This window comes from Emys orbicularis, chromosome 23, assembly GCF_028017835.1.
Source record: "Emys orbicularis isolate rEmyOrb1 chromosome 23, rEmyOrb1.hap1, whole genome shotgun sequence".
NCBI classification, from domain to species: Eukaryota; Metazoa; Chordata; order Testudines; family Emydidae; genus Emys; species Emys orbicularis.
Window position 1 is genome coordinate 8,192,401 of NC_088705.1, and position 70,623 is coordinate 8,263,023.

At 51.7% G+C, this 70,623-nt stretch overlaps 2 protein-coding genes across 2 annotated transcripts; both read right to left on the reverse strand.

Annotated features, from left to right (window-relative positions):
• Nucleotides 1–5,189: 5,189 nt before the first annotated feature.
• TRIT1 (tRNA isopentenyltransferase 1) lies at nucleotides 5,190–29,798 on the reverse strand. Its single transcript, XM_065421684.1, has 11 exons — nucleotides 29,643–29,798; nucleotides 18,266–18,406; nucleotides 17,301–17,399; nucleotides 16,521–16,717; nucleotides 14,776–14,918; nucleotides 13,619–13,730; nucleotides 13,055–13,167; nucleotides 12,320–12,397; nucleotides 10,020–10,129; nucleotides 9,415–9,532; nucleotides 5,190–6,814 (listed from the first exon to the last, which is right to left on the reverse strand). The coding sequence occupies exons 1-11, from the start codon at nucleotides 29,796–29,798 to the stop codon at nucleotides 6,666–6,668; spliced, it is 1,416 nt and encodes a 471-aa protein (XP_065277756.1). The 3' UTR covers nucleotides 5,190–6,665.
• A 6,587-nt stretch (nucleotides 29,799–36,385) lies between these two features.
• On the reverse strand, nucleotides 36,386–41,274 carry MYCL (MYCL proto-oncogene, bHLH transcription factor). The gene is made up of 3 exons (XM_065421804.1): nucleotides 41,150–41,274; nucleotides 40,143–40,666; nucleotides 36,386–36,948 (listed from the first exon to the last, which is right to left on the reverse strand). The coding sequence occupies exons 1-3, from the start codon at nucleotides 41,272–41,274 to the stop codon at nucleotides 36,386–36,388; spliced, it is 1,212 nt and encodes a 403-aa protein (XP_065277876.1).
• Nucleotides 41,275–70,623: the final 29,349 nt, after the last annotated feature.

The following is a 70,623-nucleotide window of genomic DNA, read 5'->3' on the forward strand; positions in this document are numbered from 1 at the left end:
TTCCTGCCAGCCAGGCCTATCCCCACAGGCTGAGAGGCATTCTCCAGCCAGCAGAGAGAAATCACGGCCTTCAGCAGCAAAGAAGAATTATCCCCTGGCTGCTAATCCCTTTGATCACATGACTGGAGACAGTGCTAAAGGACAACACAATGGACGCACTAAACTCCCTTCCCATGTGCTCATGCAAATATGGGCTCACCACATTTTTCCTTTGAAAATCAACAGCGCTGTATTACTGGGAAATCAGCAAAGGCAGCTTCAAACTGCTCTGAGGCTTCACTCCCAAGAGCGCACAGGATGCAGCATGCAGAACTGTCCGCTGTGGTGGGTGCCCATCTGCAGACATTTCCCCGCATGCCTCGGGAGGAACAAACCGGAGAACTTACCGGCCTGGCGAATGAGACAGGCCTGATGCCAGTGGTACAAGGAACCCAGCAGCTGCGGTGCAGACCCTGCAGAATGTCTTCTCAAAACAGGAGCTGATGCTTTCAATAAAACTAATCATATACGTAGTGACACTTCCCCAGCACCTTCCATTGGAGAACCTCAAAGTACTTTGCAAATGCTAAAGCACTGGGTAGGGTCCCATGGTCTGTGTTCTATAGGTGCTCATAAACAGGCTCTTCTGGCCTTAAAATCCACAGAGTCCTGTACAGTTCACCACCCTCGGCACAGTGGGTATTAGCCCCATTTTACAGATGGGAAAACAGAGGCACAGCGAGGGTAAGTGACTTGACCAAGATTGCCCAGCAAGTCAGTGGCAGAGAAGGGGATCAAAGTGGTTGAATCCCGACTACTAGAACCCTGCTGTAGCCACACGACACCAGTGCCACCCTTAAACAAAAACCAGCAACGGCTCAATTATAACGATTTATGCAGAAGGTTCCCTTCCCCTTTGCACAGGAATTGCAAGTGGGCATTTCCCCATAATCAACGCGGAGGCTCTTTCGGCAGCACCTGCCTCACCTAGGTGCACGTTACATGGGGCAAGGGCCACCTGGCAACCCAGCCACAGCTGGTCTTGTAGGGGGCTACCAGCTGTTGTCCTTCTCCATTGTTCTAGGTTTCTTGATGTTCTCTTCCCAGAGGCTCTTTGCCGGAACAGCGCTCTGGCTGGGTTTATGTAACACAATCTCTTGACCTCTTTTCTCCAGCACCTGTTGCCATAATGTTACCTGATGTCTCTTCCTTAGGCAAGAGAGGACAGCTTGGAGGGATCTCTGCTGGCCACGTGTTCTCAGCTCGACTGACTGGCTATTGTACAGAAATATGTGGGCTTGCGTTCTGTCCGAGGCTCTCACCATGCCACAGACTGGTCCGGACAACTGGGCTGGGCTCCAGACCAATTTCCCTGCTTGGGGTTCGAGTCTCTCCGTGGTTTCTGTAACTCCCTCTCATTCAGGATCGTGCTGCAGTACACAGGGTGAGTTTATAACCCAGGGAGCGTGCGAGCACCTGGCTGACTGCGGCCAGCTGTAAACGAGGCAGGCGCTGGCACTGTTCTGATCCCAGCCCAGATGGGGCTTTGCTTTGCTGACGACGGGTAGCCCGAGGGGCCGTCAGAACTACACGCCAGGACGATACGTTCGATAACAAAGGCCCAGCTTATCCCCTTCAGTGGAACCTGCAGGAGGGGACTCTGGGGTAGGATGTCTCCATGACAATCTCCTGACAGGGATCCCCCCACTGCTCAGTTAGGGGGCGGGAGCAGGAGGAGACGTGGGATTTCCCAGGGGAATAGGCCTGCCCCAAACCTGGCAGAGTCCAGCCAAATTGCCCCCCAGCAGCACAGCTCCATTAGAAGCTGGGGAGTAATAGAGCGTTATGGTTCCACTTTTTGGCAGCATAGCCAGGCCCTCTCCAGACGCTTTGTTCACACACGGGCAGGTACCGGCTGCGTTTCCGGCCGGTCACTTTCACGTACAATATCAAACGTGGCACCTTGAAGTTTGCAACTTAACAATAATGCAAAGAAGGAGCCATCAAGTAACTAAGGTGTAAAGGGACCTGGTTCTTGCAGGTAACCAGGTGCTACTACTACTAATTAAAAACAAAAAAAGTCTGAAGGGACAGCTGCAATCTCCCAGGGCTGGGAGTCTGGGATGAACGCCCAATGCTGCCACTGACTCACTGGGTGGCCATGGCCGAGTCATGCCATTTCCCCAGGCCTCAGTGATCACACCAATGAAATGGAGACTCTTTCCCACCCTTCCCCAGCCATTTTCAGCAACGGACCTGACAGCACAAATGAGGGTGCAAGGATTAAAAACAGAGCAGGCTGTGATCAAACATCGCTCTTCAGAGGCCTGCAGGGGGAAAAAGGAAAGCAAGCTTCCGAGAAGAATCTGGAGGGAAACAGCACAAAAGCAAAGGGATTAACTGTACAAGACCACAGCTAGGGGACCAGGCTGGCTTCTAGTCAGAGATGGCTCAACCCTGGCAATCCCTGAGTCACAAACACCTGCAGTGCCAAGAAAGGCCGAGATGACATATGTGAGGTGACAAGAGGAACAGTGAAGCCAATGACAGAGCTTTGTACGGGTGAACGAGAAACTCCCGACGGGGCCAGGGGATCGATGCTGAGGAAAAGCGCAAGCAAAACCTTACAAGGAAAGGTTGTAATCCAAAGAGGAGTAAAGATGGAAGATCTGCCAGGACGGTAAATAGCATGGGGAGATGGAAGAGCCACTAGGTCAGCTGGGTCCCCAGGGTGTGGGGCAGCATAAATAAAATATATAACAAGTTTCAGAGATTGCCAAAGCCAGACATTTTGGAAGCAACCGTTGTAATGATCTAGTCTGACCCTGGATAACAGGCCATAACATTTCACCCATCAAGCCCAATAATATGTGATTGAATCGGATCAGCTGTTTACTATGGAGACAATGGGAATCCAATGAATGGTTGGTGACATCCATGGAAAGAGCACTGTGGGTCTCAGTCCACGTCACGGAGAATAACTCAAAACCACCAGCACACTTGGCACTTGCATGGCATCTTTGTTGGCAGCCTCAGCAGAGGTACTAAGAACTGAGCAGGGCACGATGACTGAATCCCCCCCCCTTAGAGCTGCTTTCTCTTCTGTAGGGTTGGGGGCTTCACTCTCCAGCCTCCTCCCGCTAGCATCTCTCCTGAGCACTAACGGCCCCTGTGATGGAAGGACACAGCTGGGAAGTGGGAGCAAAGCAGGATCTCCGTGTTAATTGCTGATGGTCAGGGTGTTCCTACATCCCAGGGGACGATGAGCTCCAAGGGAGGACTGCCCCTAAGGCAGGCAGTGCATTTCCTCAAACCTCTCTCTTTGGGAAACAACTACCTGTACTTCTAGTGCAAGGTCAGGGCCAGCCTAGCAAAGGTTTTTACCGATGGGCAAGGCTGGGCCTGTGCTGTTTTCTAATCTCACTGTAATTAATTACCTTATCTTTGGCCAAAGTCATTTAGATAAAGTGCCTGGTGTGATAGGCCCTGAGACTCTGGCAGCACAGATGGGAAGGCTGCATTTGTCTGGGGATTAGGGGAGGGCAGATGGAGCTAAGTGGCATTCCTCATCCTCATTCCACTCGAAACTGACAACAGCCTGAAACTCGAGACCCCAGCAACTTTCTCAGGGAGGCTGATTTTTAACTGCGCTCTTTGCTGAACGAGGCAGAGAGAGGGCCGGAAGCAACAAAACCAAGAGAGGGAAATCTGAACAAAGGTCACGCAACACGGCAGCAGGAACCCATTCGGGTCTTCGGCAGAACCCAGCCAGAACCGCCTTCAGACCAGGCCTGCGTGCTGGCACTTACCTAATGCTGGGAATAAAAATAGCCTGTGGTGGTTTTTCACACCTAGGGGTAACCTGCACAGTTTGCTGGCTAAGTTCAGCAGTGAGGAGCTGCCGGCAGTTTCCCCGCTGGCCTCTCAGGGCGACAGCTAACTAGGAAGATCATTCAAAGAAGCATTAACTCCTCCCCACTCGAGACTGCAATCCAGAGCCAAGACAGCCTCAGACCCTTCCCCTGTGTATGGAGCATTTCCATTGCCCCAGCTGAATCTGCAGCATGGTTAGGATCCTGAAAGTCTGAAGTCCACTAGAGACTTTACTTGCAGGATGCTCAGATACTGCGGTGATGGGTGGCAGTACAGAACCTACAGGATCGGTGTTTTCTATCTGCTCAAGAGGAGAAATAACAGGAGTACTTGTGGCACCTTAGAGACTAACAAATTTGTTAGTCTCTAAGGTGCCACAAGTACTCCTGTTATTTTTGCGGATACAGACTAACACGGCTGCTACTCTGAAACCTGTCAAGAGGAGAAGATGCTCCGGCGAGGCCTTCATGTGCCAAACAGTGACAGGGAAACGAAACCTTGCACCTGACCCTTCGAGGTGCTGAGGGCCCTTTACTTCAGGAATCAAGGGGACATCTCTCAGGCTCAGCCCTGAATGAAGAGAAGGTTAAAGAGTGACTTGCTGACAGTCTGTAGCATGCACACCGGGAGCAAACATTTAATATGGGGCTCTTCAGTCTAGCGGAGGAAGGTCTAACATGTTCCAGGGGCTGGAAGTTGAAGGATAAAAATTCATCCTGGAAATAAGACATCCATTTCTCACTGCGGGAGCAATAAAAAATTTACCCAGGCTCGGGGTGGATTCTCCATCGTGAGTGGAAAAAGCTGCTCTAGGAATTATTCTGGGGACATTCTCTGGGCTGTCCTATGCAGGAGGACACAGTAGATGACCACAATGGTCCCTTGGAATCTATGACCCTTTGCATTTCCACCCGTGGATTCATTTCCAGCTCAGGCACCGCAGGGATGAGATAGTGAAACAGAACCTACAGTCCCGAGGGCCATATCCTCCTACCCCTGCCACGAGAGAGCGCGAGAGGAAGTGTGAGCATCACACACGCAACATCCAGGAGAAGGGAAAAGCTCTCGCCAGCGCAGCCCCCACCTGCAGCTCAGTGCCCATCGCTAATGGGATCGTCAATGGAATATGCAGACGAGCAGCAGCTATTTTGGTCGCATAACACTGTTAATCTTTGGAGATAGTGGAGTTCATATTAAACCGATTAGGCCCATTAAATCCATTTTTAACAGTGTGGTCATCTGACAGCACATGCTCCGTGAGGCAGACTGGACACCCCCCCCCGCCCCCCCGCATAATCCCGGCCTCATTCACAGAGTTTGCCTGGACGATCCCGACGCTGGCTGGGAAGACAGGGAGGGGGGAGGGGAAGAGTCCTTACAAAATAGCAGCGTCTGAAGGTTTCAACGCCGGCGTTCAGTCCTTGCTGATTCCAGGGCAAAAGAGTGACATGTTATTTGCAACTTCTCCCTGGATTTAGCTTGACTGAGCTACCCCCAGTGGGTCAAACAAATCAACGATGCTGCTTTTCAGGGCATTACAGAAACAATTAAACATAGGGGACCCAGAGAGCACGTCCCGGCAATTCAGCCTAATCCCCAACCAAAGATCCATCCCCAGAGCCTGCGATGGGGAATCTGTGCAGAGAGACTTTTTTAGTAATTCAATCCATTCCCAAGTGAGCAGAGCCCTGGGGCATTCATCTCATCCTGGCCACATTCAGTGATTCTGTGGCAGCTGCAGGAACACCTTGTGCTTTGAAGGCTAGAAGCCCCATGGGAGAAACCTGAGCCAAAACATAGTCTGCTCCCTTTGCAACAAGAATCCCACAAGCCCGGTCTGAAGACAGAATGGTTTTTACACAGGGAAATAAGGCAGGGTAGCTGGATCTCTCTTTGATCCATCAGAATGAAGCTCAGATGCATTCACTACCACATAGAAACCCACAGGAGTACATCTGCTCCAAGCACGGCTCTGATCTCCAAGCATCAATGGATGTCCAACCACGGTATAAACCCCTGGGAATCAGGGTTTAGCTAGGACAGACTCACCTGTTGTCAACTCCAGGGATTTTAGTTCTAGCCCATTGTCAAGATCATTTCAAAGGTGCTGTCTAACAGGTGCTGGTGCTTTCACCGCCTGCAATATGCAGAGAGATAAGACTACCTTCTGCCCCCAGCACACAAAGCGTAGGTGCGCAGCTTCCTCAGGCTCTGCAGAACACATGTCTGGAGAAAAGGGCTGGACCTGGGGTCACTTGCAGCTCAGGGAAGCCTGGAACAGATTGGAGCTACCAAACCGGAGGGCTAATCATTTTCACCAACAAGAGAGCGCCAACGTTTCTACTTTATTTAGATGTAAAAAAAAAAAAAAAAAAAGCCTCCATAAAAAATAAATCAAGGTAGTGAGAATTCACTAGTAGGTGGCTCTAATCTTTTGGCCAAGGCTGGTATGAACACAGTCTTTCTGTCCCTGAGAACGCCTCACTCAAATGCCAGCAAACTAGATCAAACCCCAAGGCTGGGATGCTGTGTCACTGCCTAGAATTAAAAACACAACTCAGCTCGGTTGCTCCTGAGGCGCTTGCTTGGAGGTTCAGCCGTTTTCAGGCTGGGCTGGAGAAGTTTGGGGATCCTCGCCCCATTCGTGCCGGGTGAAGAGGATACGCTCTTGCCTACAGCAGGATGCTGAAAGCAAGACACCCAGCTTATCCCCAGACCCTTCCTGGGCTCTGCTCCATTCAATCTTGATTCCATCGGGGGCAGAACAGCTGCTGACCCTGCTCCCCAGCTGGTTGGCAGATGCAGAATTGAGCCTAGTTTCTGTCCTGTCCCAAGTTCTCTGTCCCTTCATGGTCTCCTTGAGTCTCTGTGACATTAACTCGGCTTTCCACAGCACTGAGCATCGAGTGCAGCTTCCGTCTTTTCTTCAGGTGGTGGAGGTGGGACTTGGACTTTGTGTGAGCTGAGGGCAAAGACAAAGCAGAGCATGCGACTCAGGGGGATCTTGGGGAAGTAAATACCCAACTCGTCCAATCCTGAGCACCCTCAACTTCCATTCGCTACTACCGGGGGGGGGGGAAGGGGGGTATGCTCATTACCTCATAGGATCCGGCTCTCAAGCCCCTTTAGCCCCCGTTCCAGTCACTCCTAGACGTATTCCTTTCAGGCCAAACCAATTCATTCTCATTCTTAGCACTAGGGGGAAAGGCCTTGGTGTGTTTAAAATCCTGTCACCCACTTGAATAATCCAAATGGATAAACATTATATTATAGCACACACACACATTGCACTTTAAAGAGAGACGCAAAACCATTTTTGTGCCAAAAGACTCACAAATGGGTGACCCCTACACTGCTGACGAGTCTCGCCCTCAGTGAGGAACAGCTGCCGTGAGACTCGTATCACAAAATGGTTTTCGTATCTCATTATGTCGTGAAGTTGGACAATTGTCTGCAGCACCACGAAGTGGTGCCAAAAATATGTCTTTATATACAATCTGCCATAGCTGGGTGTTTTATGTGTCTACAGACTGGATGACGTTAACACCTACAGAGTTGTGCAAAAGCACAGGTGTGCCACAGGTAGGCCCTGATCCTGCAAACACTCACGCTTGTGCATTCCTTTAAGCACACAAGCAGTCCCATTGCTTAGGCCTGGCCTACACTCAAAGTTTTACTGGCATTACTATGTCCGTAACAGGTATGATAATTTACAACACAGTTATGCCAGGCAAAACACCAGTGTACATGCAGTTATATCGGTATAAGGTGCTTCACCGAACCAGAATAGCAACGGCAGTATAAGCACTTTTATACTGGTATAACAGCCTCCACACTAGGGTTTTTTTTCTGCTCTAACCATGCCGGCATAGTTCAGGCAGCAATACTTCAGTGTAGACAAGGCCTTAGTTAAGCATGTGCATATGTGTCTGCAGGATGGCGGCCCTAGGGTGTTTTCCAGACTTTTTTTTTGCCTCCTTCTAAAGAAAATTACATGCAAATTTGATACTTTATTGCAATGTTATTGGGACACCATCAGGTTGCAATGAAATCGCACTTCTCTGAAATTTTGTTACAAGTGATACCAAAGTTTAACGGAGACAGTACACATCTCTCCTGTCATTTGTGAGAGTCTTTCATTTTAAACAACATGAAAGTGCAATTGTAAAAAACAAAAAAACCCCACAAAAACTGAGAGGACAATCAGGGCAGGAGCAGTTTCTGAAACTACTTCTAACTCATTTTTAGAAACTGACTAGATTTCAAGTTGACTCTGTGCCCCCAGTGTTTTCATTTCCTGCCTCGTGTGTTTAAATTTGTAGCGTTAAGATTGCATTTAACGGCAACATTTCAGTTCAGTTCTACATGAGTCCTCCCTCCCCCCAACACTGCTCCAACATGCTTTGGCATGAACATTTATGGGTTCATGCCAAATATGGCTGGATACAGGGGATGCAGCATTGATCAAGGATAAATGAATATTATTAATAACTGGGAACTTGGGCAACACGCCCAGAAAAGGAATCTATTGCCCTGTAACTGTCGCTTATGAAAGTAACACTCTGGTCATAATGCTTCCTGTGCCCTAGCAGCATGGAGTGAGCTCTCAGATCTTTCAGAGACACTCTCCTTGGTGTGTATGGATGTCTTTTAAAATGTCTTCAAACTAGTACAATACACAGATCTACTAAAAACCAGATAACTACATTTATGATCTAAGCATATTAAAGAAAATTGCTACATTAAAAACACCAACTTCCCTATGTTAGAAGCCGCTCCTTGGATCAATAAAACTAAATTAATCTTTAAAATCTAGTTCTCGCTATTAATACTGCATTTGCTTTCAGCATTTCACTCAGTTTGCACAATGAAGACAGACGTGTCAGTTTCATGTTTGTTGCTAGTCAGTTTCTATCCAATTTCACTTTGAGGTTCTGAGCTTCAGGGAGATGTTAATTTGTTTAAAATATTTTGATTCCAATGGGATTAAAATTCAATTTTCAAACTCATGGAAATGTTCCTATCAACGTTAGATCTGGGGAAAGCTTTAATTTTACAAAACCTAAATGTTGGAGCAAACCCGACTTTTTAAAAACTTTCCAGGATACATTATTGTTGGTTTGAAATAAAAAAATGGATTGTAAAAGAAATAAGATTCTCAGTGCAGGTTCGCTAACCCTCCTGAATTGCTAGCAAGGGCCAGCGGCTCAGAACGAACACTGACAAATTCAGAAGTGATGTGCTAAGAAGCGTGTTTTGATGGAGAGGGCTCCCGCCGCCCACCGCCAGAAGAGAACGTGAACTTTACTGTCTCCCTCCCCCCAGCCCGGTGGTAAGAGCTGACAGATGGCTGCTATGGCATAGCTGACATACCCCCTCCAGGCTTGCAAGTGGCTGCTTTTATCAGAGGGCTGTAAACAATCCTTGGAAGCCTGAGATCATGTGATGAAGGTCATATGGCCAAGAGCAGGTATCTATGGACTCATTTGGTTCCCTTCGCACAAACTGCAATCTCCACATTTCAGTTGTCCCATATATATTTCCCCGCCCTCTGGATCCTACCTGCCCATTCTCTGTCCCCAATGATGACTCTGTTGCAGAGCTCACACATGTGATGACTCCGTTTGTCCTCCTTTATCTCGCTCTCCATCTTTACAGGGTCTGCCGATGGCTGCCGCCCCTGAGGTTACAAATGTGTCAGGTCAGTTTCTATTCAGCGGGGTTTCTCTTGTCACTGCCGGTCATGGGATTTGGAGATACGAGGCTTTCCTCCTGACCTTCGAGGGTCAGAGCTACGGAGTCCGTCTCCTCCCAGTATGAGAGGAGGGGCGTGCTGAGTATTTGGGGGTGCCTCGGTAACAGCGGGACACAGTCGGAAATCTGGAGTTAGAGACATAGCAATAGCCTGAGAGGGGCAAGTCTGGAGGCTAGAGGAGTAGAGAGGAAGCCCCTGGAGTTGGGAGGGACTGAGCTCTAGGTCAGAGGCATGGAGATCGCAATCTGCCAGGGTGGAGCTCTGGGGAGAAGATCTCAGCTTGTAGCAGGGACACGCTGCAGTTCTGGCAACAGTCCCCACCCAGCGCAGGACAGAGAGATCAGACACACACCAAAATAAGTCTCTCCTAAGCAACTGCTCCCACAGACCCCTGGCCACAGATGAAACTCACCTGGATGAAGCTCTCCACAATCTGAAGGGCAGGTTTCAACACATTCTCATCCCACTGTGAGAGATCAGACACCTCCAACCCATACACTGGGGGCACATTGGGTCCAGGGCCTAGGGAGAAATACACAGAGCAGAAGCAATTCGCTGCCAGCAGTATCCTAGCCAATCAGTCGCAGTGTGGCTGCAGGACCCGAACATCCCTGGGAGACGCGTCTTCGCTGCAGGGGCCCCACATTACCCTCACCGGCTTGTCCTTCAATGTTCCGAGACAGAGCGGTCCTGAGCCGGGATTACCAGAGCCCTTGGTTTGCTAGGAACTGCACATCCTCAATCCCAGCAGGGCAGTTTGCAATCTAGGGGCAGGAAAGCAAACCCAACATCTAGAGCTTGGCAAGAGCCAGGCAAATTCTGCTCCCTTCATAACTACCACCCGCTTCCCACCTGCACGGTCCACTGGAAAAGTCCACGCTCCCTCAGCCAGCAGAAGAGACAGAGACCCAGATGGCTCCAGCACATAGCAATTACGTGAGGTGCAGCTGTTCTTCTAGGCAGGCTCGAGCCTGGTGCTTGGGTCAGGTATTTGCCTGTGAGGGTCTCAGCCTGGTTGCTTTATTTACAGCGGTCACGGCTAACGAGGCCGCGGAGGTGGACGCGCTGCGGCCACGTCTGCAGGTAGCAATGGATGTGCTTCATTTGAACGCCTGCATTTGATGTGGGGCTATTTTAAAACCAACCCATCTGCCTCCTTGAGCCAACGTGAGGGCGTTTGGCACTTCCAGAGGCCTGGCCGCCACTCAGAGCGCAGAGATGTCTGCAAACCAGACAGCGCACACTCCCCAGCGATGTCGCTCCCCCGCCGTGCTGCCAGGACTCACCTGCCAGCCGGCAGAGCGAGCGCCTCGCCACTCAGACAAAGCCATCAAAGGCTGCAGCATCCGGCAGGTGCTGACTTTTATTGCTCCAACCACAAGCAAGGCTCTTAGGAGGCCGATCGAAGGCACACCTGTCCCCCACCTGCTGCTCGGCAGAAAGGTGAGACGCGGATGCCACGCACCTGGCCCCAGGAAAGCGCTGCACCCCGTTCAAAGCCAGGCTTTCGGCCTGGTTGGGTTTCTTTTTCTTGCCCCTACCAGCCACCTTTCAACAAATGCTCGGCTCCCAGCTGCTGATCCTGGCCCTGCTCCAGGGTGAGGGAAGTCCCACTGGCTTCCTGCCATCATGGTGTCCACGGCAGGCCCGTAACAGCCAATCGGCTGCAGCTCCTAATCTGGAGGGCAGCTGTCAGTTGGGCTTTTCACTCCAGCCCGGTGCGCGTGTGGGCTCATGGGGAGAGGTAAACACGACGGGCAGATCCCCCATGGCCCCTTACAGGAGAGAGCTGGCCCACGAGCAGCCAGGGATCCGACTGCCAGCAACAGCTAGCGCAGGAGGAGGGGACGTGTGGCACGTGGGGCTTTGTTCTGCTGGGATTTTAGCCAGCAATGAGGGAGCTTCTCCTGGGAGGGGTGGAGACCTCCCTGTCACAGCTGGACAAGCAGGGAGCGGTGCACCGAAGAGGCCCTGGGAGGGAGCTCGGGAACATCCACTCCAGGTGGGATGGGGAATGACCACAGACAAGGCCGGGGCAGCAAGGTCTCAGGCAGGCCTGGTCCAGATGGGCTGGGAGCGAAGCAGGAACAACACGTCCTGATGTGCCCAGGCAGCTTGAAGACAGGACACACCCAAAGCTTATTCACAGCAGAGACTGCTGGACAGATCCCGGTAATTTGGGGAGCGGGCGGCCTCGCAGAGAACATCCATATGACTCAGCAGGAGGGAATTCATGCAGGAACAGTTCCCTCGGTGGCCCTGGGAGAGCCATGTTACGTAACTGTCCTTGGACATGGCCTCCGCCCAGAGACGCTGCTATTTATCCAGCCACTCCGTCGTGTCCGGCCCCCTCCCTCCAGAGAGCTGCCTCGGCCATAGAACCACAATGGCGGAGGAGAGCTCTTCGCAGGGAGGGGGGACCGCGGGGAGCAGGGTCAGAGCACGCCCTGTACGCAACTCACCCCCCTTGGGAGAACTCGGAGCCCCCCACGGGCTGGACAGCAACTGACAAACCAGAGTTCGCTCGGCCACCAATAGCAGCCAGGCTCCCTTCTCCAGCCAGGAGGGCGGAGGACGCTGCACAGAGGGATGGAGGAGAAAGAGGTGGTCTGGGATCGGGGAGTGGGGCGTGAATGGGGCAGAGGATGAGAGGGGAGGGGACACTCCCAGGGCAGCTGGGGGCGGGGGCGAAGAAGGGATATAAACACTTACGTCTCAAGAAGCGGTTTCGGACCCACTTGTTCTGCTTCCGGGCGTATCTCTTTGTCACTAGTTTCAGGGCCTGGATCCCTTTCAAATGAAGGTAACAAAGCCGCTGTGAATTAGACTACATGGATGTTAAAGAAGCCAGTGGGAGCTAAGCGTGGGGCAGGGCGTGGGAAGGTGCGAACCCCAAGGGAGGAGGGGGATAGCCGGGCTAATGGGGGAGTGACCTCTAGGCTAATGATCAGGGATGTCTCTCAGCAGGGGAAGGACTCTCCAAAGGGAAGGGATGGAAACACCATCATGGGGGACAGTTCAAACTCGACTGGGCAAGGCCCCGAGGAACAGTCTCTAGGGACGATTCTACAGAGGGCTCCAAGGGGATGGATTGGAGGCCTCAACAGATCTTCTCCATCTTTGGATCCAACCAAGGGGCAAGTGAGCAAACCCCTGGCTCACCAAGCAACGGCAAAGGAGTCTCCATCAGTCTCTAAGCATGGGAGATACCCTGCAGCCCAGCTCCAGGGAGCCCTTCCCCAGGGAGACAGCCTGGTTCAGCTGGCCAAAGGGCACCAGACCCTGCTCAAGACTCTGCCAAATGACACCAGCACCTCCTGCACTGCAGGGCTTGTCAGGCGTGGGTGGCTGGGACCTCCTGGGCCATTGCATAGTGCGGCTAGGGGTAGACACGAGACCCCCCTCAGGTGTGAGCAAGCGACAGCCTCCGGGGCAAGCAGTTCCCACCTTTCTCCAGCAGCAAGGCGCTGGTCTCCTGTGGGCACTTCCCCTCCGTGATAAGGTACTCGTGGAACTCCTTTAAGCCAATCGACTGGAAAATGCCATGTTGATAATCCTGGCTAGAGAAGAAGGTCACAGACAGCGGGTCAACCCCGTCCGCTGGAGCAAGGAGCCGCGCCCCTCTGTGCTGTGTCCCCACAATAGCAGCTCCCATGGGTTTAGAACAGCACAGCCATCACCGACCACATGGGAGCGACCCCAGCAATGGCCTGGGTCCGAGGTGTGGGGTGGGGATGTCCAGGTGCCCATACGAGGAGCCTGGCATCAGAGTTTACAGCCAGGAGGTACCATCACACCAGCCCAATCCTGGATGTCACAGGCCACTAAACACCCTCTAACTACCCCCACACCAAGCCCTTCAGCCACAATCTGCCCAAGTACTCAGCTCTCCAGGAGACTTGCGTATCGTAGGCCACAGGCAGCGAACAAGAGTATTGAGGTGCACCGACGCCCGAGGCCCTGCAACAACAGGGGACTGATTGAGTGCGAAGCAGCCAGCCGAACACTCACCAGTTCTCGGCCACCTTCTCCTGGTTGTAACGCCGGTGGAAGTCCCGCAGCTCCTCCAGGAGCCCCGCTGCCACCATGTCATCCACCCGCTTGTCCAGCCGCTCATCTAAAGCTGCCAGAGATCACAACAGCCATTCAAACACCCCGAGCTGCATTCGCAGGACGGAGAGCCCCAGCACCAAGAGCGCACGGCTTCCCAGCCACATACACCCACTGCAGCAGGCTGCACCCCGGACCTCCTGAGGACCATGCGCATGGCTCCATCGCCAGGCACCCTAAATCCTCGCGGGGGGGGAGAGGGCATTGCCAGCCCTACGCTCCACCCCAGACATCTCCATACTCACAAACCTGCTGCTTCTCTCACTGTGTGACTCCCACATCGAATGCCCCCTCCCTACTGGAGCCGGGGCACCATCGCCAACGCTCCTGAAGAGGGCCCGGCGACCAAGGGACTCTGATCCCTGGATGACAGCACTGGGACATTCCATGCTTGCCAAGGAACAGGCCAATGGACAGAGGACAGGAGCAGGGGACAGGATTCCTGGGTTCTATTCCCAAGGTGGCCACAATCCCGCTGTCTGAGCCTAGACAAGTCACGCCTCTGCTCCCTGCCTCAGTTTCCCCATCTGTAAAACTGGAATAATTCTACTGACGGGGGGTTGTGAGAATTATGGCGCAGTCACGGGCCAGATCCTGCTCTCGTTAAAGCCAATGGCAAAACGCCGATCCTTTTCGACAGCTCCAGCCTCGTGTTGGGTGACGCGCTAAGAACTCTTAGGAGTCCTGCACCGTCAGAACCCCATTGTGCAGGGCCCATGGGCATGACCCAGGGAGCGAGGGGGTGAACCCCAAGGAAGGGGGACTGCTTTGGAGGGTACGAGTGGGAATCGCCAGGGCTAAAGGGAGGGCACCCTGACCATCGGGGGGGTCTCACATTAACCCCACGCTGCACACGCTGCTCAGCCGGGCTCTCTCCTTGCCGAGGACCCCTGCCCCGCTCAGACCAGGCACTGGATGAGGTTGCTACACAGCTCAATGAGGAGACTACACTTGGGACGGGAGAGGCCCTGCCTGCGTTTCGGGTGCAGAAGGAAGCCGGCCCCGGGATGGCTCTGCTCGTTCAGCCAGACGGCGGCTGGTCAGAACCCGCTCTTTACCTGCCTGGTCTGCATAAAGCCACAGGATACAGGAGTTTGGGTACTTCAGGGGCCCCCCCAACGGGCCCCCACCTTCCTCCTCTCGCTGCCGATGCAGGAACTCGCTATGGGGGATCCCAGTTTCTTCAAATACTTGCAGGCTCCTGTACAGCAGAGGGACAGACAGAGACAGCTCAGAGGCTGGGTTCGGAGCAGATTTCCATCTGCCCAGTCCCCTCGGGGATACAGCGAGAGGGAACCTTGAACGCACAGGAAAATCCAACCCTCCCACTTGGGGGAAAGGTATCTGCCCCTTCCTGGAGCCTGATGTACTGAGTATGCCCAGAGCCAACTACCAGCTCCTTGGTGAAGAGGCTGGGGGAGGGGGGGGGGTAACGCATGGAGCACCCAGCTGGCTGACCATAAGAACCACCCCCCAAAATGGCGCTGAGACAGGCCCTGCGGGGGTAGGGGAGAGGTGCTGGCACCCGTCCTGCCTCTTCCCGTCAAGAGTCCCTGCAGGGAAGGGGTTGGTACCACGGCGCAGAAAGGTCACAGAGCAACGGAGGCAGCCGGCAGAACAATGACTGCGTCTCTCCCGTGCGAACGGGGTGGGCGTTGCTCCGCTTCCCCTGCGGGCAGGGCTGGGTTGGCAGAGTCTGTTCGAGGCGACAAGTCCGATCTCGCCGCGGCCCCGTTCCCACAGCTCCGCGGTATGTTACTCAGCCAGCACGGCAGCTTTCGCTTTAAATAGCTCGAGAGAAGCTGCTGCTGCTCCCCTTGCCAGGTAGAGCCGCCAGCGCGCTATGGGCCCGTGGGCAGCGTTATACCAGTTGCCAATGGCCACCCGATTTAGGGCCACTGGAGGTCCTGGCCACCCTCGCTGATGCCTCCGAGAGCAGCAAGGATGCTCCTGCTAACAGGCCCTAGGCTTGCAAGTCAGGGCTGGGCCTTCACTGCAGAGGGCCCTGGGCTTTGGCTCCCTTCAGAGCCTCAGCTGGGTGATGTCCTAGGCACAGTGCTAGGCCGCTCCAGCCACTCGGGGGTGGGGAATGGGAACCTGCTCCCTCTGGCTTTGGGCAGCAAGTCGCCTCCATTGCCTGTTTCCAGCTGTCTCCCTGCCGACGGAGCAGCACATTTCATAAACCCCCAAAGAAACGCAAACTGCGCCCTGGTGTGATAGGCAGCAGCTGGGACTTTCACTCCCTCTCCCTGTCAGATCACCTCCATCAGCCTGTAGCAGAGATCACGGCCGCCCAAAGAAAGGCTCTGCCCCGTCTCTCGGGATAACGGTATTAGACCCTCACGAACCGCCCGGCCTCTTGCTGATCCCACAGAGTCCAAGGACCAGAGACTGCTCTTCATCCAATGCCAGAGAGATGAGAACCACCCTCCTCCAGCCCCCCCAAAATCTCTCTGCATCAGCTGGAACCAAGAGGTCAGATCCCATTCCTCCCTCTCTGCGATGTCACTCCATGCAAGCCCCGCCCCTCACAGTCCTCTCCCTTCTCTGTCCAACCTCCGCACGTGACCTGGCGCCAGTCTAGTGAGTGGCAATGTAAACCGACAAGAGGCCAGCGAAGTTTGTTCATCAGATGGTGGACAAGAGGCGAGCATGCCCACTTCCCCGCGAGGGGCCCGGCCATGGCAGATCTGCAGAGAGGCCCAAACCTCAGCTGGACTCTAACTGCAATAGCAAGGGAGGCCGCAAATGGCATGTGCCGCAGGGCCCCCGAGACCAGCTCTCTCCAACTAGCCAAGCTCACCTGGCCACTTTGCGCTTATTGCGGGGATGCAGCTTGGCAGCCATTTCCGGGTCCACTTGGCTCAGCCGGCAATGGAGCTCGCGGCCGTCCAGCTGCTCCAGTTCCACCCTCCGGTCGGCTGCTCGCCCAGGGGAAGGGCTGGTCTTCTCCTGTGGGGCACAGATCAGCCCGCCCAAGTCAAACCTCTGCGAATGTTCCTGCAGGTCAAAGCGAGACCCAGCTCAAACCTGCTGCGCGTGGGACCCTCCGCTTCCTAAGGGGGCGATAGTGGGACAGATCAGAAAGAAGCCCAAATGAAAACCGGGCAGCCAAATCTCCTGAGCTCTGGGGCAGTGCAGAGCCAGACCTGAACATCACGCCTCAGGCCCAGCTCCAAGCAGAGTTGCTGCCTACGAGCCTACCAAAGAACTCACGGGTCTACCACCTTGCGCAGGGCACTGGCTCCCTGCCATTGGCTAGGGATTGCCACAAGGGCCTGCTGCAATAGTGTACCACCCACAGCACTGGTAATCTGCCTCCAGGCACCTGCTTGGTGCTGACTCAGCTAACAAGATGCTAATGCAATGAAAGCATGTCCTCACCTCTTGGCAATTGCCTTAAGCTGCTCCCGAGGGAGTGCATTACCTGGATGCACGTGGTATGTTGTTCTGCACGAAGGGGGTTACCCGGGCATAGTGTAGCTGTAGCATTTCAAGGGAGGAAGGCGAATCTGCTTCCAATCACAGCAAGCCCAGCAGGGACCTGCCTCGCCCAGGAATTGCTGCCCCCCAGAGCTCCTACCTTGGTATCGACAAGGACCTTCCAGAGCAGGGACTCGATGTAATAGTTGGTGCCTCCCACAACAATTGGGATCGTCTCTCGAGCAAATATATCTTCAATGTGCCCGGTTAAGGAGCGCAAGACACAGAGGGGCTCTGCAAAATCTCAGCATTCGATGGAGGGAAAGGGAGCTTGTCACAGCATGGACACAACTGTGTCTGGCTGCTACACACGTCTCCGGAAATCCAGTCTGGTCTTGTAGCATAGACAGGACTGAACCAGGCTGAGCCGGAGCCCTGCTACTGCTAGGTCATCGCATGTCTCAGGGACACAGATACATTTGTTCAAGCCTCCCTGCAGTGCAAACTAAACTTGGCTTTAATCTGCCAATGGACAATGGCGCTGTGACTGCGTCTCTTGATGCAGCTGGCTATAAAGTAGGCCAGCACCTGCTCTCAAATCCTGGGCTCCCTGCAGGAGTCCACTGATCTATTTCAAACCTGACCAACTTGGGTTTGGGATGAGATTATCATCCCCCTCTCAACTCCACTTCTCCCCACTAGCCACGTCCACCCCAGGCACTAATGCTGCAGGTGGCACGCCGCAAGCTAGAGGGCTCTACCCGACAGCTGCCCGGGTAACCCCAAATTCAAGTGCCTTCCATCACGCCAGCAGCACTGTTTTTACAAAACGTTGGTTGCCGAGCTGCTCCTCTTGCTGGCTACGGAGTCTGGCCTGACACGAGATGACCAGATGCCCACACATGGACAAAGAGGGGTTTGGACAAGCTAATGCTTCTCCGACAGCAGCAGCTCAACTTCCCACTGCCTTTAACATTCTCCCACCAGCTTTAGTTTCTAAGGAAGTGACTCCTGGAAGAGAGCGAGCGGCTGATCCAGGCAATCGCCCGGGCCTAGGCGCAGGGAAGGGGCCAGGGAGAGAAGGGTGGAGCCATTGGCCAGTCGGACGGCTCTGTGAAAGGATATCAGGGCCGCTGCTTTGTTCCGGAAGTCCACCACAGTGTAGTTAGAGACCAAGGGATCCACAAAGCTGATCATGTGGTGTCTACACAAAGCCTGCTCCTGGAGAGAGATCTTGTTTGTGATGATGTCCAGCCCCTTGTACACCTGGAACACAGAGAGCAGGAGATAAGAGTCCGAATTCCCCTTCACCCCTCACAGAGCCCCCCCCCCCCCCCGCCCCTCCACCACACAGGAAAAGGGAGGGATTTGCTCTCCCTCCCCAGCCCCATGACCACAGACCACTTCAGCTAATCCTTCATGCTCTCAAGACATTCCCCTTCTTCCCTCTCGAGCCATCCTCTGACCCAGCCGGAGATCAGGACACAGGCCATGCAAAGGAAGGCCGGCTTCAGCCCTGGCATAAGCGGACTCGCCAATCAGGGCAGCATCTGCTTGCGCCGGAGCCAAATACAGCCCCACGTGCGTTACTGACACAAGCGTGTTCCAATGACCCAGCGCTCGGAGAGCAAGGGCAGAGCCACTGATCAGGGAGGGTAAACTCGCCGAGCCCAGCTCCGAAGTGCAGCCCTCAGACAACAGCCTGTCTTCATGAACCTCAGCGGGGCTTTTGCTGGTAAAAGTTCAGGTGCAGCTCTGTCCAAACGCAGGGCCCCACAGAGCACAAAGCCCTCTGCAAACACCGACTGACTCCACGGAGCCCCGACTTGTTAAAAGCTGAGCTTATCACCCATTTCGCTTGGTGACACGTCCAGCCAGGTACACAAAGGAAAAAAGTTATACATCAGCTCAGGTCAACAACCCCCAAAGAGCGGGGGCAGCCACTCTCTGGAGTTGCATTAGTTCTGCCACGGGATTAGAAGCCCTTAGAATAGAATCAAAGTCTCCACATTTAGAGGTAAGCTGATATTTACCAAATCTCAGCACCCAGACAATGGGAATTCTGGGCTTCAAAGGGTCCTGGGTGCAAGCCCCAAGAACCAGTGAGAGGGCAACAAGGGAGGGGAGAGTGGTAAGGGAGCTGCACAGAGGAAAGCCTGGAGAGCTGGAGGCTGAGGTTTTGCTTACACTAGGATCCCTCCAGGTGTTAAGTAGACCAGGGACCACATGGCCACCCTTAGTCTAGGCTCCAATCATGTTAACAGGAAACCCCAGTGGGAAAGCGCAGTGCAGAAAACCCTGAGGGTTCCATTTATAATAATAATACCACCTAGCTCTTCTCTAGCACGTTTCATCAGCAGATTTCAAAGTATTTTACAGAGGAGGGTCAGTATCCTCCCCACTTCACAGACGGGGAAACGGAGGCACAGCGCGCTGACGTGACTTGCCCGCGGTCAGCCAGCAGGCCAGCGGCAGAGCCGGGAATAGAACTCAGGTCTCCTCTGGCCCAGGCTAGCTCCCGCACAATTCTAAAAAGATACACAGTTCCCTTTGGAGGGGAGCCAGGAAGTCACGCCTCTGACTATGTGCATGGGCCTTGGACAAGTCCCCTTCACCTCTCCCCCTCAGCTTCCCCATCAGTAAAATCGGGGACAATACTCCCCTACCTCCTGGTTAGGGTGACCAGATGTCCCGATTTTATTGGGACAGTCCCGATATTTGGGGCTTTTTCTTATATAGGCTCCTATTACCCCCCACTCCCTGTCCTGATTTTTCACACTTGCTATCTGGTCAGCCTACTCCTGGTACCGAATGAGTGAGGCGCAATGGGCGTTTGGATGGAATATGCAGTGCCTATGCCCCGCAGGGCTAAGCTAGCGAGGGTGGGTGGGTGGGACCTGGGGAAGAGAGAACCCTGCCTGTGTCCAGGAAGGGCAAAGGACTAGCACTAGATGGGTATTCTGAGAAGATCAAAGACCCACTGGGTTCCCCACCTTCAACGGGGGCCCTTCCATTTTCAACGTTTGCTGAAAATTCAAGGGGTCTTTGGTAGAAATAAACGTTTGACCAGAAAGTCCAACTCGCTTTGGGTGACTCATTCCCGTCAGCTTTGTAACGTTTCCTATCATGGGACTGGGGGTCAGGACTCCTGGGTCCCATTCCTAGCCGTGCCGCTGACTTGCTGGGTGACCTGTGGGCAAGTTACTTTGCGTCTGCATGCCTATTTCCCTGTAAACTACAGACAATGCCTCCCGACCTTTGTAAAGCACGCCAAGCTTTTCAGGTGGCAGGCGCTGCAAAGGGTGGGCAAATTATTATATTCTGTCTACTACAAAAGGAACATGAGATTATCCAGAGCCAGCTGCTCTGACTGCTGCATTCTCTTTGGGGTGATCTCATAGCAGAGTTTATCTCCCTGGTCTGAAAGGGCTGCAGGCTACAGTGGAAATCTGATCAAAAAAAGCTGGCGAGGTAGAGAAACAGACAGACGACAATCAGGAGTAAGAAATTCTCCATTGTGGTTGCAGCTGCCCTTTTCCACCCAGGGTAAGCGTCAGCCCTCCCCCACCCCAGCTCGGAGTCCCAGCTGACACCACTTCACATGGCAGCAACATACACAGAGGCAGCAATTCAGCTCCCTGGATGCTTCAGAGACCAAATCAACCAATGCCCATTAGTGCAGAGAAGAGCATCCCAATCATGTCAAGCCCACGTGCTGATCTGGTGATACCCCACTGATCTCTACAGATGTGTCTTTAACACACACACTTGCATGCCACACACACACACACACACACACACACACACATCTCTGCACATACCATCCGCAGCTGTTCCTGCAGCGGAGTGGACGTACAGACCTACCTGTCTCATTTCCTGCAATGGTGTAGCACAGTGCATGGTGCACTCTGGAAGATGTGTGTTTTGGGTAGTTACCGAAAGAAAATGCACAATCACCGATCAAACCCGATGCACCACACCCCTTCAGGACCAGAAAAAGACTTGCTACCACAGTCATCAAACGGACTGTGCAGATAGCACTACTGGATCGGATTATTTTCTGAGCCCCTGACTAAGAACATCCCTCAGCTAGGTAGTCTAGTATCGCTGGGCTATTCAATCCCTTCTCTTCTCCTACTCCCTCCTTGAGGAACAGGAAACAGACTTGGGAGCACTTTTCATGTGAAGATCTCAAAGCACCTCACATCATTACATCCCCTGTCAGGTAGAGGAGTTCCCTCTAGTGAAATGGAGGCACTCAGGAAGGACCTGCCCATCACACAGCTGGGACTGGACCCAGATCTCCTGGTTCCCAGGCTGGGGACTAGCCGCTGGATCGCGGTCCTTGATTTAGGCAACACAGCTTTTTTTAAAAACAGGCCAACCCTTCTGAAGGACTCTTTGTAAACAGCCAAGCTCCGGCTCCAGGCAGCACAAACATCAAGGTCATGCCCAGGATCCACCCTCTGGGGCGTGTAAATACCCAGTTATGGCCAAAGCTAAGGAACTACCCAGTGTAAATATCAGAGCCGCACTTGCAACGTAGAGCCTCAGCGCTACGGAATTGTGAGGGTGCCATGAGGAGAGCGTGTTGTTACATCGCTGGGTGTGTCCCTTGCATGCTTCACGGCACCGTGCGAATACAAGTCTCTTCGGTGCTGTATGCCCACGGACCCTGGCACTGGCCTGGCCCAGCACAAAGAGCCTCGGATGCTGTTGGCAGCCCGTGCTGAGAAGCAGCTGCGCCACTGCTCTAAAGAGCCTGCAAACAAAGCCAGATCGGAGTCGGGTTCTCTAGCCCAGCGCTCCCCCAGGACACTCGGCGCTGTGTGCGCGGGCGCAGACACTGCTCCTAAAGCAGCCTCTCTGTTCCGAAATCCGATTTCAACGCTTTAAGGGAGACTGGGCCTTCTTTGTGTGAGAGGCCCTGCTTTGTAACCACGGGGTTCAGCCCCTGGGCCGGCTCCCAGGGAGGATATATTCAGCACGGCACAGCTCACGGGCTGGAGTTTTCTGTACATGCCAGGCCTCAGGTTAGACCCTGCCAGCCTGGCTTGGTGGGGCGAGAGCAGTCTGTGGCACAGGAGAGCCAGACGTACAGAGCCAGATTATTCCCCACTCTACTTCTGCTAGCTGCCAACCCTTCAGCCCCCCAGTCTCCTGCAAGTGGTGCTCAATGGATCGCGTTGGTGACTTGCTAGGGAGAGGCGGAGGACAATGGAGAAGAACAATGTGAGGTTACTGGAGCAAAACAGCTCCGTCCCAAGCCACCCCGCACACCTTCAGCCCGCGACCACCCTCTAGTTTGTAGATGTGCTGCTTCCTTGCAGACAGGGCCCCCGGAGCAACTGCACACAACAGGGAGAAAGGAAGGAAGGCCGCCCCGTCCCCAAACCACGCCAGCTCAGGGAAGGGTTGCCCAGAGACTCAGGCCATGTGTACCCTGGAAACCTTGGCGGTACAGCAATGGCAGTCAGGGAGGTGACTTTTTGCAACATGCAAAAGTCCTAGCATGGTTACAGTTCTACCAGTGCGAGAGTCCTTTTGCTGGTATCGCTCATTGCCCTCACTCAAGCGATAAGCGCCACTGGTACAAGCTGTGTCTCCATGCGGAGAGTTTGCCAGCAGAGTTAGACCGGTAGAACCGTCCCAGCAAACCTTGTCTTGTGCAGTCCTGGCCTCAGCCGGCAGCAGCATGGACAAGCAGCTGCAGCAGGACCTGTGGACTCTGCCGATGTCATCTGTGCCCGATCGCTTTCTCCCCTCGTTTTGACTCTGGCCATTCTCCCCGAGCTGATTGGCCGTTTGCTCCAACACCCTCCATATCTTCTTTGGCTCAAGCTCACTCCGCGCACCCCTTCTTTTCCTTTCCCCTATTCTCCTTAGCCCCCTCAGTCTCTAATTAGCTAATTCTCCTCCCAGTACAACCACACCCAAACAATTCAAAACAAAACCACCAAACCATGGCACTAACTTGACAGGTACCATCTGTCACCCTTGCTCCTGTGCTATAGCCCTTCTCCCTTAACCCTGTGTTGGTCTGTTTAGATCACTAGCTCTTCAGGACAGCAATCTTCTGTTTGTGCAGCACCAGGCACGGTGAGGGGCCTGATCTCAGCTGGGCTTCTGAGGCGGTCTCCTAATAATAATGCCCTGGAATGACATGGGACGCTCAGATCGAGGGCAGGGAGGAAGAAGGAATTTATGTTGGCCCCTACAAAACAGTCAGCAGATTGGAAGGGACCATTGTCAATATCTGCCAAATTCTTTGGGCCTCATTCCTCCACTGGACCCCCGTGACGGGGAGAGGGAGGATTGTGGTCCTTCTGGTGTCATATCACATTTCAGGAAGCTGCAGAGAGAAACAAGATTCATTTGCTCATTTAACTTGCCCCTTGGGTGCCATGCTTTGAAAGCACCTCTCCTCGCCACCCACTGGCACCCCCTTAACAGCATCAAGAAGAGTAGCGGCTGCCTGCAGGCAGTCTCCGTAGGGGCAGGAGGGTGACCAAATGTGCCGGCCCTGTGGAAATGCAGCCAGCTCTGAGCCCAAACACAAACAGGGCTCAGAGCAGACAGAAGGAGATGCCCAGGAGCCAACTCCCTGCCGGCAAACCCCATGGCTGGCTGCAGCCTATTGATTACCTTCCGCTGTCTAATACAGTCAGACCCAGAGGAGGTAATTGCTTGGTCCAATTCAGGTCTGCTGTGGCTTGACACAAAGCCGGCGGAAGTCAATGGGAAGACGCTCTGCCCAGGCAAGGTCCATCAGCCATTCAGCTCCCCTGGTTCCCCAAAATCATAGCGATACACACAAATCTCTTGCTAAGGGCAGGACTTGACTAGCTGCAGGGGAGGCGGCTGATGGGGGTGGGAGCAGGGATAAAAGGGCCCCCGCGCCCTACATGGCCAGAGCTGGGATTTTCAGGGCATGCTCAATCCTTCAAGGTTCTCCTGAGAATAAACACGGAGGGAGAGGCTCCCTAGCTATCTGGAAACAAGAGGAGGAGGAATGTGGTGTCAGTGTGTGGGCTGGGAGCGGAACAAAGGGAGCCTTTTACACACACAGAGCAAAGAGAAAAGAAAGATTCCACCAGCTGGCTGGCTTCAGGGCCTCGCCGCTGAGATATCCTTGCACTGTATGCTCATGTCTATTTTCAGCCAGCGTTTCAGATAAGCCTTTGTTACTGTCTAAGGCCCCAAAACAGATTAGCAGCAGCCTGGAGCACCAGTCCCCTGAGTGCAACACTTGGAATAACAACACTTAGCACTGCTAGAGCACTCAGATGTGGGCCGCGTAAATACCTAGATGGATTCATCCAGAGATCTTAAAGCATTTCACAGAGGTGGGAGAGTATCCAGGTGGGGAAACTGAGGCACGGAGCGTGAAAGTCATCCTGCCAATCACTATTAAAAACACACAGTAAATGACAATCCCTGCCCCAAAGGGCTTCCAGTCTAGAAGATAAGACCTCACAACGGGCACGTCAGGGTGGGGGAGATGGGGTAACAATAACCGCATGTGGGCCATTTCTAGCCTGTCAGGAGTGGTAGGCACAACTCAGCAGCAGCCTAGCCTCTACGAGATTGTTGACATTATGAGAGGAAGGATGGTCCAGTGGTTAGCGCCATTGCCTGGAATTCATAAGATCTCCACCACAGATTTCATAGGCGACCATGGGCAAGTCACTTAGGCCCAGATTGGTATTTAGGGGTGTAACTTCCACTGATTTCAGTGGAATCTGGATCCCAACCTCTTTGTTCCCCATCTGTACAATGGGGAGAAGAGCACTTCCCTACCTCAGCAGGGTGTGTGAGGAGAAACACGGTACAGATTGGGAGGTGCTTGCTCAGACAGTAACGGGGCCATCTGAATACCTAAGATAGATACAGCTCTGAAGTTTTTGGCTGGGAATTTTCCCCACATGTGGTCTGGGGAGAAAGGTTACTCAACAGCCTGATGTGAAAGGAAGGAAAGGCCCACTTGTTTCTTCAGCTGTCTCCCATTAGCTGGCACTGCAAACAGGGTTACACCAGAGCACCTGGTAGGTTTCTGTCTGTTTTCTCTGGGGCAGCCCTGGAGAGCTGCTGTTACTCCTAAAGGAGGTTCGTTAGGATTATAAAACCGAGAGAAATGGCAACACAAAATGAAAAGAGTAAAAGCCCCTTTAGATGATCTGACATCCTGAGCCACGCAAAGAGGGGGCTGTGAATCCATAACTCAGCCACCAGGATCCACAGGCACCAAGAACGCTTGGGAAATACAAGGGTCCCTGCGAACTAGGCCTTGGCCATACTATCACCAGAGCAGGCGGTCTCGGGGCGCTGCCATCCCCTTCCTCGGGCCCAGCTTTGACTCAAACAGCAGCCTAACCACTGTCCGCATTCGTCAGATGTTTGCCGGGTGCCTTCCGTGACTGGATAGAGCCGTCTCAGAATGTAGCGGGCGGCTGTCAATTAGGAATGAGGGACGGGGTTTTTTTTAAAAAGGACTGAGAAACCCAAATCCAGCCCTATGCAGCAATTCACCAGGATCCTCAGGCCCGAATGCTACAGCCAGCTCTGGGATACGCAGAGGGGAGGCATATGCCACAGGAAAAATACCAGAAGGAAGGGAGACGCATTCTACCAACTGCTAAGAGAGCCACCATGCTGTGTGGAACACAAGTGGGGGATGTGTCAACCAGCTCCAATCTACACTATGTCTTCAGGCTGTCCAGTACCTCTGACAGGCCCCCTTTGCCCCGTTGTCTGGCAGCCTCAAGAGGCCACGCGGAGAGCAGCCAGTCCCAGCCAATTCTGCAGAGAAACAGAGAAGTCAGGACAGAGCGAGAATCGCTTGTTTTTCCATTGACTTCCATGAGATGAGGATTTGATCCTTATTGCAGCAGAAACATCTCATCCTGGCCATAAAAAACCTGCCATATTCCTAAAATAGGGGCTGCCGATGTTTTTCCCCTCCCATAACACTCTTTTTTTCTCCTGACTCAGACTCATTTCTGCTACGCCAGCCAAAACAAGTCACGGCACCCAGTAACTTGTTAAAGTTTACTGTGCCCTAAATCGGCATTCACATCCAGTGCACATTAATTTGATCATTGTACATTACCCTTGCAAAGTTTTCCTCATCGCTAGCCGGGCTAGAATCCGTCCAGTGAAAGCTTCGGGCTTGTTTAGACTAGGAACATTTGTACCAGTGCTACATCAATATACACTACGTCTACACATACATGAGCTAGCACTCATCAAGCTAGTGTGAGCACAAACAGCAGGGTAGCCATGATTGCATATGTCACGGCAAAGCTACCTGGACCACCCGTGCTACCGCAGCTTTGCTGCTATTTATACTCCCACTCGCGCAACTAGGTGTATGCGAGCAGAGGAATCAAACCCCTGGCTCATAGTGTAGACATAACCTTTGTGACACTTGTGGAAAACCCTAATGAAGACACTATACTAGAGAGATTTACCCCCAATAACTTAACTTGCACTGAAATGCCCTACCTAGGCAGGGCCTTAGATTCCAGAGAAAAATAGGTTACCTCCTCCCTCTATGAAAACCCCTTTGTGATCTACCATGGAGTCAGAACCCCAAATGTGATAACAACCGTTCTACAGGACTAGCAGATCATTCACTAGGAATATGCTTGGCCTCCTGAAAACTGTTCTAAGTGCTGGTCAGCATAAAGGGCTCCTCACCTTGTGACTCCAGCAGATATTCCATATGCAGGTGGCTTTCTAACATAGCTAGGTCAAGCGCTTGAATTGATGGTAGCTCAAAGACACCATGACAATGCTGCACAAAGCTTCACAGCGTTAGTTCAGGCCTAAGACTCCCCGGCCCCACCTCCCTACGTTTTAAAATCTCCCACATGAGCAAAAGCGTTTTCATTACCTGTTTTAAATTCAGTAGAAAGAGTTTCTAGATTATCCCCCCTCCCGTGTTCAGAACCCAAACAGCAGCCGTGAGCTAATACACAAGAACCAGAAAGTAAAAGCAACAAGTCCATGTCTAAACTGAGTGAGGTGCAAAAAGACAACAGCGCAGAGGGGAGGGAAACACGTTCACAGTTTAAAAAAAATTATTTCAGGTTGAAAAGGTAAAAACCAACCCTTAAATTTGGCACCAAATTAAAATATTGTAAAAAAGAAGCTTATCGGAATATTGCCACGATTTAATACAAAACGATGAAAAATGTTAAAGTAACAATCCCGCTGCAGTTTATCACAACACTAAGAACCTCAGTGAAAGGGACTATAAACAAAAGCAAAACTTACTTCATTGATTTTCCTTGTACAAGCTAACAGAAATCCAACAAGTAAATAAAACAGTGACGGGTACAATGGAAGCATTAACATCTTTCGCTTGTAATAAACTAAGATGTTATTAGTAAGATAGCTGAAGAAATTGATTTGTTTACATGGGCTTTTTAAGATGACATTGTCCCGTTCCTGATCTATGGTGTCATTAGCGACTAATAAGGAATTGTTTTTAATATTATTTATCTTTGGGCTAAAAAAGACTAGTCTTTTGTTGGTAAATGTCAGTAAACATCGATTTCACACACACACACACACACACACTTCCATTGATAACAGAAACTTACAGATAGGCAAAATAAGAAAAATGCTGCTTGAACACTTATAAGAGTTTGATTTAAGGATATTTACTTTGTAGAATTTGACATGTGATGATGGCAATTTGTGTTTTAACACTTATAAACTTTAACTTTTTGAATCTCAACATCTATGGATATTAAATAATTATTGTCTGACCCTCCCCCCAAAAATTTCTCACGACTGTGAAAATTTAAATTGATAAAAATTGAAAAACTGCTTAAAATAAGCATATTATCTGTCAAAATTATAAAAATATAACATTTGAATTCTGCCAAGCCTATTTATCCAGCCAGTCCCTTTAATATGCAGTGATAGAAGCACACAGACTGAGCTTCCAAATTGGATCATTATCTTCATTTGGACCCTCCTCCTACAATGACCTCTCCAATGGCAGACCCCCCTCACAGAGTAACAGGGCTCCATGCAAATGCAGGAGACCACCTACACAGAGCTCAGTGCAGGAACAGGGCCTTGAGCTACTGTCCTGTTTTATTTAACATTGTAAGACCCTGACCTTGCACTGGGATTCATTTATGGAGGTCTCACGTGCTCCGCAGAGTCTTATTGACTTCAATGAGACACAACATAGGCCCAAGAGTCCATGCTAGAGGATCCTGATTGGAAGCTGTGCTTATAAGAGCAAGTATGTGAGCTTCAACTTCCATTTTGCATTCCCTGAGCTCATTACTTCTCATACTGATTTTTTGGGGGTTTCAGTTGTCCAGGCCCAGTTCTCATTCCAAAGGTGAAATTATTTTTGGCCGCAGGGGGAATTTGAACAAAATCAGTCCCACCATTTTTGAGTTATGCATGTGTTAAAAAACAAAGAAACAAATTGCACTGTCCTCCCCCCTAAGATCTTGATGAGAAATCTTCTGCATGGATCACTCAAAAAACTGCAGAGGGTAGAAAAGTCAAAGTTGGCTTGTTTGTAGAGATCTCACCAAGATCCGGTGAGCAAAGAACAAAGACGTCTCAAACAGTTTTAAAGTTATGTGTTGACTCCTATACACCATCCTAAGCGCTTCCAGGCCCTGTTTTGGGCTAGGCCAGGGGTAATTCTCAACAGCACGTCCGGGCAGCAACTGGAGGCTGAGCTTGTAAAAATTAACACAGAGCCTCTATCCAGAATGCAAATTATTTTTTTTTAAACGACACTTGCTGTATGTTTCACAGACAGGGAAATGTCATTTGATGGAACTGAGAGATATACATGTTGTTTTACCTATCACATCTTAAGTAAGCAGAGTCGGTTCTTAGAAAAAAAATCTGCAATTACGCTGAGTCCAGTCAGCCTGTGGGATTATTTCCCTCTGGTGTATTGGGGGGAATGGGGTGATGCACACACTCGGTGAGTTAGGGGAAGCCATACCAGGCTCTCCAGGCTGCAAACCAGAGTGAACGGGGGCATGGACTTAAACAATAACATGCCCACGCAGGGCTTTGCAATTTGAGGGGGCCCAGCTGCAGGGAGAACTAGGAGCTGCGGAGTCAGAGCAACCCCCGCCCTGGAGTGAATCTTTGGGGGGCTTGCCCTTGAGTTCACCCCACAAAGCCCAGAACCAGAGCCGGGGGGGGGGGTTAGCTGGGGTCTCCTGGCTCCCCTCTGTGACGCAGCGATACTGATCTCCTTCCCCCCACCCAGCCCTCATCGCCTCAGGAGGCCCCGGCTCTCCCGGCCCCTCGTCTCCGGGAGGCCCCGGCTCCGCAGGCCTTGATCCCTCCCCGGGCCCCCTTCACCCTGCCCCCCCGCCAGCCCCCGATCCCTTCCGCCCCCCCCGGCCCTGGCCTTTACCCCCTCCAGGGGGGCTCCCGATCTCCCTCCGCTCTGCCCCCAGGGGACCCCGGCCCGGCCGGACTGAGGCCCGGCTCCCCCCGCTACCTGCATGGAGTCGGCGCCGACGATCTCGCCGCCCAGCCGCAGGCCCAGCTGCAGCGCCAGCTCGGACTTGCCGGTGCCCGTGGCTCCCAGGATCACCACCAGCGGCAGCGCCCGGCGGCCGGGCCCGGAGAGGGAGCGCGCGGCGGCCGCGGCCATGGCGGGGCGGGGGGGAGCGGCCGGCGGCTGCTATGGGAACGGGGGGGCGGGAGAAGGGGAGGGACGGAGGCGGGATGGAGGGGGCATGGCTGCGCCCCTGGGCCTAGAGGGTGGGGAAGAGCCGGAGCCCATTGCAGGCAGAGGCTCTCCCCGCCAAGCCAGGCCCTTTCCCCGCTGGGCACCCTTAGGGGCCCGCTCCAGGGCTGACATCTGGCCCGTTGGGGGCCCTTAGGGGGACCAGACAGCAAGTGTGAAAAATGGGGACAGGGGGTGGGGGGTAATCGGCCTCTATATAAGAAAAAGCCCCAAATATTGGGACTGTCCCTATAAAATCGGGACATCTGGTCACCCTAGGGGCCCTAAACAGGAATATATTCTCCCCCACCTACACACACAATTAATAGGGGGCCCCTTGAGCTGCTGGGGTCCTTACGCAATTGCTTCGTCTGCCTCCGCTGCTTTTCGGGGCAGGGCCTGTTTCTGTGTGTTTGTGCAGAGCCTAGCACAGTGGGCCCGACCGTACCCCGGATAACGATCACCCAGACATGTCCCATCCCTAGAAACCAGCGCCCGCGCTGCAGCATGACCCTCATTGCTGTAAAGCCCTGGCAGTGAGAGAGCTAAGCCCCTACGGAGCTGACTACAGGGATCTTCCTTTAGGCTATGTTATGGGGGGGGCCTGGCACTATAGCAACAGAGAAGTGGAGGGGTAGAAGGGAAGATGAGAAGTGGACTGGGAGGAGAGGGAGAATGTTACCATAGCAACAAAGGAAAGAGGGAGAATGAATGTTACCATGGTGACTGAGCGCATGCCCTACAGAGGGATAAAGAACTAAAGCTGCAACATAGGCAACAGGGAGAGATGGGGAGCAGGCAACTGTTACTGTAGCAACAGAGAGGAGGGAAGAAAAAGATGGGGAGACTGTTACCAGGGCAACAGTAGGAGGAGACTGTTACCAAGGTAACAGAGGGGGTTCTGTGACTTCTACTGCAGCAACAGATATGGAAGAGGGAGAGAAAATGGCTCTTATCCTAGCAACATACATCTTTTGGCATAGCAACAGGGAAAGCAAGAAGCAGCAAGGAAACGTATCATTGGAGGAGATGAGATTATAGCAGGCTTGCCAAACTGTCACAAACTTTACCAACCCAGGCGCAACCCCCCCCCCCTTCAGCATGATAAGAATGGAAAAAACATGATTCTTTACTCACCCAGAACAAATTACTCACCCTGTACAAGAAGAATTTTGCAGGAGTGTAGTAAAACAGTTACAGTCGCAGCGTAAAGCATGGTCCATGGAATGGTAGAATACATGCAATATGAAATGGGCTGACCCCCCTAAAAGGCTTGGTGTTAACAGGACAAAGTGAACTTAAAAATTTGGCTTTTATCTGAAACCGTTTACTATTATTACAGCTAACACCTGAGAGTCTGATTGCTGAAGGAGATTATAAGGGGAAATAGGCTCTCCATTTGTTTATTACGTGCCTTTGGCAGCACTGTGTGTATAGTCAGTTTCAATATTTACCTTATACTCTCAGTTTCCCTGAGTCCTTCATGTAGTAATACTAGAAAAAGCATTTTTAAAGATAGAAGCTGTACTTGAAAAGTGACAAAAATGGCAGGAAGATTCAGGGACAGGTGTAACATCTAAAGCTACTTTTAACTTGGTTTTGAAATTGACTAGATTTCAAATTGATCCCAGAACAACATGTAACTTCCAAACACAAATAGCCCTGTTTGTTTCATTTAAATATCTTTCATACCTTCTGTCATTAAGCCTCTGCCCTCCCCCTACCCCCAAAAAAGCAGAAAGTCCTTTAAAAACCTCTCAGTAGGTAATTTTAACAGAGCAAAACACCATCCTTTTAAAAATACCCATCTTTAATGGGTACACAACATTTCATTCAAGAGACCCACACATCCATGCACACTTTATTTGGTTTGTCTGCTTTGGGTAGATGTCAGGTTTATTTAATCCTGATGTATTTTTAACCTGTGCTTCCAATGGGTCTATTTCAAACATGATGCTTACTCCACTAACCATCCTCTTCAACTGTGAGTTATGATTTGATATCTAAGTATTTTATGCAAACCCAATTTTTTTTTTTAATATGCTCAGACTTCTCTCTAGCCAGACCTAGCTCAGCTATTCTCCCTCTAAACAGGCGTACAATGAATCTCTACAAGCTTTTGCACTTTGGTTTAAAAGTTATCTTGACCCCCACTTCTTTGGTCTTACAATGCTGTCTCATCTAATGATGGTCCAGTACTTTTGCAGCCTTCCGAGCAGCGGTGCTGGAACAATTTTTATAGTGGGGGTGCTGAAGGCAGATACCATGTATTTGGCTTGTTCTTACAGTACTACTTCAAGCCAGGACATGCGACAGTACCCCCCAGCACCCTTAGTTCTAGCACTTATGCTTCCAAGCCAGCTCAGTGCACAACTTTACAGAGATGCTGCCTCCAGTTTTTTGCCTGTGTATGATCCAACCGCTAAACTGAACTAAATGGAGTCTCTGGGTGAGATTTTCAAAGGCATTTAAAACCCAGATCCTCAACGGTATTTAGGCTCCTAACTGCCACTGAAATCAATCAGAGTTAGGTGCCTAAATGGCTTAGCAGCACAAGTCCCATTGACTTTCATTTAAACTTGTGCTAACTCACAAAGATTCATGTACAAATCCCACCTTCCATCTTTTTCTTGTCATGCTCTGGGACAAGCAGACTGTATGAATAAGAGAGGATCAACTCAACCCACTACTGCTGCATTGAAGAGTGCATCTATTGCTTCCCACCCTGCCCTCCTGTCGAAATGAATCTAGACACTTTGAACCTATATTCTTTACCATAGTGTTTTGTGTAGAGGTGAGAGAAAAGTATTAGGAGTCAGAACACCTGGGTTCAACTCCCAGGGTACGTCTACACTACCCGCCGGATCAGCGGGTAGCCATCGATCTATCGGGGATCGATTTATCGCGTGTAGTGTAGATGCGATAAATCAATCCCCCGTCGACTGCTGAACCCCAGCTCGGCAAGAGGCGGAAGCAAAGTCGACGGGGGAGCCGCGGCCTTCGAGCCTGCGCCGCGAGGACGCAAAGTAAGTAATTCTAAGTCGATCTAAGATACGTCGACTTCAGCTACGCTATTCTCGTAGCTGAAGTTGCGTATCTTAGATCGATCTCCCCTCCTCTCCCCCCCCCCACAGCGGTCGCCTAGGGCACTGTGATTTGGGGGGCGGCGACCGCAGCAGTATTTCAGCGGCAGGACCTTCCGGCGCTTCTGTGGGGGGGCAGCGGAAAAGCTGGCGGCACTCCTGACTAAACCTCTCTTGAAATGGCATTTTAGCCACATTCTAGAGACTGCCTTAGCAGTAACATGATGCCTGCGCTCCATTGCATTTAGTACAGGATTTTGCCTCCAGGAGTTAAAACCAATAACCTGGCATTGTTAATGGGTAATAAATATGCTTCAAATTAAGGCAAAAAAATATTTCAAACTCTGCATATGGGGATGTAGGGAATTCTCTAGTAGCCCCTAAAGGGAAGTCTAGCCCCTCTCCCACCCCAGCAAGCAATTTCATTCCCCGTCTGAGCTTTCCTCTAGAGTTACTCACTGAATATGATGATGAATTGTCATCTTGATGACCTTCAGGGGCAGTGAATTCCACATGCTGACTGTTCTGTAGTGCCATTAGAAGAGTTTAAAATTACATCGAGTCCCTCATTAGAGGAACTCAGCTCTCAGCCCCTCTTCCTCAATAAAACCACTTAAAAGAGAAATTAATCTAGGTGATTTGTTTCCCAGGACCCACTGCTGTAGCCATTCCACATTTTAAATTTTGTGAGAATGCCTACACAAAGGGACTAGTCTTGCTTGCAGGAGACTATGTGCTGCTTAAAGGAAAATATCCCACTTTGGTTCTAAATATCTTGCACTCTAATTTCTGCAAACTCCCCCGGACCCCCCTTCTTTCCCCCAAGCCATCATCCAAGCCTTCCCCAGGAGCATTTGGGGATCTAACAGCTGTGATAATTCTGTAGACACACATCAATCCTATAACTGTGCTCAGTGATTTACTTGCCTGGGATACCTTAGGCACAGTAACAGTGCCTGTGCTGATGTTTTGATCCTGCCATTCAGGGATAAGGCCAAATGGCCAGAAGCCAGCATACTCCTCTTCCTAGAAAGGCAAAGCTTTGAGTGGGATATGGTGGCCCTTCTCCAACAGCAGAGGGAAGGGCTGTAGGTGAAAGTCCTACTGACCCAGCAGCTGGATCCCAGCAGCCGGATCCCAGCAGCCCTCCTTAGCTTTGTGCATTGTTTATGGCTCATCCCAACTGCTCATGCAATAACAAGGCCACTGTTCCCTTCTCCAGGACCCTGCAAAGACTCAAAGCTGGGCAAGTTAGTTAGGGCAGCTGCAGTGGCAGTTACCCCCCTGGAAACAGGCACCCAGGGAACAACTATATGGAAAAAGCCAACCCAGTCTGTCTTTGTAACTTATTTATTTATGAAGTGTGAGGTAATGAAGAAAGTGCTAAATCCGACCACAGTGTTAACTCTAAAGTTTCTCAGTAGGTCAGTTAGGAGCCAGACAGCTCACTGGCTGCTCCGTGCGTCTCTGCTGCAAAGTAGAGAGTCAGCCCCATCAGTGCCAAGGGAGACGAAGGCCGCTGGTCCTACTCCCCTCCCCACCTCCCTTGAATCAACTGGTTAGTATTCACAGAAGAGGGAGATTTGTGGGGAGGTGAGAGAAGACCCTTGGCCAGCTGAACAAATGCAACTTCAGGGAATGTAGCTGCAGGTCAGCAAACAGAGGCTAAAAGTCCTGATCAGATCCCTTCTAAGAGGTGGCTTCTACCCACCTAGTAAAGACAAAGTAGCTCCAGGCAACAATTAGATCAGCCCTTGTTGTCAGTCCTGGGCTACACCTGGGATCTTAAGCAGCATCGCTCTTAAGAGCCTGCTTTTGGGGAATATGTGAAAGTCATCCACACACGGTAATTTTCACCCTCATCCTCAGAGAGAGGAAAACCCCATTCAATAGCCCATTGTACTGCTTGAGGAGCTGGGCCCCAGATAACGTCCTCCCCCCTCCCCCCCCCCCCCCAAGGAATCACTCACTTATTTCCAAACAGTAAATCAGAACATAGGACCCTTCTTGGACTATTCCTAGAAAGGCATCAGGAACCGCCCCCCAAAACACGCACTCTCCACGCTGCAGCAGGGACAATGCACACACTCCCCCGAAAAAGGTTTACAAAAAGACAAATCTTTAACAATACTCTTCAAAAAAGTTGTACAAAAATACAGTATTAAAAAAAGGGTCCTCCAGTATAAGACTCAGGCAGTTACAGCAGCAGTTTCTAGAACACAAACCTCAAGACAAGCTACTGTGTAAAGTGGTAAGAAAGTGAGGTATAGTCCATGTCAAGCTAGTCTCGGTTCTTCTCCAGTGATAGGAGTTTAATCCATGCATCATCCCACCCCTGGGAGAAAAAGGATCTTTAACGGCAGCCCTACCCCCTAGAGCAAAGCTTTCCCAACGCACCTCCAGGCATTCCCCAGCGGTCACTGCTTCTAGAGAGATGGACCCAAACTGGACCACTGGATTGCAACCCCCTTGTTTTCTGGATCTGAACACCCTGGCCTAGATTCTCTCTACTCAGTTGCAGTGGAGCAGGTGCCACTTAGGAATTTAATGGACTTCTTCTGGAGGGGATGTGTTGGGTACATGGTGTCAGCCCCCCCCCGCTGCAGAATAGGAGGTGGGATGTTGTGAAGGGTCGTGATTGGGGAGGTGGGCCAGTACAAACCCTGAGGATGGGTCAGGGAAGGGACGGTGGAAGAGCACCGCACCACGGGAACCAGTGCTGGGGTTGGGTTGAACAACAGAAGTTGGGTCAAACTTAATAGGTCCATGGCAGCAACGGCCATGTTAACGAACCACCCAAAATTGTGTGTGCATGAAAGTAAATTCACAGAATAGCTGGATTCAGTGACAGGTCCTATCTGTCTGAATGAGGATCCTGCCATCTCTAGGTTGGGGTTATCCACTCAGGCCCCTATTTTGGAAAAGGGCCTCAATTTTTGAGTGCCCAATTTCAGGCACCTGAGGCCTGAAGTTCAGAGGCACTAAGGCAGCTCCTGTGGGCCTCAGCCAGCATTGTTCCACATCTCTGTTCAGATGCTCAGCATCTCTAGCAGTCAGGACGCAGGTGCTTCAAGTTGGAGACCCTCAAAATGAGACACCCAGAACTCAATGGTCACTTTTGACAATTTCAGCCCAAGTGTCTTGCAAAATCCAGTGTCAAAATTACTCCGGTGCCAACCTACCAGCGTCCCCAAAGAGTTAACTCAGCCCACAGTTGGCAACTCCCTGCTCTGTTAAAGGAGGAACCCGAGACCAGACGTGAATAAGGGAAACAAAGAACCCATCCCCCGCACACAGTTTAAATTTCCTAGAATGCAAGCCATATTTGTGTGCGCTGGCTGCAGTGCATTCTGGGATCTGTAGTTTGGAGGGTTCACAATAACCAAAAATGTGCAAATCAATATAGGAAAGGTGTCAAGTTTTTGGTAGCTAACGTCCCTTGAGATGGGCGATTCGTTTCAGCAGCTGATGCTGTCTCAACTTCAGCTGCCTTTTCTCTGTAGCCATCCTTCTCTCTGCACTAACTAGCGACTGCAGGTACTCCGAAGCTTTGCTCAGGATCACCACTTTGGGGGTTTTGGGACAGTTAGCCAGACCGGGGACCTGATCCCTCAGTGCCAGGAAGCGTGAGCGGAGATCGTTTCGCCGCTTGCGTTCTAAGTAGTTGTGGTTTTTCCTCTTGGCCATGTCCTCGCTATCTGAGCTCGGGGCGCTCTCAGGTTTCAGCAGGCAAGGCTCAGGCGATGAGCTCTCTGCGGCTTGCTCTGGGCTGCTCAGGGGCTCCTCCTTGATCTCCTTCTCTGAGGCCTCCTCCTGGGAGCAGGGGTCTGGTGGAGAGCGGGCAGCGTAGTTGTGCTGTTGCTGATGGATGGAGATGTGGAAGCGTTTCATGCAGGGGTCCAGGGGGTCTGCTCGCACGGTGATGGTGACCGGCTTCCTCATGCTGAGCGATTGTCTCTTCTCCACTGTCACCACATCAATCTCTTCACCCTCTGTTCAAAATAGACGCAAGCAAAACAACCCATCACTTGGAATCATTCGACTATTCTCTTCAGCTACCCCTTGCCCAGCCTCTTAGCATGGGGCAGTGACATGCCCAAAGAAGAGACCATGGTGCAGCACCATACCTGGTGCATGGATCTCCAGTACCTCTTTATGTTCTGGAGATTATACAGTCACCCTGCTAGGTTAAACTTATCAGGAAGAGGATCATATTGCATGGATCCCAGTGCATTGCATAAAACAATTCTGCCCCAGGAAGGATGATTGAGTTGGTCTTTCCCACATCCCCTAATCCCAGTCATAGGACTGAGATTTCTCTCCTTAGCTTCAGGCTCCGTGTCCCAGGAAGTGGGACATGGATTTCTTACTGTTTCCCTTACACACCATGGGCAACACTCATTAAGAACAAAGACCCAACAGGCAAGAAATTCCTGCACCAGTCCTCACCTCCCCCAGCAGAAAGGAGGGGAGCAAGAGCCTTAGTGGCTGGGGACAGAGTTTGCAGGATAAAGATCTTCCCCTTGCTCCTGCTTGTCGGGCTCTTTCATGGCCCATTGGAATTGTAAATGAGGGATCTGGGGGCTGAGCTGCCCTTTGTTCCTGTTCACTGCAGCTTCGCACTTTAGTGACTTGTTACTTTTCACAAGTTATAAATCCTATTCACCCCCCACCCTGGTATTCTCCTCTCCCCATTCAGCTGGGGGGGAGAGGGGGAGAGACAATCCTCCCCTCTCACAGTGGGGGAGGGGGGACATTTTGCCATCAGGTTCAATGAACCTCTAAGCCATCCACCATTTAACATTCCTCCCCTCACCACCTCAAACATGTTCAGCCTTAAAGAAAGGGTCTGAGGGGAAAGGTTATCAAAGCTGTAAACAAAGAGAACAGACCCAACTCTTTAAAACTCCATTCTAGCCATCCCTGAATTATAGCGGCTACTATCAATTCACTCCCTGCCACTTTCCAAAGTCACTTGGTCTTTCCCCAAGAGATTGTAAAGCTCAAAAGCAAGCACAGACCCCTTGTGCATGGCATTCCAACTGGCTTAGCAATGCCTTTGCATTAGCAATGCCTTTCACTCAATCAAAACACTTCACAAAGATGGGTATTGCCTCCATTTTACAGTTGGGGAAACAGAGGCAGAGCTGTTTAATATACTTGCCCACAGTCACGCAGCTAGTCAGTGAATAAGACCCTCAACACAGAGTGAAGCTCTATGCTAGCAGACAGTGGAGGTCTGTCTCCTTTTGCTCGTTGGCAATACTCATCATGCCAGTAGATTATTGTTAAATCAGAAGAGAGGTTGGGACCCAGGGCTCTTGATTCCCAATCCTCCGCTCTCCGCATTAGACCACATTGTCTCCCATGCCCCTCTAATGCTAGAGAGATTATCCTTCAGAGGGCTTGCACTACTTGGTGATCAGCAGTCTAGAATTTGCTACTGTGGTTTTATTATTTTAGGTGACACACACACCTCCTGATAGTCAATGCTATTTCCTGGTTGCTTTGTACTGTGCACTTTTTATGCCCTTCTTTTGTCACAAACTTCCATTGTGTGGACAATAGTATCGTTTCCCCATTAATAAAAAATCTGACTGGCTGGGCCCCTCCTCCCAGCCAGGTGGCCATTGGCTACCTCAGCAGGCGCTTGGAATGTTGCTGCTGCAAAGCTACCCATCCCTCATTGGCCAATGCCCAAGTCACTCACTGAGGCCCCCCTCATTGTTTGCTGCAATCTGTTGCTTTTTGTTCTGGGACCATGTGGCCAGGAGCATGTGCCCAAGGGGCCTGGATTCAGATCAGGTAAAGTGCAGGTCACCGAAGTAGCAAGATTAAAGTAGAAATAATGAATGCAGTCCCCCCCCCCCCGCCCCACTATTTGAGATTAAGCCCTTTAGAGCCTGCAGCCTCCTTACTATCTCCATCATCCTAATGTAATTAAATCTTAGTCCTAAAGGTGCTTCTTGGCCCAGCCATCCTCATTCCTGGAATGAGTCATAACTAAATTACTCATGCCTGACTCATCAGTCAGACTCTAGTATTAAGGTCAAGATAATGAGGTGTCTAGCCCTGCACCCCCAAGGTTGTGTCAGCACTTCTGCCATACCCCCCCCCCCCTTCGTTTCAGAGGGCAGTCATTTAAATCTTGCCTGGAGTTTAGGTGTATCAAAATCACACCTCCTCCATCTGGTCATTTCTAGAAGGAGCACAAAAAAAATTAGCAGCTGATTTGGGAGGATTTTTGCCTGCCATTAAGTGACAAATTTAAGACAAGGGCTTTTAAAAAAAAAAAAAAATAGCATGTATTAAACTTCCAGCCCTACAGATCAAGGCTCAGACTTAGTTTTGGTGGCTTGACACACCATTCCCTTGATCACTTTTAAGCCTCAGTCTAGTATTTACACCAGTTATCCTGCAGTGTGAGACTGGATAGGACCCAGGAGACAGGACCCTTTTGCAGAGGCAGGGCTAGGAGATGCATCTAGTTGCTTGGTAGCATGCCTCCCCCCACATACCAAGAAGGGATGTCCCCAGAGACATGAACAATTGTTTTGTGACAGTCAAAGCCCACAAAGAGATTTTGCCTTTTGTCCTAGGAGGCCATCAGAGACAGGCTGCAAAGGGGAGCTGTCTGATCAGCTGAAACCTAGTCGTGGAGGAGCACCTCAGCCTGGGTGCTGTAAATAAAGCCGAAAGAACACCAATATGGCTGCGGTAGGAAGCATTACAAGAGGATCTAAAGCGAGCTGCAAACTTCCCCATGCAGCTTCCAGGCTCAGAGAGCGTTCCCCAGAGGAGCCCAGCGCCGTCTCCTAGCAGGAGGGAAAGATTTTTTTTTTTTTTAAAGCAGCAGAATTCTGGAATCTGGGGTCCCTCCAGGGTCACCCCCTCCCTGCAATGTGCAGGGGGTTCCCAAGCAAAACTCCTAGGGGGAAAGAGACTGTTCAGCTTCCCTTTGTTCTTGTCCGTGGGCTTTACACGAGCTTGGGAGTCACAACAAAAGGAGGCTGGGCTTCCGGAGAGCCGTTCCCAGACTGTTTACCAACACATGTGTAAACGGGAGCGCCACCAGCACGGCGGTTTTGCAATGCTGGAGAAAGCAGAAAGTTCACTGGGTTGCTGGGACCAGCCCACACCTTGATTTTAAGCAATGGAACTTGTGGGGTTTTTTTTAATCCCTTACCAGAATCGCATTGCCGCTCGGGCCCGGAGGAGGCAGGGGGATGTTTGTTCTCAGCCAAGGGACAGGGGAAGACGGCAGCAGGATCCACGCACTCGCTCACCGAGTTGTTGAACCCGAAGTCCTGGGCAAAGGAGGGCTTGTGCGGATTAACCCTTTGCGTGCCCGTGGAGAGTTTCTCGGTCATAACTTTCTCCAGCCTCTCCCGGGCGGAGAAGCCGCTCCACATGCAGTCCTGGAGAACGAAGGCGCTCAGGTTCCCAAAGATCTCCCCGGTGTCGATCAGATACTCCGGCTCTTCCCCGGCCAGGCAGCAGTGGGAGAGCCAGTCGGACCTCTCCCCTGCCCCGGGGCAACAGGTTTTCCCCCCCGCGCTGCACAGGGGCGACATGGGGGGAGTGGGCACCAGCTCGAATTTCTTCCAGATGTCTTCGCTGGGGGCGGTGGATCGGTAGAAATCCTCCTCGGAGTCATGGTCATAGAAGTAATGCTGGTAAGAGTCGAACTCCATCTCTGGAGGGGGTCGCCTGGGGATCCCAAAGCGCAGTGTCAGCATCATGGGGGAGGGGAAGAAGAGGAGATAAGCCCCCGCCCCAAGCCAGGCAGGGAAACATCCCAACATCAGGTCAGCCTCTGTACCGTGGCCACCCCACGCCCCCCAAAACTCTTAATTACGGGGCGTTCGCGGCATCTTCCCGTGCGGGATCAAATCCCCACTGAACGCACTCACCAAGGGGGTCCCAACCGCCCACACACGGACCGCGCCCACTAGAGACCCCAAAGCCCTAAATCCCCAGGGAAACTCCCACGCGCGGAGCTGCTCCCTCCCACCCACCCACCGTCCAACGGCCCCCCATGCACGTGGGGCGGGTAAGTTACAAACGGGTCGGTCCCCGCTGCCCGGCTTGGAGCAGGGCAGAAGCGCTGGGGGGAACCGCGCTGCCTCCAAGTTTCCCAGGGTCACCAAACTACAGCCCCAGGAAGAGAGAAGATCAGCCCCAGGGCCCCACCCCTTAGAGTCACCTTTCCCCCGTGTCCTGCTCTTGCTCCAAGCGGGCGGCTCGCTCTGGCTACAGCCTACACCCCCGGGGCCGGTCCCCGCGATCAGAGCGACCGAGCTGAGACTCGGGTGCATTGTTCCCCCACCGCCTTATATCCCGTCTGCAGCGAATGGCCCCGCCCCCGGCAAGCGGACCCCCAACCAGGGGGCTGTGATTTGCATAATGGGCGGGGCGAGTCCTTGTAAATCACCTCGGTGCTCCGCCCAGCTCCGCTGTTAATGCTGCAGTTCCCTCTTGGCCCTGGTAATGGCACAGCAGAGCAGCTGACTGTCCAAAGCACTGGCCGGCCGTGGGGGTCCCACCGCAGCCCACTTCCCAAGGAAAGCAGCCAGCAGCGGGGCAGCATCAAGGAGTGTTTGCTCACAGGCACTGTAAGGGCAATTGAATCTTCCCTGCACTAAAAACACACCCGAAGTCCTGCCCTTGCCTGCAAGCCATGTCCTAAACCCACGGGCTAATCTGTTAACCCCAGTATAGGACAGCTGTGGATGGGAGAGAAGCCCTGAGTCCTACCCCCAGCTCTGGTACTGACTTGGCGTTGACCTGTCCGTGACTCCATTTCCCCTCTGTACAAACAAGGCTAACGTTGCTCGTCTTTGTAAAACACCTGAGGGGGGGGGGGGTGCTGAACACCCGCAAAACAAAAGCAACCTTTGAGAAACATTTTTTTCACCCAGGTTAGCCTGTAGTTTAGCAGCTGATACTGTGGGAGTGGTAGATTATATCTGTTAGAGTAGTGTGTTCGGCGTATACTCACTTTTCTGCAAAGTTATTTGCCCGACTTACTCGTGAACTGATTATTTATATTGTACTTAGAGGTCCCAGCTGAGCGCTGGGCACGGTTTGTGCTAGGGGCTGTACATGCACATAGGCTCCGTCGTAGACATAGGCTATGTCAGGCTGGGGTATAAAAACCAAAACACCCCTGACCAATATACCATCCTGACAAACCCCCCAGTGTAGATGCAGCTCTGCAGACAGAAGAGTGCTATAGGCATAGCTAACTGTGTTCAAGGAAGCGGCATTCCTACAGTGGCAAACAATTTCTAGGGCAGCATAGGCAGGGGACGCTTATTACGCCACTTACTTACTTACTAACATACTATGTCTACACTGCGGAGCCTATGCTGTAGTCATAGAGCTTGCAAACGACACTATTTTAATATTTTTATTACTTCTCGTTATTATGCTGAATCTGTATTAATCTGTCTTGTTTGACTATTTGTGTCGTGTATTTGTTAAATAGGTAAAACAGTAAAAAGGTTTAAAAATACAAGGTATATGTTTGGTTGTTTTAATATCAGAGGCTGTTGGATGTAGAATGTAATTTATGAAACAAACACATAGGATTACAGTAGTAAGAGAGGAAAGGCCTATTCAAGGCATTAAGTTTCTCCATTAATACAAAGATGGAGTTTGCAAATTCCCAGGCAAATCTCTTGGTGGAAGGCTGTGCATGGAGCATATATTGATTTGTTCTTGAAATACTAAAGAATACTTTAGTACAACATGCTCCAGCTGTCATTTGCACCCTCTTCCCTAGTCAGTTGTGGACTGACATGCTTGGAAGCCTTCTGCTTTATGTCCATTCATCCTTTTAGAGAATACTCTTATTTCCACTAAAGAACTAAATTTCTTCTCCAATGCAGCTAACGTCCTGTAATGAAGATGAACTAGTGTCCAAGAACTCTCAGTGCTTCCGGAGTGAGAGGTGAAAGGAGGATGGTGCAGTGGTTAGAGCACTGTGCATGAGCCCAGATCCTCATCAGCTTGTTGGCATCTAGCTCCCACTGATTTCTGAGCCTGAGCCTCTGGCGTATCTACATCATCATGGGGATAAAAATCCTGCAGCTGGTCTGGGTCAGCTGACTCAGGCTCCGAGACTTTTATCCCCAGGTGGACATACCTCTGTGCCTCAATTCTTTATCAGCAAAATAGCAATAATCCCTACCTCTCAGGGGTGCTGTGGGGATCAAATATTTTAACAGATTGTAAGGCGCTCAGATAGTCTGATAAGAGGTGCCATATAAATCCGTACCTAAGACAGGCAGAAAAATGATCACCTACTCAAGGGAATACAAAGAGTGGGTACTGCACGCAGCTGATTTCAGCTACTTTATATTGAACAATGCACATGGCTATATAGGACACTTCAAGCTAATCCAACTTCCATTATTTTTCACAGAGCAACAGGCAGGTACTAAAATGGCCCATACCAGATCAAGACCCCACACTGAATCCAGAACCAATTTACAATAGAATCTACATGGAATACAACTGAATGAACAACCTCCTACCCCAAGCTTCTTATTGGATCAGAATCTATTTCACTAGGAGGGTGGTGAAGCACTGGAATGCGTTATCTAGGGAGGTGGTGGAGTCTCCTTCCTTGGAGGTTTTTAAGGCCCGGCTTGACAAAGCCCTGGCTGGGATGATTTAGTTGGGAATTGGTCCTGCTTTGAGCAGGGGGTTGGACTAGATGACCTCCTGAGGTCCCTTCCAACCCTGATATTCTATGATTCTATGATTTATCCTAGCCAGGACTTCAGTATTAAAAAGCGCCACCATCTGGCGACTAGCTGAAATTGCACCCTCCAAAACGTTCCCCTTTTGTAACTGAAGTTACATAAGGTTAATTAAAAAGTTGGTTACACAAAAAAGGAAGTGGATGTTACCAAAGATCTATGTTCACTTAATTCTAAATGTCAGGTTGAGATGGGATGGAAACTTCCTGTTGGTTTAAAGAATAACATTGACAAGAGGAAGAAGTGGAAAGTAAAAAGAAACTTAATTGGAGAGGTAAATAAGATTTTTAGTTTAAGTAAACATAGCAGCTTTCTTGCTTCTGGACCCCCAAAGTGGAGAGGGACTTGCTGAAACCATCCCTAACAGCTGCCCACTTCTGGAGTGCATCAGCCAGGAGCTCAACTGACACAAACACCCTACAGAACAGGAGTGGGAGGGAAATATTTTGGTAAATATTGGACAAACCGCTACAAATATGAAAACTGCCAAGAGATCTTTAAACACCCAGGGAGAGCAGAGAGAACATGGAATGTTAAAGTCTCACACTGGCAGGCTCTCAGCTGACATGCTCTGGAAAGATGAAGGCTGAGCCATACCAGAAAGATCTTAATCTGAATTAGCACATTGGGCCAAATTCATTCAAGGCCTATATATATATTTAAAAAAACCTTCAGTATTCTAGCCCCAGATCACCACAATATAATAGGAAGCATTCTAATACTGTATTTCATTTTTATAAGGGCCATTGTCTCATTCATTGTCTTGACAATTGGCAGAAGTATTTATATCTATTCACCAGTGTAGTATCTAAGCAATGAGAAGTTTAAAGTTAGGCAGATTAAACAGTCTCAAGAAATTGAGGAATATTTAAGGCTTAAAGAAAGTGACAGTGATCCAACATGGAAGGTAAAAGCCCTTTGAGATTAAATAACGTCATCAGTTACATGATCTTCATTGAGGATTTTGGGTAGGAAGGAGACTGGCATTGCAGTTGGGGGTTGAAAAGCTAAGCGCTGAAATTCAATATACAGGTCTGTCTCATCTTATGCTGGGGTTACGTTCCGTAGTCAGCGCCTAAAGCGAAAATCGCGTATAGTCAAAATTACATTGAGTTTAATGGCGGGCGGAATCCCCCGCACTACAGAAACAGTATTTAAATTGTTATTTTTCTCTTTTTTTTTTTTTTTTTGCCGACCGCGTAAAGCTGAAATCACACATGTTAAATGCACCTAAGATGCGACAGATCTGTACCAGCAAGTCTCCCTGAGGAAGCTCATAACATTGTCACAAAATAGGAACTAAATCTACTTTGGCTTTGCCTACAATTGGCATTTTTCTTCAGCTTTCCCATGGGCGCAGTAGGTGATGGTGGGAGTGCTGTTACATACAGGACACCAGTATTTTAACCACTGTGGGTGAGATCCTGACAGCTCCACTTAATTCAATAAAGCTACGTCCATTTACAGCAGCTGAGGATCTGGCCCTAGTCTCATCTAGACCACAGAGAGAGGACTGACTACACCCTAGCATTGGTGTTGCAGGAGTGCTGCAGACCAAGTCTAGCTAGAAAAAGCAGGGCAGCCTCTATCTCTTTCAAATCTTTCCATCATTTGCTCCACAATTTCCTCTTTATTCATTAACAGGAGGGGGGCTGGGAGTGCAAAGAGTTAATTTGACTCCAGGACAAAAGCCTGGGCTAACAGATTTAAGGAGAGGCAATTAGCCAACCCCTCTGACTGCAGCACAAATATTTGCATCATTGCTCCTTAATTGCTTCCTCAATGTCTGGGATGGGGAGCCTTCATTTGAATGGCTTCACCTTTTTAAGCAGAACAGTTTAGCAGGCAAAGACAGGCCTCCAGGCAACACCCCCCACCAGAAGCATCAGGGTGATTTATAATTTATGAGCTGCCGGTGGTGGTCCTGGGGAGGCCCATAGGAGAGAGCAGTTGGCAGAGATTCACCCACCAGCATCATCTGGTACATTTCACACCATCAAAGACTACTCTAAAGCTTGGGAATGCACAAGACTACAATCCAGGGTCTGAAAACAGGATCTTGCAATGGAAAGTGTCAGGCATCTTCAACTCCAAGCATCCCTACCTGCGCCAGTTAGAACTATCGGTCTTCTTCGCTGGGACAGGGCCGTTCTGGGGGTTTGGACGACCTCAGCTCCCATCCGTTTTGGCAGAATTGATTTAATTTTAAACGTTGCTGTTCTGGCTGTGAAGATAAGCCCTGCCAGCTGTGCGTGGCCGCGGTGTTGCCGGCTGGAGACACCCTGACACAACAGCTCTGGGAAGTATGAAGGGCACCCCGTCATCTCAGTAAGGGCTGAGGTGACAGCTTGAAGGCAGATGTGAACTTTCTTGCTGCTGCTCATTTTAGCAGAAGCACCCAAGCGAATGTGACAGTGGCAGATATTGGGGGGCACCGAGGGAAAGCTGGGGGCCAGGAGGAAGAAAGGAAGGAACAACACTGATCACAGGTCTGGGAAGGAAAAATAAGATCCAGTACTGCCTAGACAGCTTGATTCAAAGCCCTGTGTAGTCAGTGGCAGTCTTGCCCCAAATCTTGAGGCCTGGCGGAGAGAAGGAGCTGTTGCCTGAGATCCCTGCATTGGAGCCTGTAATGGGGGAGGGGAGCAGTTGGCAGTGACAAGCGGATTCACTAGGGGAGAGGGGACATTGCAGCCCTCCATTGCTAACCCCAGTCTAGCGGCACCCGTCCGAGCAATGCTGGCGACCCCAGGCCTGACAGACAGCTTGCCCTGAGCACCACCTCACATAACCCTGCTCAAAGCAGGTCGCACGGGCACACAGCAGAGGAAGCCAGCGGCCCAACCCCAGCAAGGCTCTTACCATTGCTAATCGCAGCAGAGGCGAATGGTGGGAAGGTTTATTGAGAATCCCCCTGGTGCAGACAAGGCCTTAGAGAGTCAAATACAAAAGAAATATTTCTAGGAACATCTGCGTGAACCCGAGCCGGGCTAAGAACGCCTCAGGACATGGGGTGGGAATTCCCCCACCTCCTCCATCTATGGCCCTACACAATAGGTCAGGTGTGTTACTGCCTTGCCTGCTGCGGAAGGCTGGTGGTTGTTGGAGTGAGGATCAGGGCTGGATGGACTGTTCCTCTGTCAGTTCCCATTAGCCTGCTAATTAGCTCAAGGTTGCATCAGGAATAACCAGTTTCCGTCCAACCACAAAGGGGAGGTGCCACAGTGCGACTTGGTCCATTTGAAATTCTTCAGAGGTAGCAGTTCCAGGGTTCTGCAGTCTGAAGGCTGCCTCTGTAGGGTCCAGCCAGGCTGGATTGTCCCAGGAGCTGGACAGTTGGACTTCGTGGTCTCAGTTCTCGGTGCGGGGAGGGCAGATCGAGGTTAGAGGAGAGGATGTGCCTCCAGGCACCGCCGCTGTCTTGGGGCCTGGACATTGTTCCATGTAACAGAACCACAAGGGCAGATCTCCCAGCTTGGAGAGGAGCAGTAACATCACGTTGCTCTTTAGTTTTCCCCCTTAGCCTAGGCGGGCAATTGTCTTGACGGGCTCTGGTTTAACAGCCAGCAGTTCTTCTTAGGGCTTGTCTACATGGGGAAATTGACTAGCTATACCAGTATAATTATATTGGCATGGCAATGCTGGTGACACCCCCCGTGACAAACCATTGGAAAAGAGCACTCTTATTCTGTTACAAGAGTCTCCGGGGGGAGGGGGGGGCTCTTACCTGTATCCCCAGGTGGTGTCAGGTAGGGCAGAGAGGAGGATCTGTGGTCAGGATAATTATACTGGTCTAGCCATGATGGTATATTTCCCCACGGGGACGAGCCTTAGCCATGTGAGGGGTTCCCGTGATGAGAGGCATTTGGGGGCAGCAGAGAGAACCATGTGGAACCCCGTCGTGTCCCCCCCACCCCAGAAGAGAGGCCACGTCTGTAAGTGATAATGTAACAACTGTCCCTATGAAACATGAATCGGATGCACATTTGGGAACCTTGTAAGAGCTGCCAGGAGGAAGGTAGCTACTGGGAATACCCAGGCAGGCAAGTGGAGAAAGCGATAATAGGCCATAGCCAGGCGCTCGATGGAGTCTATTGACATACAGAACAGAAGACCAACCAGGCCCAGAGAGCCACATAGGCTCAGCCTGGGAGCACAGGGCCCTGCATTCAGGGCCTGCTGTGACTTCAGTTAAGCACGGGGTTAAAAACCAAAACCCTACTGCCGAAGCCCTGAGGGCCCTTGGCCCACCCACCCCCATGGGCCAGCTGCACCACCTCAGCCTCTTGTCAAACACCTGGCCGGTGCGGCGAGCCACAAATCCTCCGGCGCCGGGAAATCCGATACGGGCACGTCTGAGACAGTTTCCTCTACTTCGTTCACGCAAAGCTGGCAACAGTCTGCACCGCAATTTACCCCTGCTGGTCGCCACGGGGGAAGCGATAGTCTTGACAGGGCTCAGGGACTAGGATCATCTGCGGTAACAGCCAGAGCTCCGTCTACTCTACGCACTTCTGCTGGGGGTGTATTAAGGGTCCGTTTTTTGCCAGCGACACCACAAGAGACCAAGTGAGGAGCCTGAGTAGTAAGTGAGCTGTATGAAGACCCCACGACGCTGGCAGCTGAGTGTGCCTATAAGTATAATCCCGTGTGGCCCATTAGGTGCATGTTATGCAACAGGAGATGTCCATTTGCAAATAAGCTCATAGCCCCGACTAGACCATTTCAGGCCTTTATCAGTAAAGCTGGGGTGGGGAGGGAGGAATTAAATGCAACTCCCTCCTGCAGCCAACACTTGGGATCCTGCTTGCACCTGGAGATGGGAATGCCCAGTCCCAGCTCCTTTACTGAAATCTGGCCTCCAGAGGCACTGACATCTCAGAGAGCTGAAGCCCCACCCAACATGAACCCAGGTTGCTCTGCGTGGGTGCCAGGGTCCATCCGGGCAGAGCCTCTTGCCGGACTGGGGCCAATGACCATAAGGGTTATTGTGAAAACAGAGAAAGGGGAGTCCCCCTCATGCACAAGGAGAACTAATAATTGACTATATCCTGAGCCTGAAACAGGGTCTGATTATGAAGTCCACCTAGAGCAAGAAGAACAGACCCTGGATAACTCTTTCAATCACTAGTTGTTGCTAAGGTATCGTTTTAAACGACAGGCACTGTATCCGTGAAGAAGATGCCATGTCAGTCAGCACCAGTCTAGGCTTTGCCACAGTTACAATGATACGGCGGAAAGTCTCCAGAACATGAGAGCGATCTACAACCCTTTCACCCCAACTGAGGCCACGACGCTGACCGATTCTGAAATGCAGCCACTGCTGGGGTGGAGCACGGCAACCGGAGATAGTGTAGTGCAGCCCTCTAAAACAATCCAGGCCAGGGCTCATTAATAGTGATATATAACTCAGTGATAATGTTTGCTCCTTCCAAAGGTGACAAAGCATCTATAGAGAAGACCGATCTTTTCCGCATGGCAGAACGAAGTGGAGAAAGGAATCCAGCATTGCTCTTTGGGGCACAGGGTGTCTTTTTGCTCTGTTTCCACAGCACATAGCACAATGCGGGTCTAGTCCTTGACTTGGACTCCTAGGCACAACCACGATATAAACAATATTGCGAATAGGGGTACCAAGTTCCCATGGTTAGTTTCTTTTCTCCTGATATATTTGGTCAATTAAAGGTTACGGCACATACCAATCTGGTTCACACACGAATGTCTGATAATTAGGTTACATTTAATCAGAGTAGAATAAAGGTCATATAGAGGTATTAGATCATAGCCCGCAAAGCCACCTGTAAGCCTAGCAGTGCGAAAACCATCAAGAAGGGTGACTGCTATAATACAAAGGTCTAATTCAATCTGTATCCCATGCAGCTAGCTAGCTTAGAAAAGACCTACAGCATGATCTGATACTACAACCAGATTGTCTGCTCTACAGGAGCCAAGTTAATTACCTGAAAAAGAAGATGCTTATATACAACGTATTTCTTAAATCCAAGTAAGACGTACACTGAAGCTCAGAGTGGTTCAAAGACTTCCCATGGTCTTGCATGGGTGTATTTTCACCTAGCCACCTACTGATTAGAAATACAAAGCCCCCATTCCCGGACATCTAAATCAAACATAGGCATTTCTAAATTTAACTTTTGGCAGCTTATTAAAGCTGGCCAGGCCTGCTGGGCTCTGGCTGGATGACCAAGGTGGGTGGGAGACCAAGACATTCTGACCTTCAACCGATCTTCTGATCATTCACCAGCTTTACATATCTGCAGTCAATGTTTGTTTCTTTCAAGCCATAAAATTGGCCAGCTGAGAGAGAGCAATTGTCTCTCTGATCTGGTATTCTGTCTGGACACCGACCGGCACTGGATGGTTTAAAGGGAAACCATCAATTTAACGGGTAGTCAGGAAAAACAAAAAAGAAGTTGAAAGTAGTTGCAAGTTTTACACCTGCCCCAAGTCCTCCTGGCCAATTTTTGTGGTTTTACAATCACACCATCCTGTTTCTAAATTGTTTTTACTATCCCCTATGACTGTGTGAAAGGCCCAAACAAACTAGGGAAAGTAACTGACCAGACAGGGGAATACAGTGAAATTGACAGCACGCAAAGTGCTGTCAAATGCGCAGAGTAAACACACTGACTAAAATCACTATTCTGCAAAGATCATAGGGATTCCTTGGAACAACAGGAGTGAAATATTCAGTCAGAAGTGTCATTTTTAATTTGACGGCGTCCCTTCAAACGGAAAGGACGAGCTCCGCTATAATGCACCCAATTGTGTACGGCATAATCAAGGGAAAACTCTTCCTTCTCACCAGCTGGGAGTCAGTTTACAACCCCATCACTTTCAGGGCCTGTAAAATCCACTCAGACTGGCAATTCACCCCTGACGAGAGCAAAGGCAGGGGGAGGAGGGATTTATTTACTATGTGCTGCCTCAGAAGAACACTAAAATAGTTAAGTATCAGAGGCGTAGCCGTGTTAGTCTGGATCTGTAAAAAGCAACAAAGAGGCCTGTGGCACCTTAAAGACTAACAGATGTATTGGAGCATAAGCTTTCGTGGGTGAAACGCATGCGTCTGACGAAGTGGGTATTCACCCACGAAAGCTTATGCTCCAATACATCTGTTAGTTTTTAAGGTGCCACAGGACTCTTTGTTACTAAAATAGTTGTGTGTCTAGGCAATAACTTAAGGGCTTCTCAGCAGACTGATAAAAGCCCTGGGGATGGCAGCAGCTCAAACCCAGCCTTCCAAGTCAGGGAGAATCATCTCAAGATCTATTTAGTTAATCGTTAGCTGTCCTCACAGATGGGTAAACTGAGGCACAGTGAGGTCAAGGGCCCATCCACACTATACTTAACAGGTGGGTGAATGCTGCCCCCGGTATTTGCAAATATGCTTTTGAATCAAACCCCATCGCATTCTCTTGGAGATGTTATTCACAATCCCTTCCGCTCCGCTCCTGCTTTCTAAACAGCCAGTTGAGCAGAGCATGGAGCCCAAGCTGATCTGTACTGAGTGAAAGCAAACAGTGATGCAACCCTGGGCGATTCCCGGCCACCCTGCCAGGGGAGCTGATGTAACAGAAAAGGGAGAGAAGTGAATTCAAACTATGCACACGGCAGATAAGAGCGATTGCTGTGCATGGGATAGGCCACTTCACACCCAGCCGTTTCCCTGCTGTCCCTGGCCAAAAGCATAGAGCAGTGGTTCCCAAACTTTAACAACCTGTGAACCCCTTTCACTGAAATGTTGTCTCCTAAAAATGAATATTTCCAGGGATTTTCTCCTTTACCTGAGTATAAATTATAAAAGCAGTGATCTTGGGAATATAAAATTTGTTTTGATGACATGCTTATTACACACTATGTATTATTAATTATTATTTATCATTACAGTATTTTTATTACATTATGAAAACGGCAACACTCTTCCAAGCTCTCACTTTCGTAGCTCGTATCACTTTGAATAAGCCTGTTATAAGACAAGGCTCCTATGTTTCATCAAGGAGTATCAGATGTAAAACAGCATGAAGGTATTTAAGAAGGCAACTCAAAGAGTTCCTCCTACACAAGCATTCAAGTCTTGAGCAGTCCAGGCAAACATCACACAGTACAACAAAGCTTAGCTGCCTATTTAATTTTAAAAACAGCAAAACATATCCACCTCCCTTTCCATTTCTTATAAGGAGTCCTTGAAGTTTAAATCTCCTCAGTGTGACAGATTATGCTTGCTTTGATTTGCTTAGCTCTTGGAAGTCCAGGGGCTCCGGGCTGCTGGCCCCGTGCTGCCCAGAGTCCCTAGGGATAGCTCTGTCCGCCATTAGGGAATTTTTTCCCGAGAACCCCCTGTAACATTTCGCGAACTCCCAGGGGTTCACGAACCCCAGTTTGGGAACCACTGGCATAGAGCCAAAGAGATGTGACCACCCCCTTTGCAACAGGGGACAGTGCCCCTGTGTGCTAATTATTATCATGCCTACGCTCTAGTCCCTTTGGAAGGCACTCGGATTCCTCACTGATGGGTGTAATATAAATTCCTAGGTGAACAGACTACTGAAGTATCTTCAGTAATGATGGTAGGTGACTGATAGAGACCAACAATTCAAGCAATCCCTTAGCAAATAGGATGGGATCCTGAACACAGCAGTTCTTCAACCCCCCCCCCCTCCCCCCCCCTCCCCCCCTCCCCCCCGCCGGCCAGACCGCCAGCACCCAGATAATTATTCAAAGAAGAGATCCACTGAGTATCCTTCATGCATAGGGCTGGGCATGTAAAGACACATGCAGTTATTTTGTGTGAAAGCAACAAGGGGGGGGGAAATGTGAAGTCTAACAAATAAACCTTTCAGTGGCGTGTGTGTGTGTGTGTGTGTGTGTGTCTGTCTGTCTCTGGGAAGATCCCAAGGGGTTTTAAATCCACAGAGGCAAATAATTTCTTGAGAAAAGAAAATCTCCTGTGCATGGTTAATTACCTGATATCTAGCTACTTATCCTGCCCACATCACCGGAGTCTCATATCACCTCCCTCCATTACTCCTCTACCCTCTCCCTGAGAGAATAAAATCAGGTTTTCCTCAGCAGTTGTTCCTTCTGTTTCAAAAGGTTACATCATCCAATCGAGAGGACAGAGACACAGGCAAACCACACACAATGGTGAGGATCATAAGAACATAAGAAAGGCCGTACCGGGTCAGACCAAAGGTCCATCTAGCCCAGTATCCTATCTACCAACAGTGGCCAATGCCAGGTGCCCCAGAGGGAGTGAACCTAACAGGCAATGATCAAGTGATCTCTCTCCTGCCATCCATCTCCACCCTCTGACAGACAGAGGCTAGGGACACCATTCCTTACCCGTCCTGGCTAACAGCCATTAATGGACTTAACCACCATGAATTTATCCAGTTCTCTTTTAAACGCTGTTATAGTCCTAGCCTTCACAACCTCCTCAGGTAAGGAGTTCCACAAGTTGACTGTGCGCTGCGTGAAGAAGAACTTCCTTTTATTTGTTTTAAACCTGCTGCCTATTAATTTCATTTGATGACCCCTAGTTCTTGTATTATGGGAATAAGTAAATAACTTTTCCTTATCCACTTTCTCCACAGGATCGACTCCTCCAAGGAACAGACATCCCCACACCCACCAGCCCGCACTGTGCTCCACCACAGCCAACAAGCAAGTTGCTGAGAATCACAGTCCTAGCATGGACAGGACAATCTGGGAGCAGACTGAAGGTTTAAACTTCATGAAGAAGCTGGTGGTTGTGAATCAGTCGCCCCACTCTTTGCAACAGTCCACACCAGCTACAGCACACACCTTAACCATGCTCCCTGAACTGTGCTGAGAGCGAGACCTGGCTACAACCAGGGCTTTGGCCCCATTGAAAACACCTTTCCGGGTGGGTAGGTCCCGTCTGTGCTCCAAAATGGAAGCAGGCTGTAACCACGCCCACCGTCAATGCGGTGCCCAGGAACCATTCAGTGGCAGAGCCATGGAGTTCCGGCTCCCTGGGCAAGCTGAGCTGCCCATAAACAAGCCCCAATGTATTGCAGACTGTGCACTCCCAGGATGCAGTGTGGTTCCTCCTGGAAGCTCTGAGAACACAGGGTTCAAGGGGTGGCCCAGGCAGGGACGGCCCTAATCCTCTTGGTTTTTAGTGGTATCCGGGAACAGCAGCTGAAGGGCTCAAAAAGAAATCGAGGGCTGACAAGGTTAAGATTGTCTTTCAACCAAATGGGAAGAACAAAGATATGAGCCTTTCAGCCCCTCCAATATAAACATACACTCCAAGCTACACATGCGCACATACACACATGAAATATACAAACATCTCAATATTAAAGGTGGGCCAACCCAACCCATCCCTCTGAGCCAATCCCCTTCCCCTCCAAACGTTGGGGGAACGCCTGGCTCCTGTCCCAAAGTTTGTAGCTTGTCGCTGTGTGTGTAATGAGCTGAACTTTTGGGTTTCCCCCTCACACACACACACACACACACACTTCCATTGTACATCTCATCCCAAAAGATCCCAAAGCACTTTGCAACCTATGGACAGCAGCACCACTGAAATGCAGCCACCTCTGGGTGGGGGGGGCAGGGGCTCAAAGTCAACAGGCGCACAGCACCTTGTACAACGTTAGGCAGAGGGGAAATATTGACCAAGGCCCCCTGAATATTCCTCCCCTTATCCCTGTCCCTGCGCACACAGACAGAACTAACAGCTCAGCATCACTTTGACTCTCAGCTGTTTCAAAGCAGGTGAACTTCAGTTCAAGCTCTTCCGCCGAACAGAAACCCGGCTCACAAGACTGCCCTGCACTGCCCTGCCTTAGGATCTGGGGGGGTTCACAGCTGGCAAAGTGCCTGCTGATGACCCAGCCCAGCCACACCCTCCTGGGCACAGAGGGTTGAGGCCTGGGCTTGGCCCATGCCGCTGGAACAGGACCCTCCTGCTGGGGTTCCCCTGGGCTGCAGGCCCATCTTGGGGTTTTGCGTCTCAGGATCTGCGGTGGGAGGGTGGAGGGTGGGGAAGGAGGCCGCATTGAGATGCAAACGGTAAATCTTTATGGCCAAATGCCTTCCCCAGGGCACAATAGGGGGAGTGAAGGGCCCTGGAGCTACAGTCTTTGTCTGTTGGCATGCAGGGAGCAGATTGCTGGCTGGAGAAAAGGGAACCAACAATGGCACATGAAGGAAGAGAGGCTGTTCCCCCGCCCCTCCCCCTGCCTGTCCCATCCATCAGGGAGGAAGGGCAGGAGACCAGAGGAATGCGGGGCTCGGGCCCTGCTGGAGAGTCCCAGAGAGACGGGTGCAAGCCAGGGCCTCAGTGAGAGGACAGGGGCTCTGTCATTGCTGCAGCTTGAGCTGGGTCGGGCCAGGTTGGAGCCAGGCTAGACGGCGCCTGGGTCCACCAATCCAGCAGCCCTGGTTTCCCTTCCCTTTGCTGCCACAACTCCTGGGGTGGGGAGGCATCCAGGAGCTGTTTGGCTTTCCTGCAGGAAGCGCTGGGCTCCATGCTGGGAAGGTGGCCATAAGAGGGCTGGGTGCTGCTGCCCAAGCAGAATCCCTGCATTACAAACTTGGGGGGGTTGGCAGTGCCAACGGCTGGGGGGAGGGGGAGGACCCGGTAAACTCAGAGGCCAGCAGACCAAGTCCATGAAGTTTCTGGATGGCCTGATCCACAATGGAAACCAGCCCTCCGGTGCTACGGCCAGGCATCACGTCCTGCTCAGGCAGGGTGTGCTGCGTATTAAAGCAAAGATTATGTTGCCTCGGGACCCAAGCAGGACGACTGGCCCCCTTCCACTTGGGCAGACACTTCCAGCTCAGCACCACTCCCCGATCGCTCTCCCACCGCCCCCAACCTCCCCAGGACAGATCTCTCTGTCTCTCTGCCAAGGGAGGCAGCCCAGCCAGCAGCACCCACATGCGTGCCACTCAGCCTGCCTGGTACCCTGCCTGAACCCCAGGCATGGTTCCATTTACTGGCTATGGGGGCTCCAAAACAGAACAGTTTGTGGGTGCAGAGAGACCCCCTCCTGCACAGGCCGGGGGACAGCAAAGCCCCCCCTTTGCTCTCGGAAGCACAGAGCCCCACCTAGAGCAAAGGGGTGGGGGGGCATGAAAACAGAAAGGCGCTGTACATACAGACAGTGCTGCTGAGATGCAGCCAGTGGCCCCAGCATGGGGCACTGGCTCTGCAGGGTTATCTACCTACTCAGCAGGATGAAGGGCGGAGATTTGACCGTGCGGCTCCAGAGACTCCTCCAGCTTCTCCCCTGCAGCATCCCGTCCCTCCCAGGGGCCTCGGAGAGCCTCACTCTCCCCCGTTGCTTCTGCCCAGTTGAGATTTAGCTCCACCAATTCGCCAACCCCTTTGCTGTTGCTTCTGCAGCTGTTTCACCCGGCGGCTCGGGGCTGGACTCCAGCCTTCCTGCCGGCAGCTGCCAGGGCAGCTGTGGACACAGCTGTGCAGGGGTGAGCAGCAAGTCAAATGGCTTCTTTATCCGGGAGGGGGGGAAAAAATCAATAATGACCTAGAGGCATCTCAAGCGGTGGGAGGCAGATGGCGCTGGGCTCTGGGGCTGGGCAGAGCGTGTAGAACAGAGAGGTGCTTGTTCTACGAGGTATCAGGCTGTTCCCTGCCATACTGGAGCAGAATAGGTTGAGTGTCAGTGAGGCCTACCAGGCTGAGTGAGCCCTTCCAGCCCAGCCTGGGGAGGTAGCCTGGTAATGAACAGGGCACCACACTGGGAATCAGGAGACCTGGATTCAGTTCTCAGCTCTGCTACTGCTTTGCTGGGTGACCTCAGTCAAGTCACGCCACCCCTGCCCGTGCCTCCGTTTCCCCCTCTGTGGAATGGGGATGATGGGGGGAGGGATAGCTCAGTGGTTTGAGCATTGGCCTCCTAAACCCAGGGTTGTGAGTTCAATCCTTAAGGGGGCCATTTAGGGATCTGGGGCAAAAATCTGTCTGGGGATTGGTCCTGCTTTGAGCAGGGGGTTGGACTATATACCTCCTGAGGTCCCTTCCAGCCCTGATATTCTATGATACTGACCTCAGTTGTGAAGCATGCTGCCTTGCAGATGAACAGTGTGAGCTAGGAGCTAGAGACACAAGGCGGGTGAGAGCAGAAGGCTTCAGGCTCACACAGGTCCCCAAAGAACCCAGGCCCCTGGTGTCAACCTCTGGCTGTTGCCCAGCTCACCAGAGCTGGCAGACTTGTGAGGGAGACACGCCACCTGCTGGTACCCTGTGGAAAGAGCAGACATTACAACAGAAATCGGATAGGTAGCAGCAGCAGCCTAGAATAGCCACCTCAAACACACCTGCAACAAACTCTTCTAGGTGGAGAATGTGAGCAGTGACAGTACAGGCAGAGGTCTGGTAGCCTGCCTGCCGGCTAGGCAGTATTATTATATTATCCCATGCCTCGTTGGAGGATCTCAAAGCACTTTGCAATCTCAGCCCTCCCAACATCCCTGCAAGAGCAGGAGTATGACCCACCTTATCGATGGGGAAACTGAGGCACAGAGTTCAGTGACTTGCCCGGATTCACAGAATAAATGACCCCAGGAGCTGGGAATAGAACCCAGGCTCCTCAGCTCTACAGGACACATCTAAAGATACAAACCGTCTAAAAAAAAAAAAAAGTGGATCCTGTTCATTTTATTTAAAAAAAAAAACCAACCATGCAAAATGCATTTAATTTCTTTTGTATTGCAATGCGACACAAAGCTTCTGAAGGTCTTACGGCCAGTTTGTACAGACAACCTGGCCTGTGATATTTTGGTTCCCCAGGCTGCAGTCAGAAGGAGAAACTCGCTCTATAAATAGCCAGTGTGGTCTAGCTAGGAGCAGAGACAAGAGCCACGCCTCTTGGCGGGGGGTCTGTTCTTGGTATTCTCATTGCTGGCTTGCTCTGTGACTCTGGCCAAGTCTCTGCTCTGTGCCTTGCTTTACCCAGCTCCATTTTACCTTTCTCCGAAGCAAGGCTGAGGCTGAATTCAGCAGAAGCCGGGTAGCTCAGTAGATAGGGGACTGGGATTCAAGAGATGTGGGCTCTATTCCTGCCTCTGTCTTTAGCCTGCTCAGTGACCACGGTCAAGTCACTTCACCTCAACTTTCCCAGCTGTAAAATGGGGATAATGCTACTTGCCATTCAGATCTCTGGCTGGAAAGCGTTACATGGGGCAGATATTCTGGGTGGTGATTTTGTAGCACTTTTTAGCCAAGGATCTGTGAGGTAAGACCTATTATACCCAGAGAACAGAATTCCTATGAACTCTCTTATTGTTCTGTTACACATCATCATTATTTAAATGATGCAAAGGCTCGGGAACTAGCGGCGCGGGGGGTGCTGCAGCACCCCCAGGTTTTACATGAGGCCCTGGCCGCAAGCCCCGTGTGCCTGGGACTCCACGCCCAGCACCCCACTCCCGGCTCCACGCCTGGGGCTCTGCTCCTGTGCCCGCGGCCCACTCCTGGGGTTCCGCTCCCAGGGACCTGCGCCCAGCCCCCCGCTCCCAGGGCTCTGCTCCTGGCCCCGCAGCTGGGACTCCACTCCCAGGATCCAAGTCACCAGCTCTGCACCCGGGGGTCCACTCCTGGCCCTGTGCGGGCGCCCAGCCTCAGCCCCCTTACCAGGTCCCCCCAGAGACACAACCCTGCTCCCGGCCCCAGCTCTGGGGGATGGGGGGGCTCAGACAGGGGTAAGGGGGGGCATGAGGCAAAAAGTTAAAACTGCTTTCAGCACCCCGACTATTAAAAATGTCCCAGCGCCACTGAAACGATGTGAACTCTAATTGTATCTGTCTCTTCTGTACAGCCAGGCCTCCTCCCTCAGCGCTCGTCCTCTCTTTGGCCTTTTATTCCACGTTCTAAATCAAAATGCAGCTCTGCGCCTCAAAGTGACTCTGCAAAAACGCCTCTGGAGTCTCTCAGGGACTCCCAATCACACCCGCTCTGCTTGCAAATAACACAATTCCCCCTCCCCCCCCGGAGAATCAAGCTGGATTCTTTCCTCCTTACTCATCAACACCAGGTCTAGAGATTCTGGCTTCTTTACAGCTGTGCGCACCCTTCACGGACTGCGCAGGTGGAGCGGGTTTGCCCCGTGACCAGAACTTTGTCAGCAATTTGCTTGATGCTGCACAAAAAGGAACAGGCTCCTCCAAGGCCCGGATACTTAGAACCCAAACTCCCACTGATTTCAATGAGAGTGAGGCACCTAAATACTTTTGAGGAGCTGGGTCCCGTTCACTCTCATCTCCCTTTGTTGGCTCCCCAAAGAGCAAGAAACACTCACCATAGTCACTGCTAGCAGGAGATGTGGCTCTGAATCCAGCCAGGTTGCGGGTTTGTTGGGAGGAAGGTACCACATTTGCTTACAACCCCATGTCCAGAGGTGATCGCTGATTCTGGGATGCCCCATTTCAGACACGGGGCCAGATTTTCAAAGAAGCTGGGTGTAGCGGAGCTGGTGGGGGATGAACATCAATGACAGGTGAGGGAACTTGACAATCTGGCCCCTTGCACCTGATACCCACCCTGCCTGGCTGCGGACGGGGAGCCGCAGGTCTTGGGCCGTGCCAAATGTCAGGCACTAGGGTCCAGATCCTCCAAGATGGGAATTAGGCACCTAAATATCTTTGAGGATCAGGGCCCCTAGGTGCCTCAGATTGGATTCCCGAAAGCAGAGGCCCATGCAAGCAGAGAGCGCTCCTGCAAAGTTTAGCCAGGGTGAAGTGGTTGAAGTTAATTCGTGTACTTGGCCACTAGGAGGCGATGCAGGGTAAGAAGCTGCTCACTTCTGGTGCACATTGAGTTCACCAGGAGGTGCTTTGATTTGAATCTTTCCAGGGTTAATGACATGATGAGCCCCTCCCCGCCCCCAACAGCTGCTGAGACGTCCCATCTCCTGCCACGCATGCTGCTTGTCAAGCGCTTCTGTGCCAGGGCTGAGCCCCGGGGGCACCTCTAGGCTTGGCAGTCCACAGCCCCGGCGCTTGCTGCATCAGTTAGGAGTGTAAACGAATTGCTTGAGCCCCGGTGCCTCTTTCATTACAAATTAAGCACTGGGCAGAGTGCTCGTGATGACTATTAATAGGACTCCCCTGCGCAGGCACAAGGCGGGGGGTGATGATGATTTATGATGTGCCTTATTGTACTGCCCAGGACCCCCGGCCAAGGACCAGGACCCCATGGTGCTAGGGGCTGGACAAACATTGATCCAAAAGATGGTCTCTGCCCCAAAGAGTTTACAGTCAAGGCCCTCCCCGAGTTTCATGCAGGAGGTGTGGGAGCTCCCAGGGGGAGCTCTTAACCACAGCATTAGTGTGAAATGTAAGTTGTGCAGAAGAGAGGTGCCCCTGGGGCAGAGAGGCAGGATTTTGTTTACAAACAGAGGCAGGGTGATTAAATTAAGGATCTGGAAGTCTAGCCTGTAAAACAGGAATCCCTGAGGGGAGGGGGGTTGTTTGAGAGAGAAGGCAGGGGACTCAGAAAAAATACAGGCAAGCCCTCTGAGCCAAGTTGCATTTAGAAAAGGGGGAGATTTGGGGGCGTAGGTGAAAAGAAGGGGCCCAAACCAAGGGAAGGGCTAGCAGTGGTATAGAGACGTTCCCACTCTACCTGTGGTACTTATGTGGTCCCATCACCACGTCGTATCTGAGCATCTCACAACGTCTCACCTATTTCTCCCCACAGCCCCTCGATAAGGTAGAGCAGAGCTGTTATCCCCATTGTTCTGGTGGGGCACTGAGGCCTACAGAGCCTAAGGGGCCAGATTTTCAATGGTATTTAGGCACCTCGTGGGATTTTCAAAAGCGCTTAGAAGGTTCAGTGCTTTGTAAATCCCACTAGATGCCCAGCTGCAGCTTTGGGTGCCTACCAGGATTTGAAACTTAAGGCTGAGGTCAGACAGAAAGTCCACGGGGGGAGTAGAACCCAAGTCTCTCAGGGCTAGTTATCTGGAGAAAAAAACACCCTAGAGTTTTCAGGTGCCTAAGCAGCCCCTGGAATCATGGTTAAAGTTGCCCCCTCTCCCCCTACCAAAATCTGAAATGACGTCCCTGATTGAGGTGCTCTCTCTCCTGTTACGGTCAGGGCTATATTTCGAATGGCCTGGGTTTGAAAACCCCCCTCTTGGTGCTTTCGCCACCTCAGTTTAGCCGTGTACAACGAAATCCCCTGGCTGTGGTTAAGGGTAGCCTAGTGGGCTGACCATAAGCGTGGGACCCAGGAGATCCTTAATTCTAATTCTGGCTCCAACCCTGCTGCTCCTTCTGGAGCCTCTAACAAGTTATTTGGGCCCAGATTCTCAAAGAGACTTAGGTGCCTAACTCCCTTTGAAATCAATTCGAGTTAGGCGCCAAAACACCTTTGAGGATCTGGGCCGTAGGCTAAAATTATCAAGTTTCTACCACCTTTGGGTGCCTCAGTTCAGGCCTACACAGCAAACTCTGTTGGCACAGCTGTGTCGGTTGGGGTAGGAAGAGGTGGGGTCCCTGACTGACACAGCTGGGCCAGTAGAAATCCCTAGTGTAGACACAGTTAGACCAGCAAAACTACAATTTTGCCAGTATATCTTATTCCACTGGGAGGGGCTGGAATACTGGCAGAAGCACAGTTTGGCTGGTATAAACTGCGTCCACACTGGTGTACTTGGCCAGTATAATACACCCGTGTGGCTCTGCCAGCAAAGCCTTCCAAGTGTAGAAGTGGCCTCAGATTTTGGGGGGCTCAGCTTGTGACACCTTAGGGAGGCCTGATTTGCAGACGTGCTTTGAGCACCCGCAACTCCAGCTGGCGTCGATGGGAGTGGTGGGTGCTCCGTGCTTCTGAGAACTAGGTCCCTTAAGGGGTCTCAAGATGGGCTCTCAAAAATGGAGGCACTAATGATCAGTGGCCACTCTTGAAAATCTTGGCCCAAACCTCCTTGCCAGATTCCTGCAGGTAAAAGACTCTGTATCACCCCCCGACACACACTAGTAACGAGCACCAGCTTTTCAACATGCAGAAATGATCATTTTAAGTGGCAACAACAGCAATACGGAGCTAGTTTTGAGTTGCTCGAGTTTATCATTTCTGCATTTTTAAGAACGGGCGCTGTACTCTTTACCAGAAGCAATGGCTCGTGTGTGCTGTCAGTAAAGAAGCGGGGATGTTTTAATGCTTTGTAACGCTCCTGTGTGCACTGGTTGTTTGGTTAATACGGAGAGCCCGATAATGGAGGGCTGGATAAACGGGGTTCTACTGTATTTAACTCAAATGCCTAACAAATACTTGGCAGGGAAGCTCTTTGTTAAAGATTCAAAGTCCTGCCCAGCATTTAAGGCCTGTGAAATCTCACGGTCCACTTCTCTAGGTCCTCCGAGGAGAACTTCAGCGAAAACCGACAAAATGCATCCCTGCCTCTGAGAGAGAGATTGAGAGAGAGAGAGAGAAATCTTCAGGCCCTTCTTTATCCACTACAAAGAAGCCTTGAAGAAGAACATAAACCTTGTCTTCCTTTCCTTCCCAGGTCCCCTTTAAATGAACCTTGTGACCATCGCCAGTAGCCGAGAGGCTCTGGCTGAAAGCAAACCCAAGGAGTGGCCATGCAACTTTCCGCAGCCCTGTTTGACCTGCTCCCTGCCCAGCCCTGAAAGGACACGGCGCTGAGCAGGAGCGTGACGCTGTGTGTGCATTCCCTGGGTCAGGCTCTGTGCTGCATGCTTCCCTTGCTGGGACAGGGGCCCGGGGTAAACAAACTCTCCAGGCTCATCCCAGGAGTCCCGTCCCGTCTTTGAAAAAGGAAACAGGTCGGTGGGCGGAGAGCAGCATAACCTTTGGAAAGTTGTGTGATGATGTGTCTGGGGAGATAAGGGGCAATGACACAACAACGCACCACAGGGCCACGTGATCAGAGAAACACAGAGCGAGCCCGCTTAGGGTACCGCTGACTGAAGGCAATGAGCTGCTAATTGTCAACCAGCTGCTATTTTAGGGATCTGTCCAGCAGAATTATCCCAGGCCTAAACTGCACCGGCCACTGGTTACATACAGTCCTGTGATCTGCCTCACCTGGAGCTGGTTCTGCTGAGGAGCCAGACTAGAGATGGGCTCAAATAACACCAGAAGAAAACCTCACCGCTGAACCTTTCCCTGACACTCCAGCCGAACTCAAGCCCAGGTTTAGCGTCCATCCTGCCCCGGCAATGACGTAACCAGCCCCCGACAGCTAAAAGACTTTGCTTAGGTATTAAACACTGGCTCAGAGGGACTGACCGCCCCACGTAGCCAGAGAATGGGATTGATTTTAGAGTCTTCATTGCTTGCATTGCCCTGGACTCAGAGCGTGACCCAACTGTGCTAGGTGCTGCACAGATCCATCAGAAATCATCAGAAGAGACGGGCCCTGCCCTGAAAAGCTGACAGCCCAACTAGCCAGAGAGTGGGAGAAGCGAAGGAACATCCCTATTTGGCCGATGGGGAATAGAAGCCCAGAGAGATTAAGGGATTTGCCCAAGGTCACAGAGTGGCAGAGGCAGGAATTGAACGCAGTTTCCTGACGCCCAGGCCTGGCCTGCACCATACAACCTCCCTCTCTCTCAGCAACGTGCACCCCAAAACCTTCCCCTTGCAGGGGGTTCTAATCCAGCCCAGATCAGTACTAGCAGTGAATGAAAACTGCTCCCCCGAGCAGCCATGAGAGGGTATCAGCCCAGGTGTGGTGTCAATTGGCAGGTGTGCTCATCTCCCCAGTGCCCCCAGAGCAGGGGGGTCAAGGAGCGAATGGGCAACAGAGAGAGAAATATTCCCTCCCCCACTCCCCAGAGGAGGCTGCTGCCCCTCAGTGCTGAGATTCTGCCAGCATCACATGCACTGCACCCGGACAGGAGTTTGGAGTACGTGCTATTTACTTACTCCTGGGTTTGTCTTGTCAATGCCTGTCTAGCACCCCACGGGCTCTGGGCAGAGGCTTTACAAGTGCAATTAATTATTAGCGTTATTGTTGCTAACAGTTCGGCTTCCTTCATCCCCAGCACATCAAACACCTTGGGGACTGGGTGGAATAGTCCTCTGGGATGCCTTCCTCGGGGCGTGTCCCCCAGCCCAGAACTGGGCAGGAGGAGCAGGCGGCTCTCCGCACACTTGTGCCAGGCAGTGGACTGCTTTGAAGGTGCTGAAGCATCCGCCGGGGACAGCAGCTTGCGGATCAAGCAGCCACTTCAAAGGAACCCGCTTGGAACAGCCCGGCCCCTCTCACCCCAGCCTCTCAGAGCTCTGCCAAACCTCAGCCCAGAGAGCCTCCCACCCAGGGCAGTGAGGACAATTTGCCTGTTTGCAGAGCACTCAGCAGGCTTTGCAAACATTGGCTAATTGATCCTCCAGGTGTGATTCGCCCCAGGTCACACAGCAAGCCGGGCTGAGCCGGGCATGGAACCCAGAAGCAGGGCCGGCTCTAGGCACCAGCAAATCAAGCTGGTGCTTGGGGCGGCATGGCCGGCGCCAGAATGCCGCCCCTAAAAATGTGCCCCGGCCGCCCTAGCTCACCTCCGCTTCCGCTGCCGCTCGTGCGCCGCTACTCGCCCTCCCTCCCAGGCTTAAGAGCCTGGGAGGGAGGGGGAGAAGCGGCGCCCGCCGTGGCCACTCGGAGTCTCCCCCTCCCTCCCAGGCTTGAGAGCCTAGGGGGAGGAGGCAGGGCTGGGGATTTGGGGAAGGGGCGGAGTTGAGGCGGGGCCGGGGGTGGGGGTAATTAAAAAACGGGGCGGCAAAAAATTAAAAAACGGCTTTTTGCTTTGGGCGGCAAAAATCCTAGAGCCGGCCCTGCCCAGAAGTCTTCACTCCCAGGAGTGCCAGTCCGGGGCTGGCGGCTGTCCGGCAGGACACCGGCCTAGAGACGATTGGCATGGAGATTCCGAGGGTCCTCGATGCCCGGCTTCTGCCTCTGCTGATTGATCGTCCTGGCAGGATTTGGGAGCAGCTCGATCTGCGCTTCCTCTCCAGCTCGCAGGCCGGGGTAGCTAAGGGCCAGTTCTTGGGACAGGTCTCTCCGCCTTCGATAGCACTAAAGAGCGCAGCTAACACGGGGGTGAGGTCGAGCCATGTGACCCAGGTCAGCCAGGAGAAAGAGCCCCCGGTACGGGCAAGGAAAAGTGCAGGGAGGAGGAAGGAAGGGTCAGTAGCACCGGCCTCCAGGAGGCTCAGCACAAGCTCCCCCAACGCAGCTGAGTCCTGACTTGCCGCGTCCCTTGCTGGTCCCGACTGGGCCTCCCCATGCCCAGCTCTGCCACTGCCCCTGAGCCCTGCCCTGCAACCCTGCTGGCTAGTCCACTCTGAGCCCCTTGCACAGCTCTGCTGGGGCCCCTGGAGCTGCAGCCCCTCCACTCTTCCAGGCCAGGGTGCGCCCAGCCAGCTCTGCCGACACTCCTGTGCTGGGGAAGGGCAGGGAGGCTGGAGGCCGTTAGCCTTGAGGACGCTAGGATAGGACGAGCCCATTAAATCCATTTCATTTGGGGGGGGGGGTTATGCCAGGGTTTGCACAGGAGGCAAGAGGCGGCTTCGTTAGCCCAGTGCCCAGCCAGGCCCCCGAGAGCTTGAACTGTTACACCATACGTCTTCCCTGAGCGCTGAACGTTTCCCGGTGCCCTTTGGAAGGCGGCTGAGAGCCTGGAGGGACTTTGGAGCCCCTGCTTGGTACTGTACAATTCTCCCACTGCTGCCTCCACCCCTTCCCTGACGTGCTGCTTCTCCCTGTGCCCCTCACTCATCCACTCGGCCAGGCCCCGTTTTCTCCCTTTGTCTCATTCACCTGCCCTGCCTGGCGGAGGGGCTCTCTGGCCACTGTCCCTTTCAGGTCCTGTCCCACATCACAGCTGGGATGGGAGTAGGGGCCGCTCCGGGTCCATGCATTGTTCTTCCCACCCTGATCGCAAGACCAGCTCTGGTGTCTCACCACTTTGTTAAGGACGGTGACAGGTGAAGCCAATTTCACAGGCTATGAAACAGTTTCTTTTAGCTCCTGTCTGTCAGATCCACCCCACAGAGCAGCACGAGCTCAGGCCATAAACCGGTTTCACAGCTACCTCACAGACCGCAGCCCTGGTGTGCTTAAAGATAGGCTCAAAGCAGGACTCCAGAGCTGACCTGGGAAGGTTCAGATCCTGATCCAGCTTTATTGGGGGGGGGGGGCACAACTCCCAGCACCCCCAAATATGGGGAAAGCTGGGATCTGTATTGGAACATGGCAGCTAAGGGCTATTTTTAGGTAGATCAGGTAAAATACATGGAGCTGGAGTTGGGGGCAGCTGCCCCCAGCCCTGGTGCTGATTTAAAGCCAGCCCAGCTAGGTCGTGACTGTGGCAGGTATTTGGGGGACAGTGTGGAATCTATCTACATTGCTCGTAGGGGCCCCCCATTGCCACAGTGCCTGAGTGACTCACAAACTTTGATAAATCTGTCACATGGCCCCTGGGAGGTGAGGAACTGTCTGGATCCCCATTCTACAGTGAGGAAACCCAGGCCCGGAGAAGTTTAACTGACTTGCCCAAGGTCACACAGGGAGTCAGTGGCAGAGCCAGGAACTGTGCTCAGATCTCCTGATCCCCAGTCTGGTGCCTTAACAAGACTAGCCAACCGCCCAGACAGGTAGGCCGTTCCAGTCCTATTGCAGAGAGCGAAAGAGGGTGGCCTGCATTCCTTACATACAGCCTCCTCTGCCGGACACCTTGGCACACAGCTCCCCAGGCACAATGACCCAGGCAGCATGTTCCGGGAAGTCCCCCTGGGACTGCCTGGAAATAGCTGGTCCAACAAGCCAGGAGGAGAGAAACTCTTTCAATTGCCATTGGGTGTTAGTGGGGAGGGAGAAGGGGTCCGTGACCGACATGCCCAGGCCCTGGCTGGCAGGAGATGATGCTTTGCCAGAAAAAATTGCTCCACAGACTGAATTATTTACTCTGACTGTAACTGCCCATTCTGACACGATGTCCCAGAGAGGGGTCCTTAGCCAGCAAAACAAACACTGCTCAGGACAAGCGCCAGGAACTCCAGAGGCATCCGGACTTTAACCCTTGGGTTAGGATGACCAAACGTCCCGTTGTTATCCCCCCCACGCCCCCAGTTCTAATTTTTCACACTTGCTCTCCGGTCACCCTACCTTGGGTAGACACGATGGAACCTCCGTACAGCCCACCCAGCGGCATTGTGCTGGCTGCTCCCAGCCTTACCCGGGAGGGTCAGGGACAGCAATCGGCATCAACACTGCTTCCCCCCAACGCACTTTCTACTTCCGTGTGTTGAATCTCGTCCCCCCGCCTCTTTTGGACAGTTTTGGATCTGTTTAGACTGGAAGGGACCTGTGTTTACAGCACCTAGCACCCTGCCAAGGTGCCATAAACGTAACACTTAGAATTAATGTTATTACTAATAACAATGATTCCGTTACCAAGAGCCCCAAGGCACTTCTTTAACTTTTGCTTTCAAGTATCAGAGTCAGACTCTGTTGCCCAACCAGTTCAGCAGGCAGGATGCAGGCGTATCAGCTGGATCACACCATCGATTGCTAGGGAGCAGCCGGCAGTGCTGCTTTCCCAAGCCAAACCGCTGCCTGGCCTAGCTGCCGCCTGTTTTATTTTGCCCCCAGAACCCTTTGCTCGTTAAAGGGGCTGGCTGGGAATTTTCTGATGAAAGATTTTTTTCAATCAGAAAACGCCGATTCGTCGACGCCAGTACGGTTTGCAGGAAAGGGTCGGTTGTGACAAATCTCCTGATTCCAAAAAAAAAAAATAAGACGACGTTTCAAAATTGGCATTTTCTAAGTGAAAAGTTTCATTTTTTTTTCAGTTCAAAACAACTTTGTTTTGAAATTTTAGTTAATTTAGACTAAAAAAAGGATTTTTTTAAAAAAAGGTTGACATTGAAACAAAAAAGTTTTGCTCAGTCGGATGCAATTTTTCATCAGTTTGTGAAAATGTCGAGATTTTTGACTTTTCATCCCTATTGGGGAAAGGAAAATGTTTCAAAATCTTGCACGTTCTCACAGGATAGAAAACCCATTTCCTGCCCAGCTCTACTCATTATTCACTTCCCCTGGCCTGGGCACCACCCAGCCCTCCAGGGCTGCCAACAGATCTGTCTGGTTTCATGTACAGCCACAGCTGCCTCACCTCTGCTTGTGTGCTGGACTGAGACTTCCTGAAACCAGCCTCCTTGACATAATCTGGAAGCAGAGGAAAGGCGCCACAGGCAAGGGGATGAATGAAATAGACACAAATACATGTGGGAGGCACAGGGTCTTCAGACAGCAAATACTGCATAGACCCTCCGCCCTGCAATTCCGGATGTGCCCAAATGGGGTCTGGCCACTAGCAGAGCTCCTGAGTGCTGGTACGCTCATCTGTCTCAGACTACCAGCAGGCTAAACACCAGTCACAGATGCAGTTTGGTCCGGTGGTTAGCGCATAGGGCAGTGATCCAGCAAACCTGGGTTCTACACCCCGCTCTGCTCTGGTGTGACGTTGGGCAAGCTGCTTTGCCTCTATGCAGCAGCTTCCCGGGCGGCACGGCTCAGCGGTCACGTCGCACTCCCTGTCAGTACCCAGGTGAGGGAAGCTAATGATCCAATCAGCGGATCAAATTCAGTGATGAATCCTGGTCACGGGCCACCTGAGGCACGTTGCACATACGCGAAGCAGCAGCAGGTTCCCCATCTGTGAGCTGGAGTTAATAACAGCAGGGTTCGGAGCTTCTCGGGTGAAAGCTACCCTGTGGTCCTGATTCAGGACAGCGCTTAGAGTTCAGCATGTGCGTAAGTGCTTTCCCCGATCTAAGATACAGTGCTAGTCATTCATCCTGCCTGAAGTGCTACAAGACTTTCCGTGCTAAAGACTTAGGAGACCAGGCTGTGCCTAACCCTAGGGGATGCGAGAAAGATGCCCCAGAGGGTCTCACCTGCTGCTGGATCAGACTTGGACAGTGTTAACAAATGGAGACGGGGGCATATACCGCATCTGCCTCTGACAGGTACCTGCGGTTCCTGCCCAATCCATGCTTGGCAAGCCAATAAGGTACCCTCAAACCGAGCTGTGTGCAATGGCAGCTCGGCCTTGGGACACGGGGTTGGGCAGGGTAGGGTGACCAGATAGCAACTGTGAAAAAACGGGACAGGGGATGGGGGGGGGGGGGGGTCATAGGCGCCTATATAAGAAAGTCCCAAGAAACGGTACTGTCCCTTTAAAAACAGGACATCTGGTCACCCTAAGGCAGAGGAGTGATTGGTTGTGCACAGATTTCACAAGGGTAGCAGGGCTCCGTCAGCTGGTCCATTAGGGTTGCTTTGCACGGTGCTGACGGTGCGAAACAGCCTTAGAAGGCCGGGGGAGGATTCTCCCACCATACAGGAACCTTCCAGGGGTGTAGGGCGTGCGGCTGGAGGAAAGACAGGTGTCCCTGCCTCTGATGATCCCCAGCTCCTAGAACGGCCCCTTGCGGGCAAAGGCAGCCGAGTGTTGAACAGAGGAGTCCTGAGGCAGCTCTGCTTTGTGCCAGGGAGCAGCCTGGCACCCCAAGGTGCTAGGATTGGCCTAGAGGAGCTACCTTTGCACCCTCTCTGCTCCCTGCATCAAGTGCAGCCTGCCCCTGGGCTCGGCTCTGCTGTGGATAATGGGGCCCACCAAGAAACAGGCCCCCAGGGCAGGTAAACATGCCCCCACTTCCACTGCAGAAAACAGAATCAATGTCCACAGTGTGCGGAGCTGGGGAGGAGGGAGCCAGTGGAATTGCATTTGGCATTTCCCCATCACCCGGGCAAAGAGCCGCAGCCCAAACCCAGCCCAGCAGCACTTTCCCTGGCCTCTGAGCCCCTGCCCTGTCTGTGTTTGGTATGGAGCGGATCCCCTCAGGGGAGCCAATCCCAGTCCGCCCCGTCTCCCTGGGTGGAGTCAGGAGGGTGGGGAAGCATCTAACAACAGGGCTGTAAAAAGACTAGAAGGGATCTTAACCCTTCCACGGCCACACTGTGCTGTGAACAAGTCTCATGCACCAAGCCACCTCCTCCTCTTTCTCCAAATCCTCCCTTGCAGCACCGCAACTTCCTCCTCTGCGAGTTCCTTCACCAGCTCATACCAATCCCCTGTGTCCTGGCTGCCTTGGGCCTGGGCAGAAAGAGCACCCCTCCCCCAGTGTTGCCATCTCTCACGGTATTTGGGGTTTGTTTTCAAGCCCCAGCTCCTGGAGGCATGTGATCGGATGGGACTCTCCGCTTTCAGTTCAAACCAAAAAGTTTCTAGGCTTCGTAGTTGCAAAGAAAAGCTTGAAAATGGGACCCGAGTGTGACCCTAACTGTTCAGAAAGTAAAAGGAACCCACCATATATTATTTGTGAGTCATGATTTTTGTCTCATGATTTTTGATTTCTTGGGATCGGCAAAACTGAGCCTTTGACTTATGGGGATAGTCAGATCAGGGTTTGAATCCAAACTAAGTGACTGTCACCTGGCTTCATAATGGCTCAGGACCCCCAGCTCCTCTGAACTACAGGGGAAATTTTGGCTCCAGATCTGAACATGGGCCTATTGTTGGGCCTATTCCTGCTCTGTTTGTTCTCCTGGAAACATGGGAAGGACCAGACCAGATCAGACCAGGGAACCATTAAGTTCAGTCTCTGAAGGAGCATCAGCACCAGCTGCTTCAGATTCAGGTGTGAAACCCCTTCAATAGGCATTTATGCAATAGCAGGCCCAAGAGAGAAGTTATTTTCTAATCCCAGGCATTTAGTGGTTGTTTTATTTCCTGAAGCAGGGACGTTTCTATCCCTTTATACATTAGATCTGATGCAGTTGCAAATACATTAACCTAAGGGGCTGCTTCTTTGCACGGTTGGTGCTCAATATTAATAAACGAAGC

Coding starts and splice junctions, on each gene's coding strand:
- TRIT1 (XM_065421684.1), bottom strand. CDS start 29,798: ATGGCCGCGGCCGCCGCGCGCTCCCTCTCCGGGCCCGGCCGCCGGGCG. Junction 13,731..14,775: donor GCTTTATGCAGACCAGGCAG/GTAAAGAGCGGG, acceptor GATCTCTGGCAG/CTTTAGATGAGCGGCTGGAC. Junction 12,398..13,054: donor CGCCTTGCTGCTGGAGAAAG/GTGGGAACTGCT, acceptor TTCATTTGAAAG/GGATCCAGGCCCTGAAACTA.
- MYCL (XM_065421804.1), bottom strand. CDS start 41,274: ATGCACCCGAGTCTCAGCTCGGTCGCTCTGATCGCGGGGACCGGCCCC. Junction 40,667..41,149: donor GGGAAAGGTGACTCTAAGGG/GTGGGGCCCTGG, acceptor TGGGATCCCCAG/GCGACCCCCTCCAGAGATGG. Junction 36,949..40,142: donor CGAGCGGCAATGCGATTCTG/GTAAGGGATTAA, acceptor TATTTTGAACAG/AGGGTGAAGAGATTGATGTG.